This window comes from Tetrao urogallus, assembly GCF_951394365.1.
Source record: "Tetrao urogallus genome assembly, chromosome: 18".
In the NCBI taxonomy this organism is placed as follows: Eukaryota; Metazoa; Chordata; class Aves; order Galliformes; family Phasianidae; genus Tetrao; species Tetrao urogallus.
The window spans coordinates 6,628,548-6,698,980 of NC_136831.1; the positions used below are offsets into that span (position 1 = coordinate 6,628,548).

The 70,433-nt window shown below is 51.7% G+C and overlaps 1 protein-coding gene across 1 annotated transcript; it reads left to right on the forward strand.

Moving 5' to 3' along the window:
- Positions 1-6,567: 6,567 nt before the first annotated feature.
- On the forward strand, positions 6,568-46,641 carry MGAT5B (alpha-1,6-mannosylglycoprotein 6-beta-N-acetylglucosaminyltransferase B; the record flags this gene model as incomplete). Its single annotated transcript, XM_079544500.1, has 17 exons — positions 6,568-6,635; positions 10,282-10,394; positions 20,038-20,182; positions 28,222-28,334; positions 28,420-28,493; positions 29,287-29,454; positions 29,915-30,079; positions 30,572-30,741; positions 37,362-37,493; positions 38,084-38,217; positions 38,350-38,480; positions 39,588-39,743; positions 40,152-40,298; positions 41,371-41,487; positions 45,011-45,085; positions 45,250-45,524; positions 46,443-46,641. The coding sequence occupies 17 exons, from the start codon at positions 6,568-6,570 to the stop codon at positions 46,639-46,641; spliced, it is 2,382 nt and encodes a 793-aa protein (XP_079400626.1).
- Positions 46,642-70,433: the final 23,792 nt, after the last annotated feature.

A 70,433-nucleotide genomic window follows, 5' to 3' on the forward strand; every position in this document is an offset into this window, starting at 1 on the left:
CAAGCTCCCAGCGCTATTAGCACCTCTAATTAGAGCTGCTTATTGATGTACTGCTGTTTGCCTAAGCGTGGCTGATGAAGGCAAAAAAGCCCAGAGCTGAAGTGAATCTGGGGATTGCTAAGAGAGGGGATTGGTGGCACCAATTTCTAAAACAGGATTGGGGGTCACCTGTCTTCCTTCTACAACACCTGGGAGCCTGATTGGAGTCCTGATAGTCCTGCAGAAACTGAGACCTGAGCATGCTGGTTCTCCCAGGGCTTCTCTGCAGTGCCCAGTATGGGACCAGGGGCATTTTCCCCAGGCCAGTTGCTCATTTTTTGGGCATCTCTGGGAATATTCATTGGATTGTCCTCTCTGATCCAGCGCAGCAGTGGGGTGTCTGGGAAGAAGTCCTGATGCCATACTTCTTCCTCCAGGTGCCACCAACAGTTGGTGTTGTGTAGGTCCCTGCATATTTGTGTCCAGAGAGTGCTGATGGGTTGATGGTTGGATTAGATGACCTTGAGGTCTTTTCTGCCCATTAATGATTCTGTGTACCTCTGTTCAGGAGCAGGAGTTGAGCACTGAGTTGTGGGCATGGGGCTGATCCTATGGTGTCACTCGTGGGTTATGACCTTGGGGTGCCATTACCTCTGCAAAGCCACCAGAGCAGTGCTGACAGTTCCTTGGTGTGCTGAAGGGTAGGGATGGATGTTGTGCCATGAGGATGCGTGCTGCATCCCACTGACACGTAGGGATGTCCCTCCTGATTTCTCCTTACTTTGGCTCTTAAGGCTTTCCCCAGCCCATGCATGGTGATGGCAGCCGTGGCAAGATGGCACCGCTGGGCTTGGAGGGAATGGAGACCCCAGAAAGTGCTGTTGAGAGCATGATGGAGCCCCGTGGAGCACAGCATCCCCAGCATTGCCTTCTCTCTGGGACAAGGCAGAGGGTGACGTGCTTCAGGAGAAGCATTCCCTCCCCCTCACCATCAGGTTTTATTAATTCCCCACGCGGTGAAGTCTCTATTAATAATGGTTGCAGGATCTGGCTGGTAAGCTGGGTAATGAGATTCTCTACCTGCTGTTCCTGCGCTGCTGTGATTATGTTCGGAGGGCCAAATTCTATGTGGATTAATTAAAATGAAAACAAAAGTGAAAAAGAGGAGTTTGCCTGAATTATTTACCAGTATCGAGGAGACAAAGCAGTAATTAATTGCAAGAGTCTCGTTGCAGGTGTTGGGGCCGAATCGAGGGCTGGCTGCTGCTCCTGTTGGGTGTTCATCAATCCTCGTGGATGCTGCGGGAGCTGCTGCCTCAGCTCCTTCCTGCCCAGCCTTCAGGAGCCCCCCCTTGGCTTCAAAGGGATTGGGACTGCTTTTCACTGGGACACTGCGTGGCCTGTAGGCTCTGTGACGCCATACCTGCTGACCCCAGTGCTGACATCTGCAGCAGCTCAGTGCCATCAGCTTGTCTGTAGGAAATGAGCAACGGAAAGAAAGCAAAATGAAAGGAAATGGTCCAAAAAATTCCACTTAATCATATACACTGTGATCAATATTGATTTATCTCCATATTAATGTCCTGCCGAAGAGAAAGAAGCAGAGCTGCCCGTTGGAGTTAATCTTTAAAGCCCATAAAGATTTAGGGCAGCATAATCGCTCCCAGATTTGATACTTTATGGCCGTTCACGCTTCCCGTTTTTAACCCTACATCCTGTGCAACAGGAGGAGGACTCAACATGAGGAGCAAAGCAGCACAAAGCCCTTCTGCATGGCATGGCCAAGCACAGAGAGCAGAGCAACGGGGCAGATCGTTGTGAGCTTTGGTGGTCAGCAGCAAGGCAAAGCTGCTTGGAGCTCCCAGTTTCACGTTGTCTGGTGCATTTCTTTCTCTGAGTTTTCTATTCATCTGAATTGTATTTTATTTTTTTCCCATGGGTCTCTGCTAATAGGAATTGCTTTGTTGTTAAACTCAATTTCACTCTTGACTGGATTGAAATATGCTTATTTCCCTTCTAAAGTCATCATCATAAAAATCTAGAATGATCTCCGCTCATTTTATGTGAGAAGGGAACATTCTTCTTCATGCAGGTTTTGGTGTCTGAGGGTTTATATGTTTGTTTTCATCACTGTGTGATGCCAGCCCATAACTTGGGGTTCCTCACTGCTGCTTCATGATCCAGACTGGTCAGCGGATGATTTGCTGGGTGATTCTGGATGCCCTTTGGTGGGGATGGAGCTCCCCATTGCTCTGAATGGCCATTTCTCTGCACAGCCCCTGGGGTGCAGGAGGGCTCAGGGTTGTGGGGGTTTGCGGGGGGAAATGCAGCAGGAGTGCAGGGTGTGCTGCAGTGAGGGCATTCAGCGGCCCCAGCACGAATTGGGCTCTTCTGCCTCTTGCTTCTAAAATTGGAGAGCAGAGAGCCCTGCTTGGAGCCTGGTCCTGCTGGGGCTTCATTAGGAGAGAGAAATCAGGGTGTGGGATGGTTTGTGAGATGGGGAATGGAGATATGTGGCTCTGACTTATGGGCTAAGCCTCGACCAAGCTCACCCAAAGGAGGATGCCTTCATCCCCTGGGGATGGGGCTCAGCGTCTTCCCCCCCTTCATGCACCTCTTGCTGGAGTCTGCCCAGAGCTACCATTGCTGTGAGGTGTCCCTGCTGGCTGTCTCAGGGGGGAACGTGGCTCCAGCAGTGCTCTGCAGAGATGTGGGAGCACATTGAAGCTCCACTGCACACCTCCCTCTCTAATTTGTAATTGCTGCTTTTGTTTCCTCTGGGCATCTTCCTTTGCAGCAGAGCAGTCAGGAAGTGGCTGCTGGTGGGGACCTTCCTTTCACCTTTTGTTTTTATTTTTTCCCTTGGTTAAGCCAAAGTCAGCGCTGTTCGTCAGTAACACCATAAGAAAAATACACTAATTCCCTTCTCCAAGAGGAATAAGAGAAATTCAGCTTCTCTTCCGCTCTCAAAGCACATAATCCTGTGGGGATCCAAGGAGCGATCCTCTGCTCTGTTTTCCTGAGCTCTGAGTGCATTAGCAGCTAATGGAAAGGAAGGACTGTGCTGATGGGCTGGCAAGGGTGGGAGCATTCCAAATTCCCAATGCGGAGCTGTGCTGAGGTTACCTCGAGCTGATGGGAGCTGTGGGATGCTGTGCTTTGTGCTGACCAGGCTGTGTGTCCCCACTTGGGTGCTGGGTTCTGTTGGCAGAATCCCTCCCTGACTCTCGTTCTCTCAGCGGCTTTGGGACCTGGGTGCGCAGTGGGGCCTCAGGCTTCCCAGGAGCTGTGTTTTCCCCATCCTCAGCCTTCCCGCAGGACAGAGGCACAGTGCAGTAATTGAGGCTGAGCCAGAGAGGGAGTGGAGTTGTTAGAGACCAATGAGGAGGGCCCTTATCCCCAGCCACAGCTTGAGGGGGATGGAGGAGTTACAGTTGTAAGTGATCTTATCAGCCAGAGCGTTTGGGCACTGCAGCTCCTGCAATCAAATTATATTCCCTATCTCAAGGGCAAAATTGTGCATGGGGAGAACTTGAGACAAGTGGCTTGTCACCATGTATTACTGCTTGGTGGCTCGCTGTGATCCTCTTCCAATGCAATCATTCTTTTTTCACGAAGACCCAGTGGCCTGGCGAGAAGAAATGTGGGCAGGGGCCGAGCCCTGGGGCTTGGTGGTACTGAATCATAGAATCATGGAATGGTTGGAGCTGGAAGGGACCCTAAAGGCCATGTGGTGCCACCCCTGCCCTGAGCAGGGACACCCACAGCTCCATCAGTGCTCACAGCCCATCCCCTGCCCTTGGCTGTCTGCAGGGATGGGGCACCACCGCCTCTCTGGGCAACCTATTGGAGAGTGCAGGGCTGGAGCAGAAAGTCCATGGCTGCTGAATTGGTCCTCTCTTTTCCCTGCTGCTGCCCAATCCATATGATTCAAAATAATAACAAACATACACGTGTATGTGTACATAGAACTTCAGCATATTGATTTTTGGGGGCCATTGTTTCTCAGCTTCCATAGATGATTCACTGCATTATTACCCTTCCCGGGTTTTAGATTTATCACTCCAAGCAGACAGCGGGCTGTAGTTAATTAAGCTTTTGTTTCAGGCAGCAGCAGGGGGAAGGGACAGGCTGCTGCTGTGCTGCTCCTCAGGGATGAGGGTGCCACATTCCCACCGTGGGGACACATCCTGCACCAGCAGGGGTGGCTCTGGCTGGGCTGTGGCACATCCAAAGGGCTCTTGGAGGAGCGCGGTTTGTTCGTCTGAAGCCACACAGGTTTTCAGCTGCAAGATTTGCATGCTCCCTTGAGCTGAATGGGCTTTGTGTTCCCTGGACACTGTTGTCAATGCAGTTTCCCCCTTGCGCCCTGCTGCGCTGTGTGTGGGCAATGCCTTTCCTCCTGCCTGAGCGGTTCTCCAGGCCTTGCTCAGCGCCCTGCAGGGTGAGGCACGTCTGCACAAGCAGAGCAGCAGGCTCTGTGCCCTCCCACTGCACCTGCAGGTCGGGGTTCCCTGCTAATCACTGCACCGATGGGGTTTTGCACGTTGTTAATGGGGTTGATACAACATCACCAACACCTCCGTGCTCCCGCGCAGGGTAATGGGCAGCTGCCACTTCATGTGCTGGCTGGAGCCAGAATAAAAGCTTGGTACTCAGGGATTGCAGGACCAGACTCCTGCATTTCATTCTGCTTCACCTGCAGTCCCCTGCTCTGCACCTTTGGGGTGGGATGCTGCTTTCCTCGCAGCCACTCCTGGCACACAGGAGGCACTGATTTGGCTGCTCCACTGACTGCTTCATGTTGTGCTTTTATGGGCATTAGGAAGGTTTCCAGTGCCGACATGCTGAGCTGGGCTCTGAGCTGAGGGCCCTGCTGGAGCAGCACTCTCGTGCTGATTGGGAATAATGTGGATTTGCCAAGTGTTTTCACAGCTCGGATTAGAAGCAAAAGCCTCCTGCTGGAGGATGGTGGGGGTGGAAAAGGAGATGGGGCAGCAGGACCCCCTGGTGTCCTTATTGCTCCACTCCTTCCCTCCTTTCCCTAAGGCCAGGTTAGGAAAACCAGATGCTTCGTCAGTTTAAGAGAAAACAAGGTGCACCCAACTCAATTACAAATATTTGTGCACCCAACCAGAGCTGCAGTATCTGTTCCCATGGGATGCCCACGGGAATGGCTTTGGGGTGTCGTTGTTTGGGTGTTGCAGAGCTGCCCAGGGCTGACTTTCCCTTGGCAGAGCTGTCTGCTGCCCCGATCCTCTCCTTCTGCAAATATGCATCACATCCCTCTGCCCACCTGCCTCAGCCCAGCATCACCCTGCTCAGCACAAGTGTGGCTCTTTCCCCATCCACAAAAAAAGCGTGGATGAGCACAAAAAATCCTTTTGTATTTACAACACTCTGCCAAGCAAGCTTGGGTGGCTGTTGCTTTGGGTTTTTTTCTCTCTCTCTCCTCACTTCTCCTCAGCAGAAAAGTGCTGTTTCATGGAGAATTTCCAGCTGTCTTCTGTCTGTGAGCTCTCTGTGCCTGGTGCTGTTGCAGCATTCGCTACCTGGAGCACTGCTGGCTTAAATCAGCCCCGATGTGGGTCATCAGGTAGGATGAAATCGTCACCCCTGATGCAGGAATCAGTGCCCTGGGTCCGTGCTGCTGGGTGCTGGAGAGGGGCACCCACAGGCTCCGTGTGCATCCCTTAATCCCCAAGTGCTTTTTGTGCTTGTCACCTTTGTCCCCTCCCCGCTGCATGAGCTGGGAGGACCTTTGCTGAACTCAGCAGTCGTTTCTCCCACCTCAGCTCCCACGGCCTTTCTTTGTCTGTGCAGGAAGCTGCCCTGCCTCGGCCCGGGGCTGCACGGGGAGGCTGGGAGCTGCATTGTGGGATATCACTGTGAGCCCCCAGGATGAAAACATCTCGATGGGGCAGCACAGCCCCAGGATGATGCTATCAGAGCACGACCGCAGGCAGCCCTCTTCCTCAGGAATGGGGCTCACCTGGCTCCTTGTAACCCCGAAATCAGCCAGCACCCAGCTCCACCCTGGCTGCGGGGTGATGCTGCTGCCTGCACCGCTGTGCTCCCCAACCCTGGGGCTGCTGTCTGGCACCTGGAGGGACGCGGATCCTTCCACAAGGAAGCATCCGCACTCCACGACCACCCCGCCCACCGCCTGCCACAAACCACAGTGCCACCTAAATTCGGGCTGAGACGTTGAAGAACAAATAATGTATAAATAAATACATAAATAAATATCCTTCCCCCTCCCTTTTCCCCCGAAACCCATCCGAGCAGCCGCTAGATGGCACGCCGTGCCCGCGCACCTTGCGCGGCTCTGGGCGGAGCGGCACCGGGGCGGAGCGCGGAGCTGCCCGCGGGGCTGCGCGGAACGGAGCGGCCCCGGGATGGGCAGCGGGTAGGGCGGGAGCCTGGGGGGGAGGGGGTGGGTGGGGGGACGGTGGTGGCGGATGCTCCGCGCCCCGCACCGCGCCATGCGGCCCCGCTGAGCCCCGCTCGCTGCCGCGGCGCCGGGTGGGGGGGGGTGGGGGGTTGCGGGGGCCGCCCCCATCCCCGCTGGCCCCGCAACTTTGAACGATGATCACAGTCAACGCGGATGGCAAGATAATGGTCAGGAGATGTCTCGTCACCTTGAGACCCTTTAGGTAAAGTTGGGGTTTTATTCTCTTCTTTGTTTCTTCCACACCTTGCTTATCCTTCCGGGATAGAAAGCGGGTTTTTGTTTGTTTGTTTTTGTTTTTTTTTTATTTATTTATTTTTAATTAATTATTATTATTTTGATTCTTATTTTTATTTTGTCTTGCATACGGGTTGGCTCCAGATGGAGATATCGGGAGCCCAAACAAGTTTGCCGGCAGGTCAGCGCTGGCTGCCCGTCACGGCGGTACCTTCCAGAGGTTCCTTACAGGGCTGCGTGCGGCTCTGCTCACCTTCCTCACCGATGTCGATACTCGCGAGGGAGTCGCTTCCTCCGGATTAAATCCACGGGTGTCGCTGGGGATGTGGAATCCCACACCTGAGCCGGAGGCAGCGCTGGGGCTGCAAGCCATGCCAGCACGGCTCGGTTCTCTTACTGCTTTTATTTTAGATTTATTATATTATTATTATTTTACATTTGATGCCTCCGTGCCTTGGCTCTCCCCCTCCACCCTTTGCTCTCCATCTCTATCGCACCGGAGATGCGCTTTGTTGCTCCTAGACCTGAGCCGCATGGGAGGCACCGGTAATTGCTCGGGCTTTTTCTAAGGGAAAAGGATCGAAAAGACCGTGGGAGGGGAAGCTGTGTGTGGTGGGGGGGAGGGGGATAGAGGGAGGGGAGGGGTGCACAGTGTGCTGCAGGGCGAGCCCGGGATCGTCAGAGCCATCTGACCGCTGCCTTTTTTGTTCGGCCCCCGCAGCAGGTTGTGGGGACGGGGCTGCGTTTGTGCCGTTTGCTTGCGCTCGTGTTTGGAGATGTATGGCTCTGCACAGCCTGCCCAGAGCCCTTCTCGGAGCCGGATCCCGCGGCAGCACCCTGGGGAGCCGTTGGGACACGGCCAAGGTCGTGGCTGCGGGTTGAGGGGGGTCCCCGTAGCTCTGAGCTCAGGGTCAGAGCGGGGAAAGGGGCAGAGCTTCGGGGCTGTGAGCGTGCAACCATAAGAGGTGGGAAGGACGCGTACAGCCCTTTAGCAGCGGCTGTATTCATTCCCAGGTGAGTTTGAAGTCCCCAGGTGGAAGGGATCGGCTGAGCATCCCTGCCCCCCATACCCAGCGCTGCGGACATGGCTCCTGGGGCAGGAACCCTGGTGTGCAGAGCACAGCACCTGCACGGTCCCATCTGTGTGCCCTGGGCTGTTTTGTGCTCTCCAACCAGTGCAGCCCAGTAAGATGTGCTGCCATGGCAGTAGCTGGGACAGGTCCTGTAATTCAGCTGCTTGTTTCTGGCTGCTCAGCAGAGATCCATAGTGAGATCCCTGCTCGGTTTGGGCTCCTGGCAGTGGTGCCATCAGCAAACAGCGAGCAGGAAACCTGACCCTTTGCACCAAAACATGTTAATCACACTCCAGACATGCTTAGCAAAGCGATGCAAAAAGCCCCGAGCTGTGAAAGTGCCTGCAGCAAGTGGAAAAGGGGAGAGAACAAGCGAGGCTGTGAACAGGCTGTGGGGCTGCATAGGGATGGCTCTCACTTTGGTCTTGGAAGCACCAGCTGCTTGCTTTGGGACAGTGCTGGATTTGGGCATGGATTTCACATAGGTTTGAGAGGGGTGGGAGTGCAGAGGGACCTGGCAGTAGAACCCACACATTTGAGCACCGTGGTGATGAACTGGAGGTGATGTTGGTGGCAGGCAAAGGCGGGATGGATGCTATTTGGCCATTGGAGCACTGTGACATTCAGCAAATGAGACCTAATTTGGGGAAGTCCCAGCCTACCCGATGGCAATGTGGGAGATCTGAGCCCCTGTTGTACCTCCTTCATGGCATTCATTTCTGGACAAAGGAATTTCTACCTGCTAAGGTAGAAGAGCTGAGCTGCGTCCGCTTATGTCCTAGGATCATTAATTCAGTTAGGATCTGATCCTTCTTCTTGCATCTTTCCTACTCTCTCTCTGTAACCCAATCAAAATCAAGCAGATTTTGTCTCCTAACGAGACACCAGAGCATGGATCTCCCAGCCTTTCCCTTCCTCTCTTCCCACAGTTTAACCACCACTCCTTGCCAGGTTATAATCATGAAAATTAAAATGCACAAACGAGGTCTTGGGTAATGATGAAGATAGTGTCAACAGGGTGAGAATGGAGAGTGGGATCAGCTGGGAGGATTTAAGCAGCCACCTCCTGGATGATGAACGCTTCAATGAGTGCCCTGGGAAGGGGCAGTGGGTGGGCTGTGCCCAGGGAGGACCCTCCTCACTCATGGCTGGGCTTTGCTCTCCTCCATTGGCTCTTGCAAGACCCAATGGGGCTGGGTGTTGGACAAGATAACGGGGACGGGGACTGGGATGTGCTCAGGGTCCCTGCCTGGGCTGAGCCAGAAGCTCCCTGGAAACCCATCTGCAAGGTCTGATTGAGAGGGATTGAGGTCCATGGTGATCCCCACGAGTTCACCAGCATCTGCCATGGATGGGCCATTGGGATGCAGGTCTGGATGAGCCAAGCGCTTGGTTAAACTGCTTCCCATTCCCTGAGGGAAGCTCATTTAGAAACAAGAAGTTCCTGGAGCATTTACATGGGGATTTTAGGTAGTTCTACCTCTCTTGCAGGGATCAGCTCTCCCTGCAGGTCTCCAAAGGGGACTGGGAGCACTGCTGGGGGCATTCAACATCAGAGGCTGCATTACCACGGCCTCTGCTCCCCATGGCCATGGAGCAGGGACCAGCAATGCCACATGCTGCATGGGGCAGCAGCTGCTCTGCCAGGGCCAGCAGGTGAATGCTGTAAAGCAGGGAGCTATGTTACCTCCAAAGACAGATGTGGTGCTGGATGGCAGTGCTGGGTTTTGTGCCACTCCTTCACACTGCAGATGATGTTGTTACCTTGAAACAGGAGATGCTGGATCCTGTTCTTGGTGGGCTGTTTCCCTTTGGGCCAGAGGTAGCGAGAGGCAGAAGTGCCAGTGAGCACCTGGATGGGGCCATCAGCTCCCCATGGCCATGAGATGTGGTTGGTTGAAGGCAAACCCCTTCAACAAAAGCTAATTTTATCCCTTCGAGAGGAGGCTGTGCTGCTGCCATGTCTGTTCAGAGGGCTCTCTGATGGGCAGGATTTTCCACAGTCCTTCAGGGAGAAGCCTGCCATAGTATGGGACCACCTGGCCTGGGCTCTGGGTTCTCCTTGCTGGCCCTGACTGCAGCATTTGTTCTCCTTGAGCCAAGCTTCTCCTTGTCCAAAGGGACGAGTTCATGCACGTCCCCAAAGCCGGGCACAATGGAAATATCAGCAGCCTGGTTATGGGGTGAACAAAAAGATGTTGCTTTCTTTTTTATCATTATTGTTGGCTTTATTTTATCTTTTTTTAGCTCCTGTGGGAGAAAGGGGAGGTACAAGGTCTCTCTTTTCCCTGGGCTCTCTGAGAAGGAAAATGAGTATTGTTTGCTGAGTGTTTCCTGCAGCCTGCTCTGGCTGAGCTTTCCCACCCAGCCCCTGCAAGCAGGTCACAGCGACTTCAGAAGGTGTTTTGGGGTGAAACACGCCGTTTTGCTGCCAGGGATTGGGCAGGAGCATCTCGGGGCTCCTCCTGCTCAATAAGGCCGCGGTTGGGGGCAAGAAGCCGTTCCGCACCCCTCCTTACGGCTTTGCTTTCTTCCCCTCAGGATATTTGTGCTGGGCATTGGATTTTTCACTCTGTGCTTCTTAATGACGTCTCTGGGAGGGCAGTTCTCAGCCAAGCGCCTGGGGGATTCGCCCTTCACCATCCGAACTGAAGGTAAGCGCCTCTCCATGGCCTTGCAGCCCAGCCGTGGTCCAGCCAAGCTGGGGATGCAGAATGTCCCACCCCAGGGGATACACTGCTGCACAGCTGAGCACGGACAGACCGTGCTGTCAGCAGGAGTCAAGGTTTCCAGAAACCTGCCCAAGTCCCTGGGTCCACCCCAAAGGACTCTATGAAGTTGGGGTAAAATGACAGCAAAAGGCCAATGTCCCCTTTCTGGATGCCTGGTGGGACAATTTTTCCCATCCTTATTCTAGTCACCTATTTAACCCAAATCTGAGTCTATTGCCTCCTGCCCTTGGTGTCTTTGCATTCACCAGCACAGTCCTGGGGCTGGATCTCATTTGTTTTCCTAATTTCTTGAGTCCCTATGGTTTGTAGTACTGGCTAAGGCAGGTACTGCTGTGTTAGTAAGCTCAGAAACTCAGATTTTTTAGTCCATTGGGTGGATTTTCATAATGACTTATTGCTTCCAGATGAATTGCTGCAGATTTGGCTGCTGCTGTATCTCTTGTTTGGGAAAATTTGATCTGCTTGTTGTCTTAACACCTGGGACAGGAGGGCTCACCCTATGTGGGGAGCGAGAAACCCCAAAAGGAAAGCAGGACCCAGACCTCAGGGTGTGTACAGGGCTGACTTTGGGTGGAGCTGTGTGATGTCCCAGCCAGGGACATCATCACCTGAGAGGTGGTGGCTCCTGGGAATGGGGATGAAAACAGATCACCCATCTCCAGAAATTGGGAGGGATGGTTCACGTTGGCCAGCCTCACCAATGCCACTGGGGAAAATGGGGATTGAAGCCCGGCGAGGTGGAAAAGCTCCATGTAAAGCACACGCTGGTGCCTGGGTTGGAATTCTAGCTGTGCTCTGCTTAGGGCAGACCTCGATTCCCCCCAGGTCCCATGGAGGAACACTGAGCTGTGCCAGGGGAGCACTGAGCACCTGTAAGATGGGGAGAGGGGAACACGGATGGGTTCGCTGCTTCTTAGCGCTGGGATATCTCAGTAGATCGATTTGAATAACAAACGGGCATTTAATTAACACGTGTTATGGATCCCAAGGAAACCCAAGAAATATCACTGGTTGTTATCGTTGCTGTTAAGTGCATGGTGCTGGTCTGAAGACAAGCTCAAAGGAGCAGGTTAATTTGGCCGGGCTGATTAGCTGCTAATGTCAGTAATTGTGGGAAGAGGGCCAGCTGTTATGTGGAGCTGGATGGGCTCAGGACTGCTGGGTGCAGAGGCATGGTTGGGTGTGTGCTCAGATGTGCGTGTTGTGGGACAGGCTCTGAGCGTGCGAGGTCCTCTGTGTGCTGTCTGAGCAAGGGGCTCGTTGATGCATCGGGTTTAATGGCTCCCTTTGAGCATCGTTCATTATTAACTAATTAATTTTTCAGTGCAAGCTGGCAGCATCCTTTCCCATCTGCTCTGGGTGTGAGCTGCCTCGCTAATGCAGCAGGTGCAGCTTGGGGCCAGCAGGGCTCTGCTCGTGGGATTCTCCCTGCAGGCCTCCTTGCCTTGGAGCTCTGCTGTCCTCACGTCCGTGCATCCCACCAGGTGCACGTGGGGCTGCCAGCACCTCCAGGTAATTCACATGGGAGAACTGTGGATAAGAGGTGACCATTCATTGTAGTGCTGGTTTCAAAGCTACACTGGGGCTATTCTTGCTTTTCCTGACCCTCGGGTGCTGCAATCCCAACTCTGCTCTTGGCCTGATGTGCATTTTTCCAAACTGTGCTCTGAGGAGAGCTTATGGAAATGCCACAGCCTTGCCCAGAGCTTTTTCAGCATCTGAGCAGCGCGGGCAGCCAATCAAAACCAAAATGAAGATGGATGGAAGGCAGGAGCATGAAAAGGAGAAATGGATAATGTCACAGCCTGGAAGTTAATCCCGTTTTTAATTTTATTTTTATATGTGAATCTCCTCCTAGGAGACTCTCTCCAGCCCAATCTCTGTGTGTGCCAGAAATTGTTGCTCAGATGGGTTCTCTGCTCAGTGATTTGATGCAGCGGATGCTTTGCGTCCTAAAGATAAATAAAAACCTCGAGGAATGCATGGTATTTTATCCTAATCCTGCTGCCAAATAAACACAGACAGAGGTTCCTTTGTTTTGATATGGTCACCGGGAGAATTTGTTCCACAAGCAAGGATCTGGATTGGCAAAAGGCATCTCCTGTGTGGGAGATGCGCTGGGAGCAGACTTACACTTGAGAGGTTCAGCTGTCTGTGCCCTCACCGCACCTCCTCTCTTGCATTTAAAACATTTTTATTCCTCCCAAACATGATTTGTTTTAGTGCTGGGTAGGGCTGGTTTGGGGCAGGGCAATGACCTTGGAAAAGCTCTGAGATCTTTAATGGGGAGCAGGAAACAAAGAGCATCCCTGTGAGGATGCTGCCCCATGCCGGGTTGGAGAAAGATGTTTGGGGGTCTGGTCTTGGGGCTGCAGGGTAGGGACACAGATGGGATGCTGAGCAGCCCATGGGCAGGGTCAGTGGGGTTGTGATGCACACAGGTGCATGGCAGTGCTACCGTCCTGGGCTGCCAGATGGCTCTGGTTTGTTGCATTGGGGTAAAGGGCTCAGGAGAAGTCCTGCAGCCAACACAAATTGTGCTGGAAGTGGCACTGACTATCACCTGGCAGAAATCCTGCCCTGCTCTCCCCAGAGCAATTCTTGCTGTGTTGTGCTGTGCCTTTCTGATTCCTGGAGTCTCACCTGCTTAAAGCAATTTCTTCCATCGATGAGCACAGGAGTGGAGAAAGGGATTGTCTGGGGCTGCAAAGCACTGCTGAGTCCTTCGCTGTTTGTGATTTCTCTCTCCTGGGAGGAGGGATTCTCATGGAGGGGGCGGAGGAGGGAGAGCTGAGCTGCAAAAGGTAATGCTGAAGGTTGTTCAGGGTTTTGTAGGGCATCTTTGCTGTTCCAGAGTCACAGCACCATGAAACGCCGGGATCTCATGTTAGTTCAGTGCCTTCAATGGCTCCCTGAGGAGCAGAGCAAAGAGGCCAAACAGAAATGTGAGAGCTGACATGATCCCCTCAGAGGGGCCCTTTGCTCTCGCTCCCGTTTCTGCTGGCCTTCCGTCTGCTGTGGTTCATCCCAGCTGGGTTTGTGTGGCCAGATAGCATCATTTGTTCTCATGGCAGATGCAGAAAGGTCAAGCTCAGCATCTAATGATCAGAGAGAGCTGGAGTACCTGCGCCGTGCTGCCCTGCAGTTGGCTGTGCTCACACGGAGGAGGAGGAAGAGGAGGAGGAGGGGAAGGTCTGTGTGTGGCCCTGACCCTCTGCACATGGTTAAGGTGGGGGAGGACAGCCAGGAGGAGACAGCTTGGCTCTGCTGAGAGGTAGAAAAACACAGATGTGCCTGTCTTGGCATCCTGCAGTCTGTTGTGTTATACCTCTGTCTTAGGAAGGGTAACTTCTGCTTTCACCCTTTCAGGCAGAAATGCAGTTCATTTGGCAGGAGATTGGCTTGGCATCAGCAAAATACCCTGAAGTGGCCTTTGCCAGACCATTGTATGCAACCTGTTCAGGTCTCTGGCTGGGGAGCGCCCTGGGAGTAAGTGCCTGGGCTGCTCCTCTGGGGATGTGACACATGGCTGTGTGGTTCAGGGCGCTCATGGCTCCCTTTGCCCTCAAGAAGCCATGTAAGTTATGCATCTGTCTCATTGCCTTAATGCATGCTGAAGACAGCAGGAGAACCAGTTGCAAAGCCTCGTGTAACCCCATAGCAATGACAGGGCACACCGCAGAGCGCGGGACGGAGCTGGGCAGGTTCAGCTGTGCAAAGCTGGCTGTAATTACCGCCAGCTCCATTCCGAGCGAGCCGCGATTCTCTGCAGGGCTGCTTCTGTTGTGTTGGATGTTGTTGATGCTGTTTGCTGAGCAGTGCCGTGGCTGTAAGCACCTTGTCAGGATGCGCTGCTGGAGCGCCGGCGTCTTGCCCAGGCAGCACCGGGTGACGGGGACAACACCGCTGTCACAGCACCGTGACCTGCATTCAGATGTTCCTTATGCAGAGCTCCCTCGAAAGGCAGCAGGAGACTTTCCCATCTGACATCCCGCAGAGCAGCGTGGCTGTGGCTGCCCAGCTCCCCATGGTGGGTGCTGTTGGCAGCAAGGCTGCTCTGTGGCATGTGTCCCCAGTGGGTCCTGCGTGTCCCTTCAGCTTAGCTTTTCTGCCTGGGCTTTGTGTCCCCCCAGCCCCGCTCCCTGCTGCTCCCAACAGATGCTCAGATGCTCTGGGGGCTCTTTAAAGCAGCTGCACGAGGCAGCAGGAATCACTTACGCTGCTCTTGCTGCTGAGTATGGGGAGGCTTCATTAGTTATTGGTTAAAGTGGTGCTGGCGGGTGTGGGTGCTGCTGGCTGTGCTGCTGCAAGCACCAGGAGAAGTGGTATTGGGTTAAAAGCATGTCCTCTGCATGCAGTGTCCCCATGGGCATTGCCCTGTGGCAGCAAAGGGGCTCGGTGCTGTTCTCCCATGCCCAAAACCCACTGGGTGCTTTGGCCTTGGAGCAGTCCCCATCCATTCCACGAATGCATGCACTGCGCAGGTCCCCACGTTGCTGCAAAGGGATTTTAAAGTGGAGCTGTAAAACTTTACAGCTCTGACTAAATTGCTCTTCCAAGCAGAGAAATTTGTGCCGTGGAAATAGGGAAATGAGGACATCCAGCTGCTTGGGATGGGGTGGGAACAATGGTTTGAGTGGAGCACTGCAGCCCCTCCTGCCCCATCCCAGCAGTGTCAGGGTGCAGCGTCCTGCTGGCCCCCAGCACTCCGTTATCTCCATCAGCAGTGGCTCCCAGGGAATGATTAAATCAATTAATTGATTTTCCAACGCTTGCAAGAAACTCAAACGGCATTTCCATCAAACTCTGATGAGCAAACAGCCCTCCATGGCCTGGAGGAATGTTAATGGCTCTCTGGGCTTTTATTACCCCTTTCACACTTAAATCAAAATTCGTCCTGCACCTGGGAGCAGTGGGTACTTGAGGAAATAAAGCACAGTGGGAAGCAGAGCAGCCTCTGAAAGTGATTTTTCCCCACTGGGGTCCCAGCTGCAAAGCCAGGGTCCAGCTTTGCTCTCCACATCCTCATTTTCCCTGTGGTGTGTTACATGGGGCAGCACTTCTGGACTGTCCCTGTTGCCCCCAGGTCTCTGTCCCTTTTGATGTGTGTGTGGGGAAAAGGTAATAAAAGTGGGGGGTGTTGGGGCAGCTCTGAGCTCTCTTGCAGCAATGTCTCCTGTCTATGAATGTTTGTGCTGCTCAGCTTCCTGTCTTTTCTTATTTGTACTGAAATATGGAGCATAGAGGTGCACGTAGCACTGAGCTGCAGCAATACATTTCTGTGCAGAGGTGTTGGGGGACAGAGGTGAGCAGGTGGCAGTGCCCAGCCCTGCCAGAGTGTGGCACCCCCAGTGCCGTGCAGTTAGTGCTGATTGCACCACAGCAGGCAAAGGGATGGATCAATCCAAGGGGGTAAATTGTGTGCTGCCCAGCTAATATCATCTCCTTCATCAGCCCTCCCCTGCTGACTTAAGACTGCTTAATTCGCTGATTATGGGGCAGCCAGTTCCCTGCTGACTGTTGGCAGGAGCAAGACTGCTGAACTCTCTGTCGTTGGCATGAATGCTGTTGTGTGGCTCCTTGTGATTTTCACAGTGGCTGAAGTGGTCTGTGTTTTCCTCTGCATAGTTTAGATGATGTCAGTGGGTTTTCAGATGGCAGCGATTGCTTGGTGTGCCCATGCTGGTGACTCAAGGGCTCTGGCCAGAGTGGGTGATGAAGGGATCACAGTATGGTTGGGTTGAAAGCGTCCTTATATCCCATCCAGTTCAGACCCCTGCTGTGGGCAGGGCCACCTCCCATAGACCAGGCTGTCAAAAGTGCATCCAACCTGGCCTCAAGCACCTGCAGGGATGGGGCACCAACAGCATCTCTGGGCAGCAGCGCCAGCGCCTCGCTGTGATACCTGCCTCATGTGTAATCTGAATCTCCCCACCTTTAGTTTAAAGCTATTACCCCTTTCCTATTTCTACATTCTCTGATAAAGAGTCTCTTTCTCTAAACAGTAGACTGGATGATCTTTAAGTCCTTTTCACAGAATCACAGAATCACAGAATTGTAGGGGTTGGAAGGGACCTCCAGAGATCATCGAGTCCAACCCCCTGCCAAAGCAGGTTCCCTACAGCAGGTCACACAGGTCGGCATCCAGGCAGGTCTTCAACATCTCCAGAGGAGACTCCACCACCTCCCTGGGCAGCGTGTTCCAGTGCTCCGTCACCTCACTGTACAGAAGTTCCTTCGCACATTTGTGCAGAACTTCCTATGCTGCAGTTTCCAGCCGTTTCCCCTTGTCCTGTCTCCATTCACCACTGAAAAGAGTCTGTCCTCGCCATTCTGCCCCCCACACCTTAGATACTTATAGACCTGGCTCAGGTCCCCTCTCAGTCTTCTTTCCTCAAGGCTGAACAGACCCAGTTCACTCAGCCTTTCTTCATAGCAGAGATGCTTCAGGCCCTTCACCATCTTTGAGGCCCTCCGCAGGACAAGCCTAAGCCTTTCTATGACACTGTCCCTTCCTAGGGCTGCAGACCAGGGGTGGCTCAGGTCTGCCCTGGGGCTCAACTGGTGCCAACTAGCGCAGCATTTCCGTGCTGTGGCTGCGATGGATTACGTTCCAGGGCTAGCAAGAGCCCTCGGCAAGTTGCTTTGCTCTTTTAATCCGCTTGAACCAAAATCAATAGTGCGGGTTAATAGAGGCGTGCGGCGGGTTCGTGCTTTCAGATCAGCACCACGGCCAGCGCCCGCCCCGCGCATCTCCGTCCCTGCGGCCCCGGGGCGGCGCGAAGCTGAAGGCTGGGCGCTGCTGAGCAGCCGGGAGCAGCTGCTCCTCCCTTGCAATCCACCTTGTCCTTTCGAGGAGTTTAAGTAGCCTCCGGTTGTCCTTAGGAGGAGGAAAACAAAGCTGAGCAAATGATGCTTTAGATTGAAATTAATTCAGCTGGTATTTTCAGTGGATGTAAGTAATACCTCAGCATCGCTGAGCAAATTCCCTGCTTGTAGCGGAGCGTTCAGCTGTAGTGCGACAGCCAGGCAGGGATGTGACTTATGTCTGAGAAGGAGGGAAAAAAAATCCACAACTGATCAGCCATGTTACAAACAGCGAGGATATATTGTCAAATTGCGTTCTCAACGCCAGGGGATGCCTTCAGAGCAGGGAGGTGGGCTCAGATGTGCCTCAGTTTCCTCAGCACGGCTGGGAGGACCCACCCACACCTCGACACGTTGGCAGTTCCATCAGTTTTGCAGAGAAACACTTTTTTTTCTTCCATCCACATCCCGACACGTCGGCTGCTGACTGTTCCACCGCTTCTGCAGAGAAACTCTTTCTTCTTCCAATAGCCATCGCCCTGAGGGGATGCTTTCTTTTCCTCCCCTGATTTCATCCAATTACTTAGCTGTATGCTCTTCTGAGGCACCATAAATAATTCTCCTCCCTTCGCTGTGTTTACCAGCACGTCTCACGAAATCCAGTAAGATATGATTGATTGCAATCATTATTTCATAGTGCCGCTATGAAAACCTCTGTCAGGTTTGGTGATTGCCTTTAAAGAGTGCCTGCCGCTCAGAGAGCTGTCAGGAGCTGTCAGACTTTAGCAAACTCCAATTAATCCATTGAGCAGTTTTCCTTGTGTTTTCTTTCCCATCAGAGCTGATTATCAGGGGTAATTAGAATATTTCTCCTTTTGTATTTTGCTTTTGTTTTGCTGAGAAAAGTCGCTTGCCAGGCTTGTTTTGCAGGGGTTTGTGCTGCTGAGAGGGGTTTTGGGTTCTCCTGCCTCCTGCCATACTCTTCATCATGGCTTCAAGGCTGCAGATCCTCTTCTGGGGCTGCCTGGCTCCCCCCAGACACAGCGCTCCGCCACAGGTTAACGAATCCATCCCAGCTCCTGCATGTTTAAAAGAGTCGCTTCAGCACTTTTCCTCCTTTCTTTTGGGTTTTAATGAGGCACGCTTTCCAAGAGATGTAATAATCATTGCCAAAAGTGTCAGATTGTTCTTGTTATCCTCCTTAAGCTCCTGGAACAACAACAACAAAAAGGCCAACAGCAGAAAAAGAGAGGGGTTGGTGGGGAAGAGCTTCAGCTTCATCCCCGGGAGCCAGGGGAGGGCATGGGTGGGGGGAACACGTGCTGGGACTGCTGCTTTTGGGCAGGGGGTGTGCTGCCCACAGGGAGAACTCCACTCCCCAGCAGCAGCTTTGGGATGCCAGGGAAGGAGAGTTGGGATGTGGAAGAGGGAGCGCTGGGATGCAGAGGAAGGATGTGGGAATTCTCCTTGGGGAGCCCCTGGGGATGAGAGTGCCCCTCAGGAAGGGCTTTTCCAGGTTCTGTGCTTTAATAAGGGGCAGAGCTGCCTCCGTGCCAGGGCTGTATGAGCAGCCGTTTGAATTTCAAACGAGGAGCACCACTAAACAAGCATCCTTAATTAAACGGATGCAGTCTGGCTGCAAACTGGGGCAGCAGCCCGGCTCGGTGGCTGTAAATCATCTTCACTCCCTTTCCAGGCTCTGTCCTCGCTCCTTCCCAGCAGCACAGCATGGCTGTGGGCTCCCGATGCATTTTCTGGCTTAAGCCCCTCTTCCAGCTGTTATGTTTGTGTTGGCTCTGTGTTTGGGCTGTGTTTGGAGATGCACTTGGCCAGTGCAAATTGAACTCCAGCATCTGAGTTTCCACCTCTGTCCCCCACAAAATCTTTAAATTGCACCTTTGTTAGCAATTCTGCTTCTTAATGGGAAAAGCTGGGGCTCATGTCCTGCCCAGAGGGCTGCACCCTAGCTTGGGCACCGGGATAGACAAACAGGGCTCCTGTGTCCCCCAGTCTGGCCAGTACCTCAGGCATCCAAAGATTCAAGCAGGAGTCCCTGACTTCTTGCCACGAATACAGCTTGTGCTGCCCCAGAGGTGCCCCATTCCCAATGCCATGGGGTGCCCATGTGTCCCCGTGCTGCCTGCTCGTCCCCTGCTGCTTTGTAACTGCAATGTGTACTGCCCTTCGCAGGGCTTATCTGAGTGGAATGGCAGAGATAAGCAAAATGAGAAAAGTTTGGGGGATTATGTGCTGATTAAGTTATTACTAACATGAAATGAATGGTGCTGAGATGAAACAGGAGCTTTATTTTCCGTTGCTTGGCTCTGAGCTGACTGGCATTACGCTGAAGATCAAACCAGGAGCCTGCCTGCTGCAGGTATGGGGCTCAGGAAACAGCTGCAGGCACGACAGCAACCTGAGCTGTGCCAGCAGGGTGTGAAATGGGGCTGGGACCCAGGGCTGCCCAGCTGGGAGCTGGCTGAGCTGCGATGCACAAACAGGGATCTGTTGCCTGAGCCAAACTCAGGTGCAGCAGGGCTCTGTCTGAGCTGCACCTGACAGCAGGTATGGGGCTGCAAAGCTGTAGGGGGACAGCAGGGCAGCGTGTGCTCCCTGAAGCACTGTGCCCAGGGCTGGGGAGTGCAGTGAGGGTAGCTTTGGGGCTGAGCTTTGCAGAGACTCTGCTTCAGCACCCAGCTCAGTCCCCTTGGCAGCGCCTGGCTGTGACTGTGTCCCTTTTGCTCTCTGTGCCCCACAGTGATGGGCGCCCTGGAGTCCCGAGGGGTGCTACGGCGGATGAGCGACATGCTGGAGCTGCTGATGAAGAGGATGGACATCCTGGCCAGGCTGGAGAACGGCACTGATTTCCACAAAGGGAACGAGGCACTCTTCCCTCTGGACAGGTCAGTTGGAGGCACCGATGCCCCCACGCGCCGCTGCTGTCCCCAAAATCATGAGCTTGGGGGCTTCGTAGGGCGGTTGCCATGCCCAGCACCTTGGAGTGGGGCTGGAAAATCCCAACCTTGCTGGCCCTCATCTTCTACCTGGTGCTGTTGATGGTCCAAGCTGCTGCATGGACCATTGGTACCATACAGTCATTTTCCTGCGCTGTCATCCAGCCCATTGAATTTGCGTCCTGCGTCTGCAGATGAAGGCATTGTGGTGGGGCTGATGGTCCCAGCTCTGATGGAGTTGTGGGTGACCCATTGGGTGTGCAAAGGTCTCCACTGCCTTGTCACCACTGAGGGTTTCTGCGCTTCCCCGTCCCCACGATCACTTCCATTCCTCTCCCCACTGCTTTTCTTATGAGCCTCTTCTGCGCCTATAATAGAAAATACAGTAAGAGAGCCTGTAATTAAAGGCTGTGCTGCGCTGAACTGAGTGCACACACGAATTAAAGCTGTGCAGGAAGCCTGGGAGTGCATGGCTTTGCCTTTTAAGTAATGTAATTTTAACCACTGAAAAATATAATTTGCCTCTGTAATGGCAGGTGCTGGGGATTTTATTGTTGCGAGGCTGCGTGTTGGCCATGTGCACCAGCAGTAATCCTGGAGAGGAAGGGATGGGGCTGCTAGACTGGAAGGCACTTGCTCTCATTTGGTGATGTTTTGTGTGAATTTCTCATTAAATGAACCATTAATTCCAGGTTGTAATAATTTCTGTACATCAGAGATGAACTTAAAGGCATTTATATGAGCTGGCAGCAGTCGCTGCTCACATTGGGTGGCAGCAGCCCCAAGGAATTGCTCATCCCAAGGGGGGTCTTGGGCTTCTCGAAGGGAATCGTGGCCCTTGGTGCCACATGGTGGCCTGTCTGTGCTGAGGGTGTCTGATCCTGCTGAGCCTGAGAGGGATTGTAGAGCATGGAGTGCGTGGAGGCATCCTCTGTATTTTGTAGCTGTGCTGAGATGGCATTGGGCGGCTGAAATTACAGATCCCTTAATTTTCAGGAGCAGAGTATTCCTTGTCAGGATCAACTTCTTCCAGCTCATCACCTTTTCCTCCTTAAACATTTCCCCTCTGAGAGCATCCCAAACGACAAAAGCAGTGAGATGAACCCGAGCAAACGAGCGAGGCTGTGTGCATGCTACAAACACCGCTTGGAAGCAGTCCCATGCTCCAAGCCCCATGAGCATCTCCATCGAGCTGAGCTGCTGCATGGACCATTGGTACCATACAGTCATTTTCCTGCACTGTCATCCAGCCCGTGTTATGGCTGAATTTGCGTCCTGCGTCTGCAGATGAAGGCATTGTGGTGGGGCTGATGGTCCCAGCAGCATTTACAAACACCCTCCTTTGATCTCCAGTGACCGACTTGAAGCTGTCAGCGAATGATAATACAATTAAAGGGTGGTAATTTCAAAGGGATTTAATTCTTTAAAGCCCCTCTGGTTAGCACGGCTGCCACAATTGTGTCCTCCTCTGCTCAGCAGAGGCACCCGCGACTCCCCCTGAGCAGCAGTGGGATCTGCCCTGCTTCTACCAGGGGCTCTCCTGCTGTGTTGGATCTCCACAAAAACCGTGGAGGTGGGGGCACCTGCTGGGTAGGAATGAGCCAGAGCTCCTCTGCGCTTTATGGAGTCGTAGAATCACTGATGTTGGAAAAGACCCTCAAGTCTATAGAATCATAGGGTCACTAAGGTTGGAGAAGATCCTCAAGGTCGTCCAAGGGATCATAGAACCATTGGAGTTGGAAAAGACCTCAAGATCATCAACCGGCAGCACAGCCCCCAGCATGTCCCTTGCTCCCAGTGCCCCCATGTCAGACCTGCAGGGATGGCTTTCTACTCAGAAAGTGCATAGAGGAATTCAAATAAGCGAGATATAATTAATTAGCAGCCTTGGAAATCTGCTCAGCTGTCAGGAGCAACGCAGCTGGAAGTGACTGCGGGGGTTTTCATGGCTAAAGTCACCTGAAGCTTTGCTTGTTGCCCCATAGGTGCTGTCTATAGGCACTCACATGTGTCAAATCCATCTGCTGCAATGCTTCAGGGACAGCTTTGGATAGACACAGGTGTCCAACATCCTCTTTAGATAAGGTGACCAGGATTTTTTTGTGAAGGCCCCTAGTTTGTCAATCTGGGATGGAAGGCATGAGCTGAGAATCTACTGGATTTTGCTGAATTCTGCTGGATTTTGCTGAATGCCTTTTCCAGCCTTTCCTGCTTCCTGCCCATGCAGAAAGGTAAGCGATGAATTTCCCAACAAGCACGAGCAGGCTGCCAGTCAGCTGCGGGAAAATCAATACCACTGTTAATTGAATGCAACCCTCATAAATCATCAGAGGGCAGGAAATGAGAAGTACTTATGGAAGCCTCCTGGAGAGCTGTTTGCTGGACAGGGGAAGTATTAGCACACGGTGAGAGCAGTGGTGCCTGGCTGGAAAGAACCTAGGGAGGGATGGAGGGGCTGTGCAGGTGCTGATCTCAGCTGGACTCGGGAGCTGGGGGCTCACAGGAGCCCAGGTCTGGGTGCTGGGGCTGTCCTCAGGTGGCAGGTGACAGCAGGGTCCCAGGTGGGGGTCTGCTCTGCTGTCCTTCTCATCCACTGGCCCTGTGTGGTGGGTAACGTGTAGGCTGTTGTTTACTAATGGCTGATTAATCTTCAGGCTTAATTACTGCCGAGGCTCAGTTAATTTCCACGCACTTCAAGTATTTGTTCTTATAATTGTTACACAACTCCATATTCCCCTGGGAATTAGAAGTCTCACAGTATGACTCCAAGTGGGTGATGCTCCTGCATCCTGCCAACCTGGCTTCCCAAATTGCTGCCATTAAAGACCTGCCTTCAGTGACACTTCTGCTGAAGGTGGGCACCCCCAGCAGCACCCAGGTCCTCTCTCTTATCAATTCTGTGCTTGCATCTATCCAGCACCTCCAGGTTTGCTGCAACCACTTCCCCAGCAGCCTTTGCTTTCTGCTGTTTTTGGGCCTTTGCACCCCGAAGCAGCGATGCTCTTGGGGCTGCCTTATTTCTTTGCAGAAGGGGTGGTTTGATGCCTCGACACACAAAGGGCAAGTGGCTTTGAGCTGTGCTTGGGTGGCTGGCTAGTCCTCAGCACCATGGAATTTGAGTGCATCCTCCATTGGTGCCCACAACACAGATCTTGGAGAATGGTGTGTGGGCACAACTGGGTGTTTTGGGGCTGACTTGAAGGCAGCTTCCGTGGAGGAATGGTGAAGCCTCCTGGGCTCATCAAAGGCTCTTCCCAGCAGCCTGCAGGCATCAGACTGTCCGGGCATGGAGGCACATGTAGCTGATTTATGCCCCTATCAAGTAAAGATGAACGGACATTGAAGTGACTGAGCCATAACCCTTCATGTTCCCAGGAACATAAGTTGCTGCTGCCTGTGCTTAGGGCTCTGTTCTGCTCACAGTACCCCATCCCTGGAGGTGCCCAAGGCCAGGTTGGATGGGGCTCTGGGAAACCTGATGTGGTACCTGATGTAGAGGTTGGCAGCCCTGCCTGCAGCAGGAGGGTTGGGACTGGATGGTCACTGAGGTCTCTTCCGACCCAAACCATTCTGGGATTCTATGATTCTAAGAAAACAAGGCTTGGGCTTGTGACTGCAGCCCCATAATCTGCTTGGAAGGATCTCTCAGCATCTTACAGCATTCTTAGAACATTTTAATCAACAATTTTGACTGCTGGCAAGTTCTGCTTGTGTTGCAGCAGTGCAAGTTGCAGGTCTGTGATACTGGAACTGGTCAATGTGTTGGTGTGAGCTGCTCCTGGCAGGTCTGTGATTCTGGCTGCGACTTGTTCTCTTGCCAAGAGATCTTATTTTCATGCAATTCATTGCTGAAACGGCGGAGGTTTCTCGAGGGCTGCAGCTCACTCGGGGTCTGGCCCTTTAAATGCATTTTTTGTGAGCAACATCAACTGCTGTAAACGGAAAATAAAATAAATTGAAATACTTCAGCGTGTAAAATGCCCCGGTATTTATGACTTGATCTGTCATTTGGACAGCTGGGGCTGGCCACGCGCGTGGTTTCCTTTCTGCAGTTTGCTTGGATGTAGCTCAGCTCTGCTCCTGCAACATCCAGTATTTGGTTCAAATAAGATCCCATGGAGCTCTCCTGTCCCAAAAAGCATTTGCCAGGTTGTTTGCCCCGTATGAATTCACAGAGAGCAAAGGATTGCTGTTCTGCTTCGTGTCTTTGGGTAACAAAATCTTTCAATATTCTCTGTAAAATCATGATGCAGCAGCACAGCTGCTCAGGGGGGTGGTGGAGTCACCCACCATCCCTGGAGGCACTCAGGAGCCATGGAGATGTGGCACTGAGGGGTGTGGGCAGTGGGCAGTATTGGCCACAGGTCGGTGATTGGACTGGATGGCCTTAGGCCGTGCCAACCTTAATGATCCTATGATTGTAAAGCAGCAAATGGCAGCACAAATATCATCATGAGCAAGCACAGCCCTTTGGTGAAGGGCTCTGCATGAGTGCTGGGATGTGGATGTGTTACCTTCCAAACATCTGCTCTTCTCCGTGCGCGTCGCCCTCTCCAACAGCGATCGGAAGAAATGTCAGAAGAGCAAACAAACATGCTCAGGGTTTGTATTACGGAGACGACACGCAAACGGGAGGAGATCTGTCTTTTCCTAATGCTGCTTTTTATAAAAGGCAATAAAAGCGTGGTGCTCTGTGAAGAGATAACCAGGCTGAGGCTGAATTAGTGCGGCAGGGTTGGGGGCAAAAGGCAAAGCGAAGGGGAGCAAATTAATGTATGAAAAAGGAAAGGAAAACTCAACCTCTGGCTGCGTTATGTGGCAAATGATCCGCCTGTGGGGAAAGATACGTCTTAATAGCAGTTTTTGGAATGAGATGAATACTGTATACAGTGCATTGTAAGCCACAGCGTGATCTGAATCGTAATCAACGCGGGGAAGTATAAATCTGAAAATAATAAAGATGAAATCAATATTGATGGTTAGGAGTAAAAGTATTTGCTGCAGTAAATGGTTTTAAGTTCCCAGGGAAAAATTTGTTCCAGAAAACTTATAGCAATTTACTATAGTTTCAATGCTGGCATAGTCCCCATGTATTTTGGTGGCATTTATATTGTCGCTATAGGAACAGTCAAAAAGCAGCAAGGAGAAAGGGCTCTGTGCAAGGGGATGGCTGGGGGCAAGCTCTGGGTTTCACCATGCTGGTGCTTTGCTGTGGTGTTTTCGGATGACAAACAATCTCTCCATCCTGCTTAGCTGTCATTTAGCACATGGGCCCCTCACCTTGTCCTTCTCCAGTTACTAGGAGTAAGGCATCAGATTCTGATGAGCTCCAGGAAAACCTTCTTGCGTTTAAGCTTCTGCTTTTAACTGTCTTATTTCCTTGTCCTCTGCTCAGGAGACAAATCACTTTAATGATAATTGATATAACTTCTACTTAACCTCCTTGTCGTCTCATTAATGCATTCAATGAAATGTCCTGCTCGAGCTGCAGCCCTGTAGCACTGGTGCAGCTTTCAATGCAGCTTTCACCCCAAGCATGAAAGTCCTTGCTGGAGAAAGCTGCTTTGGGTATTGAAAGTGGTAAGCATGTGATGGGTGGGAGATGGAGTGTAACTCCCTGTTTTGGGTGTTTTCTATGATTATTTCTTCCTTTTAACATATGAAAGATGCCAAGAACTGTGCTGGACATTTCAACTCCAAAATAGCTGAAGGGAAGGAAATATTCCCTTTCTTGATCCAGGTTGTTTCAATTCCTATTAGGTAAGGCTTCTGTGCTTTGAACGTTCTGCACATGAATGCAACGTGGATGTCTTGTTCAAGAGAACTAGAAGTGCTGCTTGCACACCGTGATCAAACACCCTTTTAATATCAAAGGGCTCTGCCTTGAAGCCTTTGTGTTCAGGGAACAGCTGTATCATACAGGAGCCAGGCAGGCTGACATAAATGCCAGGATAAGTCTTGGGAGCCAGCAGGATGCAGGCTGTTTGTGAGGATGAGCCCAGAGAAAGCCTTGGGTTTGGACAGTCCTGATCTCACATGAATGCATTTACCAGTTCTCAGCCTTGGAGAATCTCACATTTGGGGATGGGATGGAGACATTCAACCTTTCATGGAATTATTTGTGTTGGAAGGGACTTTTAGAGCTCATCTAGTCCAACTCTCCTGCAATGACATGGGCCTTTGGGATTCACCAAATTCTTGGCTGTTTGCAAGCTGGTTTAGAGCCTATCAGGGGTTGGGATGGCTTCTAGGTGGAGGTAGAAGTTGTATCTGTTCCCATCCTCTTGCACTCCTGTGAGTGCTGGGGAAACATGGGGAGCAGCTACATCACCCAACGTCCCTGTCCTGTTTGAGCAGAAGGTTGGGCTTGTTGACTCTAAATTCACTAATTCTTGAGTTTGCTCCTATCCTGCCCATCCCAACCTTTTTTTTTTTGTCCCTACAGACATGTACAGTGGTCTGACTGCTGCTTCCTGGTGGATAAAGACCTGCAGAAAAGAGGGATTTAGGAGCTTTCAGGGCTCCCTCAGACTGAAGCTGTGCTCACAAGCTAAGCTTGTCACAGGTCATTTCTGTGCCTGTGTTTTACCAGGGCCTCACAAGGATTCTCCCTGTTACAGCAGCTGGCAGGAGACCTGGGCTTTCTTCTCTGCAAAAGGTTGAAAGTTACTTAGGGGCAATGGCGTCCTCTGCATTTATTATTTCTTAAAAGCCTAAGATATGTGGTTCCCCGTGGAGGTATGCAGGTTGAGTATCGATGGTTGTAAACCATGCCAGGAGGAAAAATGTGGGCTGCTTGCTGCTGGAGAGTAGACCTTAAATCAACAGCCGGAGCAGTATCGGTTCATAAACCCAGGATTTTTTTAGCCTTGAGGACAGAGGTACTTTAAATCGCAGCCTTCAGCTTCAGTGATCTGCTGGAGAACAAACATAAAACTTCAGAGGGAAGGGCCTGATATCAGCACATATTTTTGTGCCAGCGGTATTCAAGGTAGCCCTTTTGGTCCTGCTCACTGCTTATGACATCTCCTTGTATTATAATGATCTCAGCAGCAGCAAGAAAAATCCATGACCCAGCCGCTGCAGAAGGGGAAATTATTTGCTGTGATAACGGCGCTCATCAAGGCGTCGTTTGCAGTGGAAATGGCAACTGGAGCATTGGAGGTGGAAATCTGTCGAGTGCGGCACCGCTGCTCACGGATTGAATTCTCTGCCCTTTTTATACCTGACATCAGGTTTTAATTGACACCAGGCATCTCTGCCGTGCTCTGTCACTCGTGCTGCTCTGTCTGTGCCAGGAGATGTGTGGAGGGTAATGGTGCTGTTTACATAGCTGGGATTGATTGCGAGCGGTGGTTCAATAGCTGTCATGTGCAGCCATTCGAGCCAGTGGGGTTGGGTCTTTGACCACATTGGGATGGTGCCCAGGAGCTCTATGGGGCCACGACATGGAGCTCAGTGCCAGCTTGGGCTCTGCTGCCGGTCTCCCTGTCTCTGTCACCTCCCCTTGCCCCATAGTCCTCACCGTTGGGTCTGGAGGTCTGCTCGTTGTCGGTGGGATTGGACTTCAGGCCATCCGTGCATCGTTGTTCGTGATTCTCAGGGCTTTCTTTGCCTGTTGCTATTTGTGTCATCCTTTTGCTCAATTTTTGGTTCTTTCTCCTTTTTTAACTCCCCGTGCCTTCCTGCGTGCGCTGCAAGGCCAATAATCACAGCGGAGGATTTTCAAGCATAGCACGTCTGAAATAACGCAAACAGATTTCGCCAGCATATTTAGCAGTTCCCGATGTAAAATGCAGAGATGTATTGCTGTTTATGAGCGTGCTGCAAAAAATAGCAGAAAAACTGTTTTATGCTGTTTTAAAGTCAGAACTCTTCAAAGCTCTCTGCTGAACGAGGCACTGCCGTGTTGCAGCCTACAAGCCTGCAGCCTACAATCCAGCCTGGATTTTCAGGATGTTTGTAGGGTCTCTCTTCTTTCTTCCCAGGTTGCAGCCAGCGGCCGGTTTGATGGAGAGGATCCAAGCTATAGCTCAAAACGTCTCAGACATTGCAATAAAAGTAGACCAGATTCTCCGGAATAGCCTCATGAATGCAAAAAGTGAGTGTTGTCCTCAGGTGTCCAGCACTTCCAGCCCCATCCGTTTCTTGTGTTGGCATCTGCTACCTTCCTTGTCTCTCTGCAGTGGGGGATGGCAGGAGGGACCAGTGCGAGGTGCCCAGGGACCCCAAGTACCCCGACTGCGCTGGGAAGGTGGAGGTGAGTTGAAGCTCCCCACATGCCCAATTGCCATGAGGCCACGGGGAGGTGTGAGGCTGTACCCGCAGCTTTGCAGGCAGCAGCAGAACCATCTCTGTGAGGCTGCCTCTCCCTGCCCGTACTTTCTGTGTTTAATGTCAGAAGCACGGTGAGGAGAAAGCGCTGTCATATCTTCTTTAAATATCTGGGGCACGGCTGGTGCCTGGGGAATAATCTCAGCATGGCACAGGAGCACATCTCGTTATGGTGGCAAGGACCTCCATTCTGAAGCAATGTCCTGGCTGACACTGCATGCTCCCCACACCTGCACACAGCCTGCCGTTTGGCCTTCAGTGTGATCTCTTTGTCAGAGAGCACGTTTACGTGGGCTAATTAAAAACATTTCCCCTCTCCCCTCCTTCCCAGCCTCCTGCTTCTGGCTCTGGGCTGATTCTACCTGAAAGGATGCTGAAGGGTATATTGAAGCAACACTGGACTGGGGCACGAGATCTTCCTCGTTCCCCTAGTGCTGGGCATGCTTTCTATCCACAATTGGAGTTAATTTGGAATGTAATTTAATTGTCGAAGGCTATAATTCGATCTCCTGTCTGGGTGATTGGTGCATTTTACATAGCGGGCACAGCGAGCTGTCTCTGAGTAGATTTGTTGAATTAACTACAGGCTGGTCGGGGGGTGATGAATGGGGGCTGCAATCAGCGGCTGTTCTGCACCCGGAACCACCTCAGGGACAGCTGTGGGTGCGTGAGCTGGGAGTGTGGATGAGCCCCCTTTGTGTTCCTTTGTCCCTTTGCAGTGGATGAGGGCCAGGTGGACTTCTGACCCCTGCTATGCATTTTTTGGCGTGGATGGCACCGAGTGCTCCTTCCTCATCTACCTCAGTGAAGTTGAGTGGTTCTGCCCTCCCCTACCCTGGAGGAACCAGACGGCCGCACCGTCCCCTCCACCGCTGCCCCTCACCCAGGTAGGGTCCATGGGATAACAATGGGGTCAGGGCTGTGACAGTGGTGCCCCCAAGGCAGTGGTGCCAGCAGACCCCCAGCACCCATCTTGATGCCACATGCAGGTCCTCTCCCACCTGGGATGCCACAAAGAGGCACCAGTTTGGAAAACATCCAAGTGAAACCACCCCTCTCTAATGGACCCTAATTGCAATTTTATTACAAGTGCTCAGATTGGATGTTAAGAGAAGTTTCTGCACTAGAGGCTGGTGGGCATGGAGCAGCTCCTCAGGGCAGCAGGCATTTCCCTGAGCCGCTGGGACTTTGGAAGCATTGGACACCGCTATCAGAGTTAGGATTGAGTTTTGGGTGGTCATTTTGTTGGACTCAGTGCTCCTCATGGATGCCTTCCAATGTGGGATATCTCATGGTTATGTGATTCTGTGATGCCTGATAGCAATCAGCAGTGCTCCATTCCTGCAGGCAGCTTTCCGCAGCGACCTGGCCCCATTGCTGGAGCTGGTGGGCACGGGCAAGGAGTCCCTCAGCTTCATGAAGAAGAGGATCCGGCACCTGGCCCAGCAGTGGCTGCGGGCAGCCCGACGCCTCGAGCAGAAGCTGAAGGGACGGCAGGGGGACCAAAAACATGTAGGAGCCAATTGCGTGGCGGGGTTGATGTGGGGATGAGGACATGGGGAAGTGAGAGCAGCAGATCTGTGGGGTTCGAGCTGCGTTATCAGTGGGGTGGTCATGGCCATGGCTGAAGAGCTGGGCAGGACTTTGGAGCTGGGTCCTGGTCAGCAGGAGGTGTCCATCCCTGGGTTGGTACTGGCACTGAGTGGGGCATGGGGTGGCACGTCTCCTCCTTTCAGATGCTGGAGGCATCTTCCTGCTGCCCTCTAGGCCCCTTTCTACAGGGAGATGTGCTCTGCATCCATGGACAAATCCCAGTGTGCATGGGGAAAACGGACCATATCCGAAGATAGAGCTAGACACTGAATATTGGATCTCTGCTAATTGGACATAGGCCGCTTGTCCTTACACCTGAGTGGTTTCCCTGAGTAATTTCAGCCTGCAGAAGTGGAAAGGGACCAGCAGTCGTTTTTGGCTGTCAGCAGCTTGTTGTCCCTCTCTCTACAGATCCTGATTCACATCGGCTTCCTGACCGAGGAGTCAGGGGACGTCTTCAGTCCACGGGTGCTGAAAGGGGGGCCCCTGGGCGAGATGGTGCAGTGGGCCGACATCCTGGCTGCCCTTTTCCTGCTGGGACACAGCCTGAAGGTGACAGTCTCACTGAAGGAGCTGCAGAGGTTGGTGCCGTGGGTCCCTTCCAACTCTGGGATTCTATGAAACCAAGGCATGGTGCAGGTTGTTAGGGCAAGGCTTTGCCCTGTAGTCATGGTGCTAGATCTGAGCATTACTGATGCATCGCTTGCAGCACACAGCATCCCCTGTGTCCCCTGCTCCCCTGTGATGCTCTCTGCAGGTACACGTGGCCCCATGACACAGCTGTCCTATGCTTCAGTGCCATAGGGGGTGCTCAGCCCCCAACTCTCCCCCGGTGTTGTGTGAGCAGTGGCTGTGCTCTTTCCTTCCTTCCTCCCCTCCCACCCTTCCTGCTGAGTGGCTGAGTAAGGCTGCCAGAAATAACCCCCATCCCTTGCAGGGTGGTGGCTGCAGAGTGACCTGGGTGGGAATTGGCCACTGCTGGGACACTTCTGCAGTGTGGCATATGGAAATGCAGAGCAAGTGCAAGCAGATGGCTGCACCCAGCCACTCAAAGCACTTGTGTGGGCTCCAAGAGAGACGAATATTCAGCAGAAAAGGTAAAAAGGAGATGCTAACTGTGTATGAGACACCTGGGCTCTGCTGCATGCTGAGTTATGACCGGGCTGGTGGTGCCAATGGTATCACAAAGCTCTCCTCAGCTGCTGCCGGGGATGTGAGCTGCAGGGCAAGTGCCAGTGAAAATGCTGGAGGGGGCGGGTTGTGAATGGAGAACAGCCCTGTGTTGTCCTGTGGGCCGCCAAGATTTTGGGTGATGCTTAAGCCAGCTCTGCTGCATAATGAGCCGTGCTGGAAAGGGAGTGAGAAAAATAAACAGCGATCTTGGAGAGAAAGAAAAAAAAACAAAATGAAAAAATCCAACCCAGCCCTTGCAGCATTCAGAATTAATGAACAGAACTAGCTCCTGACTAATTAACTAAAAAAAATTATAATCCTGGTCCTCGTGCAGCTTCTCAGAAAGGCGCAGGAATGCATTGCAGCCATCTCCATGCTGTGCCCCGTGCTGGGTTGGACTGACACACTGAATAATGTCCCTGTGCCCGAGGATGGGTGAAGTTAATGGCTGGCAGGGTGTCCTTGTTGTTGTGTGGTTCTCGTTTGTGTTTTTTGATGGAGAGCCTCATGGTGGTGGTTTAATGAGGGGAAGGAGCCCCTGCATTGCCCTAGGATGGGGCTCCTGGTCTCGTCTGGGTCTGGAGGAAGTCCTGTCCCTCTGTTGGATGCAGGGGTCCCTTTGTGGGGTGCTGAGCAGAGTTGGTGCATCTGTCTCTTTATTGCTGACCTTTCAGAAACATCCCTGCTGTGGGGCAGTGTGGCTCAGAGCAGAGCAGAGATAAGCCCTTACACCACAGGAGCAAGCAGGAGACTTAGCTGAACAAGCGTGGTTAATAACGAGCTGTGCTACCATTAATCTCGTATGCTTAGCCAAAGCCCAACGGGGGCTTTGCTGCTGCGGGTGTGCAGAGAGCCTGGGATGCAACCAGCAGCTCAACTTGCAGCCAGCAGTCTGGTTTGGAGATGCTCTGCTCCATAAATGTGAAGTGTTGACTCTGCATTTTATGCATTTCTCTTTGGTAACCCCTGCTCTCTTTGCAGCTCGGAGCTGTAAATGCTCCTGCCCAGCACAGCCTTGCATGGGTACCCGTGAATTATTCAGCATGAAATAACCTCTCTCCTGGTTTGTCTCTTTGCATTTCTGAGCTGATTTTTATACACGTATTGATCATTGGCAAGGGATTGCTAAAAGGTTTGCGTGCGCGTGCTTCAGCCAATAGTTACCTACGAGCAGCTGTTCATTACTAGTGTGTGTATTGATTGCAATGCAGCAGTGCTTGGAGGCAGTGGTCAGGATTGGGCCTGTAGTGCTGAGGATCAGGCAGGCAGGAGGAAGTTCCTGTGCAGGAAGGCAGCAGTTGGAGGGCTGTTTCTGAAGGTGAATGCACTGTCCCAAACCAGTTTGCATTGCTCCCCTCCCCGATGGGCAGTGTGCTGCATGTCCCCATCACATCCTTTAACCCCTTTGTTCCTGTTGCACTCTCTGTCTGTCTGTCCTGGTTGGGCAGATCCTGTAGCTCAGCACTTCCCAAAGAGCTCAATTACGGACACACAACATCTCCTGCTTCAGCTTTTAGCCACTCACTCGAGACCTGTGAATGACACTGCTGTGACCTACCAGAGCTGCTGAACAACGTGCAGGTGTTTGTCCTCTTCTGTGAATTTCTTAGCTGATTTGTTACCTCCTGATGTGAGGCAAGAGGCAACACATGAGATTACCCAGTAATGGGCATGAGAAATTGCTGGGCACTCGTTAGCTGTGCTGGAACACGGCTGTGCCCTGGCTCCCAATGAGCCAGCACCAGGCTGCACCGCTGTGCTGTGAGCCTATGGGTGCAGAGAGCTGTGCCTCTTCCTCCCCAGCCCCCCTGCAGACATGGCACGGTGGGCTCCTGCCCCATTCTAAATGCAGCTGGTGATGGGATGTGATGTGATGATGGGCACCGGTGGCTGTCATCATGTCAGCATCACCAGCTGCATGTAGGGATTGCTGGGGAGGAGAATGGGAGTGATGGGGAGCATCGATCTCAGAGGCGCTGAAAGGTGCTTTTGAAATTGCCCCCTTGAAATTAACTGCTCATAAGGCAGGACAGAAAGTCGAAGAAAACGGGATTTGATGCCTCGTGGGGTCAGTGCTTTACGAAGTGCTCTCGGAGCTTAATTGCTCTGGTGTCAAGTCCTGGGCTCATAATACGGGCCTTGGCAAGGCACTTAATTCTAGGCATGTGCTCGTTCCGTGCTGCCGGCCCTGGGGTGGAGGCAAGGGGCATCCCATGTGGGGCACAGCATGGCACGAGGCTTTGCACAGCCCCAGAACCACATCCCACAGCCGAAGCTGCAGCTCCCACCTCACTGCCTGCCATACACATAATTAGAGCTGCTATTTTCCTGCGCTTTCCACCGCCGCTGAGGTGTACTCAGGCTGCAAAAAGGGCCATTCGAATGGAAAGGCGGTGTCCAGCTGAAGGCATTTCTAATTATGTTCTGGCAGATAAAAGCCATCTTTCTGTCTTGCATCTGTTCGTGTGAAAGCCCAGGCTGCAGGCATCACCATCCCTCTGCAGTTGGCAGACGCAGTGCTGGCATCACACAGACGGCCAGCAGTGGCCCTGACTGTGGGTACCGTGGTTGAGCTGAGGTAGCAAGAGGCAGTAGGCTCTGCCCAGGCTCTGCCAGCACCAGAGCTCCTGCTGCTCCCCATCCCAGGCAGTTCTTCATCTTTTCTAGGAAGGTTCTTTGTTCATTGCTGTATTTCCAACTAGAAAGAGCCATTCTCAGTGGCAGCGTGTTTCCAAATGCAGGTTCATTTAGCTTGTCATTGCATCCTCAGTGTATCTTTGGGGCTCAGCTCTGCTCAGATCCCTTCCTGGCTCCCTCCAGTCTCTCCCATCCAGGAAGTCAAGTCCAGTCAATTCCAGTTAACTTCAATCGACTCCAGTTAACCCCCTTTAATTCCAGCAGCAACAAGGGGTGGCTTGGAGATGTGCCAGGCAAGGAGTGGGGATGAGGGTGAGAGCGATGGGGAGGGATTTCCACCACCTCTGAGGTCTTCATCCTGTAGGAGAGGAGGGTGCATAAATTAGCACGAATTACTGAGCTGTTAAATTGCACTCCTTCGTGAAATATGTTTATTTTGTAGCCAAATGAGGACTCGCTGGCTGGCTTTGGTGCCACTGCAGAAAGTTCTGCTTTCATCATGGAGAGGTTATGATAACCTTATTAACCACTGTGGGATTCAGCTGGGTATTGTTGAATTTTGAGTCATAGAGTCATTAAGGTTGGAAAGACCAAGAATATCATCCAATCCAACTACCAATCCAACCCCACTGCGCCCACTGACCACATCCCCCAGTGCCACATCTCCGTGGTTCTTGAACACATCCAGGGATGATGATTCCCCCACCGCCATGGGCAGCCAATGCATCACCACTTTTTCAGAGAAGTTTTTCCTAACCTGAACCTCCCCAGGCACAAGATAAGGCGATTCCCTCCCATCCTGGAAGAAAAGTTTGGGTTAATTTGAAAATAGGTCAATGGGATGTAAAGATAAGCCTGCAATCATCTGAATTCAGAGAGCCTGCCCCACACTCAGGAAGGGAATGCATCCCCTTGGTTGATTCAAGTATTTACAAGGGGAAAATAGCAGGACAAGAAGCTGCTCTAGATTTATTCTGGAGTGGGCACAGCTGGTGGAAGCAGCTGACAGAGAGGAGCTGGGCTCGCATCTGCCAGCACCGGGGGGAGCTGAGTGGGGGGAGCTGGGCTGCAGGAAAGAGATGTGGGCAGCACTGCAGGCAGGTCCCACTGGGGGGGCTGCCTCCAGGTGTAGTGCTGGGGTCGAGCATTTCTCAGAAATGCTCACTGAGAAAGGAGCATTTGTGCTCATCAGTTCTATTTGCGTAATTTCAAACGTCGTTAATAGGACACGGTGTGGGGAAAATCATGGAAATCTCACTCCAACCATGAGTGAAATTGGGCTTAGGAGAAAATTAGTTGGCTTAACTGGCAAATGATGAAAGCTTGAATAAAGGATGTTTAAATAAGGAGGAAAGGGGAAAAAATCCCACTGCCCAGGAGCTGCAAACCGGATTTGCATGATTAGAATATTAAAATCAGCGGTTAAAAAGTGTTTAGGAAGGATAAGTAAACAGGACAGAGAGAAGCTTTGCTGGAAAAACACTGACTCGATGCTGGGAGCACGAGGGATGCTGCAAGCTGGGGAGAGCTGGCAGGTGGTGGGACTGAGCACATTGCTGGTGCCTGAGGGAAAAAACGGAGTGTATGTGAGCAAATGTGGAGTTTGTTATTGTATCTCTGTAACATCCTGGGCATCTTCAGTGGCTTAAAAATTCCTCTTCTCCTACTTGCTACCATTGGGCTGGGTCCCCCAGAGGGCTGGGTCTCCTCGCTGCCCTGTTTATCTCATTGAGGTAGTTCTCGGAGGTGAGAGCCTTTCTATTCCTGCCATCTCCTCAATCTGCTGTGTCATGTAAAATTGCCCATAAAAGTGATAAAATTGCAGCTTGTTTCCCCTGCGGCTGACCCGGCCGCTCTGCCCAGAGCTGGTGCTGATATTCCTTGTGACAGGAGCACTGAACCGGCTGCAGACACAGCTCTTTGCCTTAAATTGAAAATCTGTGCTCACCCTGGCTTTGGTTCCATGGTGTCGTTCCATGATGGCTTGTTCTGGAGTCAGGGTCACTCCTGGGGGCTTGAGGACACCCTTGGTCTGCTGGTCCCAGGCTGGGATGGGGCTGGAGGATGGATTTCCCATTGCACCAACCCATCTTTTATTCCTAAGAAATGAGGAAATACCTACAAGGATGAATGGGTAGAGCCTACCCACACCAAATGGGGCCAGCTTCCTGGGGCCAACACAGAATGGCCTGGGTTGAAAAGGACCACAGTTATCATCTAGTTCCAACCCCCTGCTATGTGCAGGGTTGCCAACCACCAGACCAGGCTGCCCAGAGCCACATCCAGCCTGGCCTTGAATGCCTCCAGGGATGGGGCATCCACAGCCTCCTTGGGCAACCTGTTCCAGTAACAGGTTCCCCAACATCTTGGGGCCAACAACTTCGGTTCTCTATGCTGCTCTTGTGAAATAATTGAGGAGTTCACATCTAGAAGGGAAACTGAAATCTAGCAGGAATATTGAAACTGAGGGATGGACCATTTGTATTTCTGAGCAAACTGCTGCGCTGAAATCACAAGTACATGTAGCAAGGATCTTTGAGAAACCTGCTGGAGTTGGAAGGTGTCACATTTTTTCTTTTCTGAGAAGGAAATGTGGTCCAGACAAGCAGATGGGCTGTCGGGCTGACATCAGTAGTACACTTAATGGAACAGCTTTGGGGAGAGCGATCCATCAGTTCACAGAGGTAATTGAAAAGGGAAGGAGGCATGCTGCTGGTTTACCAGCCGTGCATCATGCCAGATTAATCACACTGCGTGTTGGGGCAAGGTAACTGATGATCTTGATAAAGAGATTGTGGTCAATCCGGTTTATCTGGATTTTCATAATGCATTTTATCCGCTGCAGAAGAGAAAAGGGGCTGAGAAAGGTTATTTGAAGGGGCTGACTGAGAATCCTAGGCAAAGGCCCGAAGTCTGACTGTCCTGGCTTTATTATGTTATGTCATTAATGGGGCAAAATCACAGAATCATCATAGAAACACAAAATGGCTTGAGTTGGAAGGGACCTCAAAGATCATCCAGCCCTTGTGCCATGGACATGGCTGCCAACCACTCAATCAGGCACCGGGTCAGGCTGCCCATGGCCCATCCAACCTGGGGTGCCCAGTTTCTCTGGGACAAAGTCAGAAATATGAGTAAATATGCTCAACTTCCGTGGGCAGATGGAACGGAGAGCTGTTCTCCGTGCCCCCCAAGCACCAGAAGAGGAACCCCAGCCCATGTGGGAGCTCTGCCTGTGGGCAGATATTTGGGGCGAGGCTGTCCCTGTGTCTCCCAAGGAACAAAGACAACACGGATGCCATGGGGCTGCCAGATGACCCCTCCCAGGCACCCATCAGGGATGTGAGCACGTGTTCTTCAGAGCTGATCGGTGCCTCCTGCTTCCCTCCAGCAACTTAGGGGTGCCTCCAGGACGGGGAAACTGCCCCTTGACGAACCCTTTGCCTTTTGACCTGATCTACACTGACTACCACGGCCTCCAGCAGATGAAGCAGCACATGGGGCTCTCCTTTAAGAAATACAGGTGAGAACACCACTTCTTTCTCATGCTCTACTTTTCCTTAATTAGCAAGCAAAGGCAGATCTCAATGACCTCAAAGGACAACAGGTGAGCAGAGGTTGCCACCCTACTGTGGCAGTGGGAGCCTTTGATGCCTGCAAGAGGCAGAGCCCCGGCGCCGGCTCCTTCAGCACCGTGACAAATGTCAGCATCCCCTGCTATATCAGCAGCCAGGAGAATATGCAATTTAATTTAGTGCTGATAGTCCTGCTATTTATTATGTTTTCTCCCATCTCCTCCACTATCCTGCACAATTTTATTAGAGAGAAAAATGACAGGCGATGTTATTGCTTTTATTATAAATGCATTTGCTCTCGCATTCAGCTTGTTGTTTTGTTGTTTTTTTTTTTCCCTCTCTGGTTTGATGTTCCCCTTTTCTCCTTGCTCTCGTGCTGGTAATGCCTGCCTCAGCAGTCCTGGGATATTGGGAAAAGCATTAGCAAGTCTTCAGGAGATGCGTTGTTGTGGAAACCACCAGGGGGACAAAAGCCCAGCAATGGGAAACCGCTCATTTAGGGCACGGGGAGGTGATGGGGTTCTGTCTCCTGTCCCAGGTGCCGTGTTCGTGTCATCGATACCTTTGGGACGGAGCCAGCCTACAACCATGAGGAATACGCCACGCTGCGCGGCTTCCGCACCAACTGGGGCTACTGGAACCTGCACCCCTCCCAGTTCATGACCATGTTCCGTAAGCACTGCCATAGGGACGCAGCGGGGCCGTCACGGGGGCTCAGGCACTTTGCCGGTGTTTCACATCGCTTCTCCTCCAAGCTCTGGAGCCGCGGTCCCAGCTGTGTCCATCTGTTCTTGGTGTCCGCAGCGCACACCCCGGACAATTCCTTCATGGGCTTCGTGTCGGAGGAGCTCAACCAGACCGAGCGGCAGCGCATCAAATCCAGCAAAGTGAGCAGCATGGCAGTGGTGTACGGGAAGGAGGCCAGCATCTGGAAGGTGCGCGACTGCGGGCGCCGGAGCTCCCAGCGTGTCCTGGTCCCATTCTCATCCATACGTTGCCATTCCAGGGCATAAAAGGAAACAGCTAACTCTTTCTTCTCTCTTTTTTCCCCTTGGTGCTCCATGGTGATACTCCAGCTGCAGGTATGGTGCTGCACCCTTTGCATTAAAACCTCGCGTTTGCCTCTTGGGGCCTCAGCACCCCCAGGGAACAGGGTCTGCCCTCCCTGCCTGTGCTCTGCTTGCCAGATGTGCAGGCCAGGTTGCACTCCATCTAGGTTAGCTCGATATGGGGAGGTACTCAGGAGACTTAAAAGGAACATTTGCCTGCCTTAGCATTGCAAACGTTTGCCTCTTTTAGCCAGAAGTCATGAATTACACCTGTTTCCCCACACTGTGCATTGGGGTTTCACTTAAGATTGGTTCTCCCCACCAGCAGTGTTTTATTGTCATCTCCCCAAGTCCTTTGCATTAGGGAATCACCACCAGAACAGTGCCCAGTTGGGTGCTACCATACAGTGGCACCCTGCAGCTTACTTGACCAGAGAGAGCTGGTTGACTTCTTTGCTCTGTATGCAGATCTGGCTGATAGCCATAGAGAAGTCTGGGATGTGTGGCTGAGTGCAGAAATGCAGTGCTCAGAGAGGCATTAAGGCAGCGTGCACAGCTCTCCCAGGTTCCTCATTTTTACCTCCCCCTTCCCTCCCAGTCTGGTCTTTTGGGGCAGGAATAAACTGAAAATACAGCATCCAAAGCACTGCCCCTTTGTGTTCTTCCAAGCAAAATAATAAAAAAAGAAAAGAGCAATAGAGAAATTGTTAAAACGGAAGGCTGCTTTGGAGAGCAAAAGCCTCCAAAGAAGAAAAATGATAACCCCCTTGATTTTCCAGGTAATAAAACAGGCGTGAGGATTAAACCCAAGTAAGAGCATCTTAGGGACTTGTTAGGTGGGATGTGAGGCTGTTACATCCTCACATCCCTTCACACACCCATCCACATCCCAGCTCGATAGCCCTGGTTTTGCAAACCCCCTGCACTCAGTGTGCTGCAATCCAGCAGTCTGTATCCTTAATACTGGCATTGGGGTGCTGTTTCCTTCTGCAGGGCAAGGAGAAATTCCTGACCATCCTCAACAAGTACATGGAGATCCATGGCACTGTGTACTACGAGACGCAGCGGCCGCCGGAGGTGCCAGCCTTCGTCAAGAACCATGGGCTGCTGCCACAACATGAGTTCCAGCAGCTGCTGAGGAAGGCGAAGGTGGGCTGCTCCCCTCCTTGTGGGGGCATGGGAGCTTCTCTGTGCAGGGTGGGTGTGATGCTGGTAGCTATGGGTGAGCATTGCAGCTTCCACAGCTATGAGCACCCCACTGGGCCGTGAGTTGTAAAGCTTCCCTCTGATGTGGAGTAGCTTCTGAGCACATTTAAGTTATGGGATGCTGAGCTGCATAGAGCTGCTTGCACAGAGTGGCTTGCTGCACAGAGCAGCACAGGGGATGCTGTTGGTCAGTGGGAACATTTCCTGTAGTGCTGGGGGATAATGATGGGTGATTTGGGTCACTGGGAGCCTTTCCTATAGGGCTGGTGGGTGATTTGGAGCCTCTCCTATGGGGCTGGGGACTGATGGGTCTGCAGCTCCACATCACCAACCTGGGTTTACTCCCCACAGCTCTTCATCGGCTTTGGGTTCCCCTACGAGGGTCCAGCCCCACTGGAGGCCATCGCCAATGGCTGTGTGTTCCTGCAGGCGCGCTTCAACCCCCCCCACAGCTCCCTCAACCACGAGTTCTTCCGTGGGAAGCCCACCTCCAGAGAGGCAAGTGCTCGGTGGGGGGGGAAAAGCACCCAAGTGAGACCTCTGGAGAGATTTTCTCCAAATCCCAACATGTGAATGTATCATCTCAACGTGCATCTGTTGGATGAAAGGGGCTCTGCTGGGGGTTGCAGAGGGGGAGAGTGGTGCAGGGATGCTCACAGACCCCCCTCCAAAATCCAGTGCTCATTCCCTTCCGACTGTGCTGATCCATGCACATCCCTGAAATAGGGATGTGGAATAGGGGCTGCTGTTCTGCTGGTGCCTGAACCCCCTCAGCCCATTGCATTTTTGTAAAATGAGGAGGATATGGGGACCTCAGCAGTGCTGCAGGAGTATGACACCCCTCCCAGTCTTGCCCATTGCTGGGAATTCAATCTAAGCGAAGCTGGAACTCTTTAAAAGTTAAAGGGTTGAGAAAATTGCTTCTTTTATTATTAATGAAGTGGATAAAGCGGCACAGTTCTCACTCCCTGAGCTCGGCTGGGCTGTGCCACACTGTCCCCAATGGCTCCCAGGGTTCTGAAGTGCCCTGGGGTGTTCATGTGGAGGATGGGAGGAGGTGCTCACTGCTGGCTACAAATGGGAAGGGAGCTCAAGCGGGACAAAAAGAAAAGCATGCATGGCTCTGCTCCTAGCGGGTTCTCCTGCTTTGCAGTGCCTTCCAAGACAGCTCAGCATCCTCTCTCCTCCTGCCCCCAGGGCTCTAGGTGCCTTTTAGCAGTGTGAGGCTGGAAAAGCAGCATTTGGTTTACCAAAAAGGAGTGATTTCCCCCCAAACTGCTCAGTGAGAGGTGGGTGGTGGAGCATTGACATAGCACTGGTGATGCAGTGATGCAGCTTCCAGCACTGCCTTTTCTGGCGACCAACCTTTCTGTGCCTTCAGCAGCGATGGATTTGCTGTCGTTTCTGGAGCTGTGATGTCGTACTTCCACAGAGCTTTGCCATTTTGGGTGGTTTGCCTGGTTCAGGTTATGGTTACCTGAATTAGGGGGCTGGGGGGTGGAGCTGGGAGCAGAGCATCCCAACCTGCAGCAGTTTCACAGCCGGAGGCTGCAGCTGTGCTGTGTTATAGGTGTCCTCCCAGCACCCCTACGCTGAGGACTTCATTGGGAAGCCACACGTGTGGACTGTTGACTACAATAACTCCGAGGAGTTTGAAGCTGCTATCAAAACAATCCTGAGGACCCAGGTGAGAAGGGCTCCCCAAAATGTGAGCCTCTGTGCCGTGCCAAGGTGAGAACAGCTCTCATCTCCGCTTTGCTGCTCTTGGGATGAGCCGTGCCCTCACCGTGACGGCCGTGCGCAGGTTTTGGGGTGATGATGCTGGTGGGGTGAGCACACCAAACCGAGCAGCTGTGCGGTGAGGAAATGTGGAGTCAGTGTGGATGAGGTCACGTAGGTGCTTAGCCGTGATCTCCGCTGTTAAAAAAGGAAAGGTAACAAAAATAAAGAAGGGTTGTGAGGAAGCTGTGCTGCAGGCTCATCGGCTCCATCTCCGGATTTCTCCCCGTTCCCACGTCAGCTGCTCATACAAATGCAGTTGTGGTGCAGACACAACACATCCTTCCTCCTTTCCTTAATTAACATCTCCTACGTCGCTGAGAGGAAGGGGGAGAGCAGGGATGAGGCAGCAGCACAGAGAATGTGGCACCAGCCTGGGGTTGCACGGCTGTGGGGTTTTCTGGGCATTTTGCTTTGCAGTGTAGCACCTACATTGGAAATATGGCTTCATGGTCTATCGAATGATGTCTCCACGGAGCAGGGAAGCCTCCCAGGACCCTTGTTTTGGAGGATCCCCATTGCTTTGCTGCTGCTGGCCATGCCCCTGTAGGGGCTGCCAGGACGTCCAAGCCTTAATTCACCCCAAATGAATACAACCCAGAGCAGCGTGCTGTAACAGCTCTGCAGGGAGATGTTCCCATGCACCAAGAGGTGCAGTGGGGTCAGCCCACCACTCCCCTCTGCCCTTTGCTTTTTTAAAGGCCATCTATATATCCTCTGCAAGCAGAGCAGGGAGCGAGCGGAGCAAGTGTCAGCATCTGCCTGTTTGTTTGTTTTTAACATAGATATCTGTATAGAGATGCTGTCAAAGCAATTAAGACTAAAAGTTCACCCACCTTACAGCTTTAAAAGCCTCATTATTGGCTTTGGCTTTGGGAATCCCTCGGTATCTTGTTTTTAAAATACTGTTGGTTGCAGCAGGAAATGAGAACAGCTGATGGGTGTTGGGAACGGGCAGCTCAGTGCTCAGCCAGGTGGGAGGAACTGTTTTCTGCCTCCTTTTTTCCGGTAGCAAAGCAGGGCGTTGTGTTTTCAGACTGTTTGGCAAATCTCTCCTTCAGAATAATCACCAGCCATTTATTTCTTTTGCTCCGAACATTGCATTGCACCATTACTGAAATGAAATAATGTGTTTTTGTTTCCCATCTGCGTGTCTTTGCTTGGAAATGCCCTGCTAGGGAAACTTCTATCTGAAATGATGCATTTCCCTTTGCCTCACCAAACCAAACAGATTGCCTGACCTGAAACAAAGCATTTTTCTCCATTGGGAATTAAAAACTGACCTGAAACTGGTTTTACTCTTTTTCCTTTTCCTTTCTTTCCTTCCTTTTCAGTTTCCCTTTTCCATTTTCTCTTTTCCCATTTTCCTCTCCTCTCCCCTTTTCCCCTTTTCCTTTTTTCCCTATTCCCCTTTACTCCTTTTCCCTTTTTCCCCTTGTCCCCTTTTCCTTTCCTCCCTCCTTTTTCTTTTTTTTTTTTTCCTTTTTCTTTTTTCCTCTCCCATTTTTCCTTTTTCCCTTTTCCTCATGCCACTAAAAACCACCAACCACGCACCTTTGGCTTTGCACCTTCAAGGCAAATCTCAGCTGAGCACTTTCAGGAGGCTGGATTGCCACCCCCTGCTGTTGTGCCAGTGAGGAATTGCAGTTCTTTGCCAGAGGTTGGGGTGAGAAGGGCAGAGAGGTTTTCAGGCACAGCCATTTCTCAGCCTTCAGCTCTTTCCATTTGTCCCAGCACAAGCCATTTAACAGACCCAATATTCTGGTGTAGCGAAGGGAGAAGGCATCATTATATTAAAGTCAAATATACAGGAATATAATGGAAAATTATACATTTCAGCCTATGCTTGAAAGAGTGGCATATTAAACATCACAGCGAAAATAGCTGGTTCAAGTGCTTCCAGCCCGCTGCCAGAGGGCAGCTGACAATTGCATTATTTTTCTGCTCCTTACTTAGGGATTTTTTTTCTTCCTTTTCCTTTGGAAAGAGGGAGGCAGTTCTGCGATACCCAATGGGGTCTGGAAAAAAAAACCCAAAGCACCTGTGCGTTTTGCATTGCATTCCTCACTGATGCATGCAGGAGAGGGGTGCAAAATCCCTTTGCAAGAAAATGGCAGAGCATCACCCTGTGCAAAGCTCCTCAGCACTGCTGTCGTGAGTGCAGGGGTGAAAGGCTGAGCACTGCAGCCCCAAAGCTGCAAGACCTGGCCCTGGTTAACTGAGCAGCATCAGTGCCTGTCACTGTGTCAGCACCAATTACACTGCACACCTGTAATGAGACAGAGCAGCTGCGATTTCCAGCCTTGCTGAGATCTCAGGTGGGATATTTATGGTGGAGAGATGCTTAGAGGGATCTTGTTGGCAGGCTGAGCCTTTTGGAGCTTGGCTCTGACAGGTGCTTCAAAGGAGACAGCTATTTTGGAGGTGCAGAAAATAGAAGCAGCAGTGTTTTCCGGATGAATTATCTGGGGTATTTTTTACTTACCATCCATCTTTTTCATAAAGCTCTGCAGAGATGCAGAGGGGAAGGCGGCCTCCAGAACCTGCCCAGCCCATCCCACAGGGGATAGAAAATGAGGGGAGATGTGGGGATGGCGATGCTGCAGGGTTTGGTGATGCTGTGGAGTTGGGGATGCTGCGGGGTTTGGGAACGCTTTGGAGGAGTTGATTTCGACACCGGGACACAAGGGCAGCTCTCAGGAGGGAGGTGTGATGTGGAAGAGCGGGTGAGGACCAGCAGTGTTTCATAACCCATGCTATAAATACACTGGTTGTTGAAGTGCTGCTGGCTCTGCATAAATAGCAGGTAGGAACGTGGGGCTGCGGGGGACATATTTGCTCCACAGTCCCCACAGCCCTGTGTTGGCCACCAGCACCTGCAGGGGGATGGGAAATGCTGCCAGAAATGGCTTGCTTGGGAAACTGGGGTGTGGAGCAAGGTGACTGCATTTGAACCTATTGAGGTGAGTTGAACCCCATTTAATCCTTCACCCTCTTTCTCTTAAAACTGTTCTTGCTTGCAGAGCTCTTGCAGTCCTCATTTTCTTCCAAAGAGGAATGAGGGATACCACGCTGAGTTCCCAGCCCCACAGGGGGTCCGATCCCTGCAGTGCCCTCACATGGTTCTTGCTATTTTTAGGGGAGGGAGATGAACTCATTCAGGAGCAGAACGACTTCGCTCCACGTCTCTCTGCCTGATGGTGGATGAAGGGCAGGAGCATCACCCACTTGGCCAGTGATAGGAAACGCAGTGATAATGGGAAATGCATCCCATCCCTGGCTTTGTGCTTTGGGTGCTGAGGAGCATGCAGTGGTGATGTGATGGGAAACATGCCATGGGCTTCGGTGCCTCAAGGTGCTGCTGTCAGAGCTGGAGCAGGGCAGGGCTTTGCCTGCTTCTTGCTTCAGTGCTGTGCTCTTCCCCTGCACAGGTGGACCCTTACCTGCCTTACGAGTACACCTGCGAGGGGATGCTGGAGCGGATCCATGCCTACATTCAGCACCAGGTTGGGCACCATCCCTGCTATGCTGGGGGAGGAATGGGCGAAATGCTGGGGAGGAACCGCTGGGCCTGTGAGGTGTCCCCGCCAGGGATGCTGAGTCCTGCCGAGCCCCACACCTGCACATCGCCCTTCCCCTGCCAGCACTGACCTATTCCCTTCCCTTCCAGGATTTCTGCACCATGCCATCCCCTCCACCTCCTGCCAAGGCCCAGAGCCCCGCTATGCAAAGCCCTCCGAGCCCTCTGGCCCTGTCTCCCAACGCCACCCACCTGGTGTGGTCCCCGAGCGCCCGCCGGGACCCCCACGCCTGGCCGCCAGCAGACTCCCTGCAGGTGTGGCTGTCAGAGGGGCAGCATGCCTGCACCGAGACGTGCCGCCGCCGTGGGCTGGTGTGTGAGCCCACCTTCTTCAGGTTCCTCAACAAGAAGGAGGTGTTTCTGCAGTGAGTGTCCTCAGCGGGGCGGTGACACCTGGGGGGGCTGCTGGAGGGGGCCCCCAATCTCCAGTTCTGTATCCCCAGCTCCCCTTGTCCTCGTGTCCTTTGTCCCCAAAAGCCCCTTGCACCCACGGCAGCCCCATGCTTGCTCCAGCAGCTCTGTGCTTCCACAAGCAGTGATGGCATTGGCATTTTGCTGCTGTCCCGCTTCCACCCCGCTTCTCTCCACCTCCCGCCTGCTCTCTCCCTTTCTGTCCTTTTTACATCTTTCTCTCTGAAAACTGCATTTTGAACACACAGCGGTGAAGTTTTAATAGAGTATAAATCTGCCACCAGGCTCCTGGCAGTTCTGTGAACAATTAAGATGCCAACATTACCATTTTCGTCACGCCGGCCAGGCAGGCGATTGGAGCCCTGGTGACAGCTTTATAGGATGAATTAGGGCCAGGGCTTGTGTTCCCTTTGTGCCCCCCATCCCTGGAGCCGAGGTAGCCATGGATGGGCTGAGGGAGCCGTGGAGGCATAGAGCAGGGGCAGCTTTTGCTTCCCCTGGGGTTTTTGTGGGTGTGTGTGTCCATTTTGCTGATCCAGGGGACATCTGAACATTCACTGAGGTTGGGTGCACTTCCAGGGGATGGCATCTGCTTGTGGAAGCATGTGCAGAGCAGGCAGACCTCTCTGGGCAGGGTATAACATTCTTAGTGGGGATGTCCGTGGTCCACTCGAGGCTTGGGTTGATTGCATGGGGCTTGGGGTTTGATGTGGAGTCAAAGGGTGCCAAGCACTCACGGATCCTGTATCCAGCAAAGGTCCAACCCAAGGCTTATCACATGGAAAAGCAGGTTGAGCATCACCTTTAGTGAAGTACCTGGCAGCCTCCCCGCCCTGGAACAGCAGCCTCCCCACCTTTCTTTTCCTTCCCAGGCTCAGCATCACCTGCGACAGCACCGAGTACGAGATGAACCATCTCTACCCGGCAGTGGCAGAGAACGTTCACGAGTGCTACCTCCAGAAGGAGCCGCTGCTCTTCAGCTGCGCGGGGCACAACACCAAGTACCGGCGCCTCTGCCCCTGCCGCGACTACCGCGAGGGCCAGGTGGCTCTGTGCAGGGACTGCTTGTGACTCGGCCCCGTGGCGGTGACGCACCGTGTGCCGCCGGTGGCTTTATCTCAAAGCTCGTGCAATAGCTGGGGAGGCAGGACGGGATGCGTGCCGAGCCGGGGGAGCTGGGCTGCAAAAAGCCACGTCCCGATGGTCGGTTCCATTTTCCTCTTGAGGCGCATCGTCCGTCCGCATCCGAACCCACCTGGACCGTGTTGGTGCTGGGATGGGGGTGGCGGGGAGAGGAGCTGGAGGGGATCACCCTTCCCTTCTTCCATCCACGGGATGAGCCACCAGCAGACTGCAGTTTCAGGGTTTTCATTCTCTTGAAGCATCCGAGGTTGTTTTATTTATTTATTTTCTACCCCCCTCCTTCTCTCCTTCCCTCCCCCCCTTCCCAGAATGAGTGGTGAATTAAAAGGGAACAAAAAACACCCAGCCCTTCTTGTGAGGAGTTATTGGGCTGTGCTGGGGGGCCCTTCCTTGGCCGGGGAGGGCAAAACCTGAGGGCAGAGGCTGCAATGGGTGCAAGCAGCAGGGGCTCGGTCTGCAGCACAAGGCTGGAGCTGAGCAGTTCTGCGTGGGGCTGCAGAGGGATGCTGGGCTCAGGGCTGTGCACCATTGTGTAGGTGGTGGCACGGTGCTCCTCCTTGCTTGAGGCAGGAGGAGGTGCTGCAGCAGCTGGTATGTTACTGGCATGGAGCGAAGGTGGGGGCAGATGTAAGGCAGAGCAACTGCAGCAGCAACGTTGGGCCTGCATCCCCCCAGTGCTGCAGCCCCTGCCTTCCCAACCAGCTGTGAGAAAAGGTGAGCTCCAGGCCAAGAGCTCCAGGCAGCAGCTTCACTTCTTTAGCTTCTCTTTAAGCTCATAATCTTTTAGAGAATTGTTTGGTGCTTCTTGTGATTCCTTTCCTGGCTTAGTGGGACCTGTGGTGAGCAGGCTGGTTGGGTTTGGGAGGTTCTCATGGAGCGGTGCTGCAGGATCAGTGCTCAGCCCTCCTGCTGCTCAGGAGTGGGCTGCACAGCTGCGAGCTGCAGACTGGGCACTTGTACCACGCATGGAATAACCCCTCATCCCAGCCTGACGGTGTCATCTGGGAGCACTGTCCCCACCTGGCTCCGGGTGACAGAGCAGGGGTTCAGCAGAATGAATGGAGCCCCATTTTGGCACCAGGCTGCTCTTGCTGTCCCCCAGCCCAGAGCCAGTGCTGTTATCCAGGAGCCATTTGTCACCTTCAGTGCAACGCCGTGCAGGCAGCTTCCAAACAGCCGGTGACGCCGACAAGGGAAAGGATTGATTAAGTAATTTGTGCGTCTTGCAGCAGGCGTGTGTGTAAATAAAAGCTGTGGAAGCCTCTCTTTGCAGAGATGAACACCAATCCTTTGTGCCTTTCCCTGGCACTTTTCATCTGGTAGTGCATTGGCATCAGGGAGGTCACCATCCCTGGAGGTGTTCCAGCACCGTGGAGATGTGGCACTGAAGGATGTGGCCAGTGGGCATGGTGGGGAGGGTTTGGGGTTGGACTGGAGGATGTTATCGGTCTTTCCAACCTCAAAGATTTAATTCTTTGATTCTATCTTGGTGTTAAAGCAACTGCTTGCCCACACTACTGCAGGGCTGGGGCAGCACAGGCCAAGCACTGGGGGCATGGCAAGAAGCACACTCCCAGTCATTTAGCCCCCAGTGCCACAAGGACCAAACAAAACCTGCTTTATCCCAAGAGCAGGATCCCATAGCTGGCTCCGGACAGCTCTCAAGGCAGCAACTACAGTCCAGCAGCCAGGTGCCATCAGCCCCTGTTACCACTGTCAGGGCTGTTCTCTACAAGCTAAAATAGGAGCTAGCTCACTCACTCTGGTTGCTGTCACCGTGAATAGCGACGTGATGGGGAGCTGGTGTGATCCAGGGGTCCACATTCAGATGATGGTTGCAGCAGTGCTCTGGGTTATCCAGCATCCTGGGCAGCACTTCTGTCCATCAGGATGGGAGACCTGAGCACGACGCAGGCATTAATTTCATGTTTTATCACATAGGAACATGGAAGAGATGCAGAGGGAAGCTGAAGCGCTGCCGTGTGAAAGAGATTCTAATTACCACGGCTAATTATCAAGAATAAATTCCCAGCAGGGAGGTGCAGGTGGGGGGAAAAGAAAAACTGTCAGGAGAGAGAATAAAATCAAACAATTGGAAATGCCATGGGGAGATGTCAGTGCGGGCCTGGTGCCTGGGGATGGGTCTGCTCACCCTAAATGTGGCATGGAGGCAGCAGGGTGGCTTTGGGGTGCTGTGATTTACCTGAAGAGGAACTGCAGGCACCTCTTCCCATACAGTGGGCTACTGGGCTTCGTGAGGAGCTTTGGGTTTTGCCCAAATTGCCCAGGTTTTTGCCAAAATGGGTGCCAGGGACAATTTTTGGGATGAGGTGTCCCCAAGCAGTGTACCGCTGTTGGCTCAGCAGCACGTCCTACCAATGCCCAGCTGCATGGAGCAGCCGTCTGGGCTGTCAGTCACCCCAGGATGGAGGGAATAGGGCTGCTCCATTTATCAGGGGCTTTATTAGGAAATCGTTAAGCAGCTTTTCCCTCCCAATCCCCCGCTTATCAGCAGCCAGGTGAAACGGCAAATTGCATCCCGATGTGGACAGTCCGGGGAAGAGAAGCCCATTTATTTCCCCTTATGGGTTTATCGCTAGATCAAGGGGCTGCTGAAGATGTAAGCAGCGTTGTTTATTTCCCCAGGTGATGGATTCAGCTGCCACGCAGCTCCGTTAAGCACGGCACGCCGCCTGACAGTGATGCCTAATGGACCCGCGCTCTGCGCTGCTGGCTCGTGTCTTTCAAGGTCTTGCTTTAATTGAGTCCTGTCTCCCCCGTGTCGAGCCTTTTTTTTCTTTTTGGGAGGCCTTTCTTATGATGTTTTCCCCCCCCTTTTAGAAAGACTTCCCAAAATACACCAATGCATTGGATCTCCTCTCTCCTTGCCTCACCCTTCGGCAAAGCAGAGCCCTGGGGGAAGTTAACAAATTGAACATCTGTCCTCAGAGCAACTGACTGAAAAGAGCAATGCAATCTATGGCTTTTTTTTCCCTTTCTTTCTTTTTCTTTTTCTTTTTCATTTTCTTTTTCTTTTTTTTTTTTTTTTTTGGCAGAATTTGTGGAGGGAGCGAAAACCCCTTTTTAAAGCTGAGTGTTCCCTTTCTTATCAGGTGGAGCCATCCTTCCCAATGACACCCATTGTGGCTCGTTAATGGAAAGCCATTAAAACTCTGGATCAATATTTTCTCAGGAGAGATAGGGCCCTATTCAATGCCATTTCCCAGGAAAGCAAAGAAATACCAATGATCCACGGGCAAAAAGGAGCAGAACCGCTGAGGATGCAGCTGTGCCCCAGCACTATGTGGGGGATGGAGTGTCCCCAGCCGTGGGACCAAACTGTTTGGAAAGGGGGAAAAATTGAAGGGAGGTCCTTATTTTCAGCTCCTATTTGGAAAGAGAGCGACCAGATCTCTCAGAATTTCTGTAAATACAAGCCAGAAAGCAGGAAACTGCAATCTGCCCTAATTTATTTCCTTTCATCTGAGGATTCAAGGCATCCAACAGCATCTCTAAGAAACAAGTAGGGGCTTTGCAGCTTGCATGGAAGTGCAGTCAGTTGGGGTTTTGCTTTGCTGAGTGTTGCATTGCAGCTCTCCCCCATCTGATCTGCTCCTGACTTCCCACCCCATGTCCTTGTTTCCTCCTGAAGGTGATGTCCATGCTCTTTGCCACAGTGCATCTGGCTCAGCCTCACCGAGCATGGGGGGTTGTTGATTTAATCCATTAATTGCAGGAATTAATTTTCATGAGATGTTGAGGAAAGTAATAGGAAGAGCTGCAGGCTTCTTGCTGGGCGCGGGGTGGAGGGAGAGGTGCCTGACTGCCACTGGGGCATCGTTTCTATATTCACAGCCACCAAAAGCAGTGCTAATGGACAAGCCCAGCAGTGATGTCCTCACCCAAAGTGCCCCATGCCCTCCTGGTGGTGTGAGGGCTGAGGAGCAACAGGTTGGTAAGAGAAATCTGGGAGGCAAGAGATTTCCACGCTTAATTAACTTATCAAATTAATCCTAATTAGAAACTCTTAATTGGGATGATGGCTGTTAATCATCTTTTCACCCCAAGCAACAGCCTCACTATCTTAACTTCATCATGAAATCCGAGGGCACGGAGCTGTGCAGCCTGAGCACAAGCAAAGCCCCATAGGATTTTGAGTCCCATTGCAGGGTCTGATCCCATCCATGGTGGGGGACGGGTGGGGAGCACAGCCCCCATGGCCCAATATCACCACTGCTTTGGCTGTAGCAGCCCAGAAGAGAAAGGTGCTGCCCTGGGTGAGCACACACTGCACTCCAGCATCTCCTCCCAGGGCTGGCACCAAGGGAGGTCTGGTATAAGTGCTGCTAAATGGGAGAATAAGGCCCAGTGATGCTGGCATTTCCCTGTTGGTGATTGGCTCAGAATCCTCAGCAGGACAGTAGAATAAAATTCATCTGCATCTGCCATGCATCATTTTTACAAATCTCTTCTCCTTCTCCGAGCAGAGGGATGCTGTGCAACATGGCGTGGAGAGAGAGCTGAGTATCCACACACCTGTCAGCAGCAGGAAGGCGCTGGGAGGAGTGTGAGGGGGTGGCAGCAGGAGGGAAGATTGGTGCTGTGTCCTGATGGGTTAGGAGAGCATCCAGCCCCTGTGTGGGCAGCAGGATCATGTCCACGTCCAACCGCTCGGCCAAATGCAGGAGTTGCACTGTTTGCTGCTGGGGAAGTTGGGGGGATGCTCTCCATCAGGGGGAGCTGCTATGGGAACCCCTGTGAACCCCCCAGCGCTGTAGATGGGGAGGGGGAAGCCTTGTTGCCATGGTAATTGGTGAGCCAGTATAGAGCCTGCTGCCATGGGAACCGGTGGGGGACTGCATGGGACCATCCCATGGGGCTGTCCCTATGATGGGGACGGTGTGCGGGTCCCTGCAGCTTGGGACTGGTGAGATGCAGGGCTGCTGAGCCCTGCTGCGTCCTTCAAACAGGCTCTGTGGGGGGGGGGAGGCTTTGTGGGGGGCACAAACCCCAAAGTGGGGAACTGAGCATCCCAACCTGTAAGAGCATGCGCTGGTGGGGAGTAGAGCCAAGGGATGTCTCTGGTGCTCAGCAATGCAAATTGTGCAGAACGATGAACTGAGGGCAGAAATGTGGCACGAACTGCTGCCGAAGGGACACCCAGCAGCGCTGGGGAGGCAGTGGGGCTGAGCTGCAAATAGCACTGAGTGGCTCTTCCTCCCCACCCAGGGCCATAGCACACCTCCTGTTTGGGCTTTGTGGCTGTTTGCCTTCCCAGAATATCTCTAAGGGCTGCTGGAAGCCATCGTCTCCATCAGGATGTCCTCATGCTGACACGTCCCCATTTCTGCAGAGCTGGGGATGCTCGCAAATCCTGAGCCTCAGCATCTCTGCTTGTGATGGGATAAAGCAGGAGGGAAGGGAGGGCTGGGAGCACGCAGGACATCATGGGGAGAGGAGGAAGATCCTGTGCCATGCCAACAACCTTGAGATGCCCTTTAATTTTTAATGTTCCAATAAAACAGTAATTACAAACACTGCAATTTGAGTTTTCGAGTAGAAAGTATTAACATCCCAGGGTTTAATTATTCAAGAGAAATTAATGAAAGGAGGGCTGGATGCTGCTAACTGTCTCAGCTGCTCCTTGTGGGACTGGCATTGATCCCTTTGCAGGGAGCAGAGCTGGGGATGATGGAGCTCAACCCCTGCCAAGGGCTGCAGGCTGGGGACAGTGATGTGTTGCTGTCCTTTAGGGTATATGTGGGGAAACTGAGGCATGGTGAGGCTGCAGAATGTTTTATGGGGCTACAGGGGAAGCTGAATTGGGGCTTTCTCTCAGTGCACATAGGTCTGTTAGACCTGCAGCCTTAGCTGTGTTCTGAATTCCCTGGGAAGATTTCAGTCTCACTTTTAATTACTCTGACGCAGTGCAGCATGGTCCAGAAGTACCTTTACAGAGGAATGGGGCTATTGAGGTTGAAAGTGCTTTCAGAGCTGTTTAAATATAGCAAAAAAAAGTTGGCATCTTGGCAAAGCACATGGATCAGGGCTGTCATCTCCTCCCTGGTGTCACCTCATGGCCATGGGACCCAATGGGACAGCAACAGGAGGGCTAACTCATGTCCCACGCTATAGGGGGCATTGCTGGGGGCAAGGCAGGCTTTCACCAACTGGCATCCCATAAGGGCTCCGGGAAAAGCAAGTTTGGTTGGGAAAGCAAGTTGCTGCTGCTACTCAGAGCTGATTTGGACAATTTCATCAAGAAGGAAACCTGCCTGCAGCAAGACAGTGAGGAAATAGCAGCGGGCAGGGCTCCTTATGAAGTGGGAAAGGGAACTGTCAGTGCGGTGGGGCTGTGTGGCAGTGGGATGCTGCTGGGCCTGGTGGGGATGAGTGCAGACATTTCTCCTTCCCGTATCTTAGGCAGAGCATCAGCAGTTCCCTGGATGGGACCGGCTCTCCTCTGAGTTCTGTCAGCTGACCAGGAAATACCTCCCATGTGGCTTACGTGTGGAGCATGGATGAGACAAGGCATCCCATTTAAAGGACTTGATTCATTTGTTCTGACACTGCTGGCCCAGGTGAGATCTTGATGGCTGTGCAGGGAGACCGCGTGGATCTCCGCTGCGAATCATTCGGGGCATTTTATTTAGGGCTTATCTTTGATTTCACTTCGGTAGATTATAGAGACAAAAAGCCATCCCACGGCTCCTTATTCCAGAAACCTGCCCAAGTGAGGTAGTTGGAAGCTGTCAAGATGATTTTCCACTTTTGCAAAATAATCCCTCAGAAGTGACCTAGATTTTGTGAGGCTTGCCGAGAGCAGGGTGTCAGAGCAGGAGATGGGGCTGGGAAACCTGGTTTTTCTTTTAGATTTACACCTGCACCTTGCCCTGCTCCTGTGGGATCCATTGGAGCGCCGTGGATGTTTTAGTGGGAGGTGGAGGCATGTCCCCATGTGGGGGGAAATGGGAACAGCGCAACAGGACTCTCCCCATAGCCCCTGGGATGAAGGATTTTCCCTTTGAGTGGAACTGGGTGATGCTGGTGCCTACGACAGCACAGGGACTTCAGCTGTGAGCTCACCCATTGCAGAAACACGTGCTTTGCTTGATCCTCTGTGCGTAACGGCACAGCTTGACCCAGGAGCGTGGGTCCTGTGGGTGCATGGAAGAAAAAAGCACAGCCATAAGGATTTGTTCAGTGAGTGTCAGGAAGATGTTGCAGGGTGCAGTGAAGCCATGCAGTGTGCCATGCTGCTGCCCACCTGAGCATGGCCAGGTCGCACTCCCCAGGCAGGAGATGGAGCTCTGCCTCCAACCAAACAACACCCAGCGTGCAGCCAGGGTTTCGCTCCATGCTGCTGCAATGCAAGCAGTCAACTTGCAAAGACAGGGGTGGGAAGAGAGAAAGCAGCTGGGTGAAAGCACGGCCTTTGCCAGCACTGCTTCTATTTATGTTTCCACTGGGTCAACAATAATCCCACCACAGCTACAAGCACATAAAAATTGATTCTTTTGTGAAGAGGTTGATGGATTCGTTGGTCAGGGCACTCGCTCTGATCCCGCTGCCCTCTGGACAGTGCTGAAATTTATGAAGATGCTGTGCATTCCTTTGCAGAGGGCTGAATAGCTTCTGGAAAAGAGAGCAAATGCTTTTAGCTCAGGTCCTGGGCTCAGGCCAGACCTGAGGTGCTCATAATGGAAATGCTGTCACAGCTTGATGCACTGACTGAGCACCTGGTGGAAAGACAGGGACAACCCAGGGGAGCTCAGGTGCACACAATGCCAGGATCCACCCCTTCCCAGCCTTCATTTAAGGATTGGCAGTGGAGGTGAGGGTATCTTGCTGAAGATCTCTGCATACTTGAGGTCTTCTGAAGGTAAGCAGCTTTTTTTTCCTTTATTTCCATAACTACAGCTGTTGCATTTGAGCAAATCCTCACTTGCTGCAGCCTAGGCCCTTGCTGCTCTGCTGTCATTGCTGTGCTTTCCATTATGTTACAGTGCTGCTATAAATAAGGGCAGAGCTCCATCCCATGCAGTCGTTAGCCTCCCCTTGCCAGGGGGAAGTGGGTTTTGCTTTGCTGTGTGGCTCATTGTCCTGTGAGTGTCCTTACACTGCTTGGAACGGCTTTGTCTTCAACAAGTGGTAGGAAGCTGCCCACCAAGGCCCACATATTTTTTTCAGCTTTATCCTCAGTGCTATTAAACCCTCAGTGCTATGGGATTGGAGACGTTTGCAGGGCAGCAGCAGTGCAGATGGGGGTTGTGTACAAGCCATCATATCCCAGTGAGTAGTTTGTGCCCTTTTCATCTCCCTTCTGGCTAAGGAAGCAGCCTAGGTGTGCTCCAAAGCCATTTCTTTGAGTCCAGCCGTGTATCTCCATCACACTGAGTGCATTGCACAAAGTGCTGCCCTACAAAGGGATGCAGGTTGGAGAGGGATGGGCTGTGGAGATATGCCAGCAGAACCAACCTGGGGCTTTCTAACAATTGTGTTTGCATTGAACAAAGGCTTTTAAAAGCCTTTCAGAAAGCAGCAGGCTCCTTCTGTGTAATGCAGTGGGTTTTATCACAAAACAGGGATGTGCAGAATTGCTGGCTGCAGTGCTCAGGAAGCACTCAAGACTCACCCTCTCTGAATTTCTCTGAATTCTCTCAGTGTTTCTCTAAATTGCAGAGTGAAATGGGAAACCAGCGAGCTTGGGCATAGGTAGCATTGTTTGGAAGTGTGGCTGGGAAATATCAGTGCTGTTATGGTGGAGGTGCTGCTGCCTGGCACGGGCACAGCCCCATGATATCTCTGGCATGGGAGGGGGTCCTTCCCAATCCACCTGGACCCCATGTGAATGAAAGCAGTTTTCTCCATCCCTTCCTTGACCCAAACCGGAAGGCCTTTGGACGGGCCCCTTCCCACAGCCCTGCACTGCTGAGCAGAAATCCCACACAAGTCCCGAGGAATAAAGCCACATCCCAGTTGGGTTTGGTCGATGTCAGACCCAAACTGGTGGTGCCCTCTCTGGTTCTCAGTGCACCCCATCACCAAAAGCCCAATGTGTTCATTTGCCATTGGGATGCAGCTCTGTGCTCCCTGCCAGATGGCTCTTGATGGCACTTTAACCTCCTCCTCCTTCCTCCAAGCGGGCACACAGATGGGCTGTGCTCTCCTTCACCTCCTGCCCCAGCTCCCCATGCTATAGCTGCCAGATGGCAGTGAGCAGAGGCTGCTGTGCCCAGTGCTGCTGCCAGCATGTTATGACCACTCAGCCACACATGGAGGGAATGCTATTTCCCATCCATCTCGAGTGCTTGGTGTCATCTGGCATGGCAGCCCACAGAGCCGGGCAAGTTGCTTGAGATGCTGCCTGGATCAGCTCTGCCCTTTGTCATCAGAAAATCATAATGAAAAGTTCCAAATCGAAAGCAATGGGGTTGTGTGAGTGCACAGCAGGGTGCTCGTGTGCAAGGTGGATTCTTTTATTCCCCACCTTCTGCTCTTTTGTATCTTTGGATGGGTTTTGAAAGCAAGCTGGTAGATTCAGGCACTGGGTTTCCCATTGGGAAATGTTAATTGCGAGTGGTGGTGCCAAACTTACTCCTGCTGCCTGGGACAAGCCACAGGACACATGTGGCAGGACACTGAAATCCATGTCCTAGGGTTCTGCTTTTTAGAATTGTAGAACACCTTGTGTTGGAAGGACCCACAAGGAGCATCAGGTCCAGCCCCTGGCCCCACACAGCAGCACCCAAACCCCATGGTTGGGAGCAGGGTCCCAGCACTCCCTCAGCTCCAGCAACTCAGAGCTGTGCCCGCTGCCCTGGGGAGCTGCTCTGTGCCCGCTGCCCTTAGGGCAGAGCCCTTCCCAGATGCAGCTTCATGCATTCCCTCGTTGCTAACTTTGTACATCCAGGACATGCAGCACAGAACAATGATGGGATGGCAGAGCTTACTGCTTCCTTGCAGCTCAGTTCTCACCTCTCACTGCAGAGGTCTGGGGGGAGGCCCACGGTGGGTGGGAAAACAAAATAGTGGTGATGTCAAAAGCAAAAGTTGAGTCTGCTGTGCTGATTTCCCAGGTGAGATCTCTGCCAACATTTAGGAAGGATAAATGGGGTGAATGCAGTAATTAGAGGCATGCCAGCTCCAGCTGGATCCTGCATGGAATGATGGAGGGGCTGAGGTGGGAATTGAGTAATGAAGGATTAAAAAGGAATCAGATCAGTAAATAAAAGCAAAGGCGTGAATCTCTGCCAACAGGTCTAAAGACAGCAGATCTCACAAAAGGAGTTATTTGCTGGCTGCTTTGGAGAGAAGAGATGTCCAGGTACCCGTAGCTCCAACACATCCCATTACCCATGGGGATGCTGTTGGCTCAATTCAAGCCCATCTGCAAGGAAAAGCCAGGAAACCCAGTTATAAGGTGGCAGGAGAAAAGCAGACCCCACATATGTGTGGCTCTGCCCTATTCATCACATTGTCACCTGTCCCCTGGCTTCTCCCGGACTCCAGCAGCCGGGCAGAGGTGTAATGTCCGTGCAGGATCCGGCCCTGAGCTGGCTGCCGTGCTGCCTCTCTTTCCAGTTGCCATAGGAACAGACAAAGGCCTCCAAAGCATCACGGTGGGGTGCACGTCTAGGTCATGCTGTGGAGCAGGCAACCATTTTATAGTGATAATAAATTCAGGGAATTGGGAATTTGGCCGAAGTAGCGCGTGAGAAAAGGACTTGAAAAGGCAGAATGGAGATAAATGAACGAAAATAATTTTATGACAAATGACCATAGTATGTGCCAGACCTAGACGAAATCCCTCTCTGGAGTTCAGTCAAGAGGGTGTGGGAACACAGATTGTAAGGAATGATTTGTCCTCAAAGCATGAAGATAGAAAGGCAAAGGCAGTGCCTTAAAGTGTTTAGGGACTATTGGATTTCAAAACCCTCATTACCTTCAGTCCCTGTGACACCTGGATGAGAATTGTTGCTAGCCAAAAATTTACTGTCCTGCTATTTGCATGCTGGAGTTGGCCAAGAGAGGCAGCCTGCTGAAGGTCTGGGTGCTCTCCATGAGTTCTGGGCATATTTTGGGTGGGCTGGTGCTGGGCAGGGCTGGCAGAAGGCTGCTTTCAGGAGCACTCATCCATGTGTTCGTGTTCTCCTGCAGCGTGGTATGGAGATGTTCCTCATCAGCACAGGTGGTCTTCATTCATTGCCAAACCTATGCAGCAACTTCCCTGCTTGGTTTCCTACATCAGGTGAAGCAAAAGCAAACTCTTTGCTGAAATGTTCTTCACCACCAGCTCAGAGCATCACCCTTCTGGACACCCTCTGCTCCAACAGTAGCTTCCATGCATTGGGTTTCTTTAGTAAGAGTTTGCAAGCAGGAGAACACGCTGGCAGCAGTGTGGGAGCTGATGGCAGTGGTTCTCCAGCGCTGGCATCCCTTTGCTGCAGTGTCCTTGCATGCCCTAATGTCTTTTTAGGGCATGAAAAATGGGTGAAACCACGCACATTAGGTAATCTTTGTGTTTTCCCAACCCTGGGAGTGCTAATGAGGGTGGCTGGGCTGTGGATCCATTCAGATTCACTGCTGGCATGGCACAGCACGATTAACAAAGCCTGCCTGTCTCCCTCCCGAAACCCCCGTTCTGTCCTTCCTCTAATTGCAGCGGGGGTTTGCAGCGTGCTTTAAATCGCCATGTCCTGTTGGCTCCGAGAAGCAGAATTTCTCATGCTGATTTAATCACCTCATTATGTCAAACAAGTTAGAGTTATTTTGAGGCTGGCTAATAGGTGCCAATTTATACCCCTTGGCAGCGTGGGGCTGCACTTAGCCTTAGCACTTGTTTATTGACGAGACAAAGGAAGCCTGGAGCTGGCTGCTTTCTGGTGTAGACAAAGCTCACCCGGGACCCAGGACATCTGTTGCTGGTGCTTTGCAAACACGCTTCTGCTACGGCTTTCTTTCTGATCGTTCCCTATTTGGTTTAACAAGGAGATGGTGGAAATAGCTGAGCGCTGAGTGTGGGCATCACAGGCTGCTGGGACGTGAGGCGATACCTCTGCTGGGAGCAGGAGGATGGTGGTGTCTGAGGTGGAGGATGAAGGGCTGGCTTGCAGGAGGCTGGGATAATCTCCTTGCTGCTAGCTTGTGCAATGCTTTTTAGGTTGAGCCACCTTCCAAGGCTTTGGGCTCATAGGAAAGAAGGATTTTTACCTCAGCATCCTTGGTTTCACCCATTTTCCCACTGAGGCATCACTCTACAGGCTGCTGAGGTTGGTTGAGTTTGATCCCAGTCCTTTTCTTTCCTCCCTTCTTCCTCCCAGCTCAGATTTGGGCATTTTTCTCAAGCAACAAACTGGAAAGGGCAAATGTGGCAAACCCCCAGCAGGGCTGCTTTCCTCCAACTGACTGTGCAGTGGAGAGGTTACAAGCAACTGAGACCCAACAATCACCCTTGAGCTAATCCTATCCTGGGGATTCCCTCTGCATGAGATGCAGATCTCCAGGCATCATCCTGCTCCATCCAAAAGGACAATTGCTGGGGGCAGCTCAAAAGTTGGAGGAAGAGCTTGAGGTGCTGCTGCTCGGGGCTGGGTGGGATGCTGTTGCAGCACTGCCTCCATCATCGCATTGAGGGATGGGGTTTGGAGGGCATGGGGGGTTTGGATGTGATGACATTTGGACCAGACGATCTTAGAGGTCTCTTCCTACATTAATGATTCTGTGATTCTGCAGTTCTATGACCCTGAGCTGATGCTTTGTTTTTCTGCCATGGTCTGAATGGAAAGGAATGCTGACCACCATAGGGTTTGTGGGAATGCAATGCTGGGGAATCCGATGATGGGGCACCAAGGCAGGGCTGTGGCAGAAGCAGAGATGCGCCCTCCCCTCGGCTGCCAAACAGAGCCAGCAGCAGCCGGACCTGTCAGCCACCAGCAGCAGATGTTCTCCTCCCACAGCCAGGCTAATGATTGGCAGATGTTGCTCCCAGAGGAAACGAGGATATTTTCAGCATCTCTCTCTAACAAGGGCTCAGACGGAGCCCCTGGGCAGCAGAGACTGCCTCTTGCTCAGACCCAGCACTCTGCAAATTCCCTTTTCCATCTCGCTCCATCAGCTCTTGGAGGGTTCAAAGCCACCGGGGCTGGGAACTTTGTGCAATGCCTTGCAGCACTTCCTTTCCACGGGATGGGGAAGGGACGAGTCTGCTCTGCTCCAGGTTTTGCTTTGTTCTTGACAGCATCTCCAGCTGCACATGAAGTCCGCTGCTATTTCGAGGTCCCTCTCCTTCCCCTCCATCCCCAGGGGCTTCTAGCTGAGCAGCAGAATAGAAAATGACAGATTATTGCTGCATCTCGCTGAGCCTCTCTCTCGCACGTAAAAGATGGTCCGTTTTGCTCACAAGCATTTTGAAAGGGAGTCAGCACAGGAAGGAACTGCACTTTTTCCAACCCTTTGTGCTTTTTGCTGCCCTGGTATCTCCCCAGGATGCCGCCTTGGCTGCGGTGCCCCAGGTCCCACTCAAGTCCCACACATCCCCCTGGACATTTCCTATCTATTCCCCAGAGCCTGAGAGCAGCACAAAGAGCTGTGAGCCCTGGTAGCATCCTGCTTGATCTGCTTACCAGCTCTAATCTTGCTTCTCATTCATACGTCTTATTTATTCCTCTTGGGTGACAACCATTAATCTGCAGCTGTACTTCTTTTACCCTACACTTGGCAACCTTTTTTTGGCTGAACGGGTGCAAGTTTACTTAGGCAGTTATGCTGCTGGATGTGTATTTACAGGGATTCTTCATTTCTACATTTGATTATGTTGTGTTATAGGGAACGATGCATTTCTTTTTTGTGAGAGTCTTATTAATTTTAGACTCGCTACTTGCGTCGTGGTCCATTTGGACTGAAATTGGTTTTCAATTTAAAACAGCTAAAAACCAGCATCAAAGATGGCTTTTATTAGTTAAATAAAACCATTTAAAACGCGCTAACTACGGAGGAAAATAGAATCTTATCTGAGCAAGCATTTAGAACTGATTTCCTAAACAAGATAAGTGCTCTCTGCAATGAGGGAGCTGAGTTCCTTGTACCAAACTTTCATATCCTGTATGTTTTAAAATGAATGTATTACAGTGGTTTTGTTCGCGGGTAGGGAAAGGAGAATGAGGCGTTCCAGTTTGGCCGGTGGGGCTGAGGTGGTGGGGAATGCCAGTGCAGGTTTTGCACCCAAACATCCCTTTTGCAGGGAGGATCCTGGCAGGAGAGCTGCACACGTAGCACAGGTGCTCTTTGCTTTGTGCAGTGGATTTTCCTTTCCAACCACACCAGCAGAAACCCAACATTACGGTGCAATAGCCACAGCTGGCAGGCAGGCAGCCCATCATCTCTCTCAACGTAGAAATTGTTATTATTTGTCTTGCCACAGCACCGAATCCAGTCCATAACTTGTCTCTCTCCCTCCTAGCAAGGGTAATTTTTTCCTATTTGCAGGTCCTATCTGACAGTAATTGGCCACCGCTGCCTGGCTGCTGTTTTCACTTTAACAATACGGCACCAAATAAATGGCCCCGTGTTGCTATCAGTGGTTTTCTGCACGCTGAGTCCGGTGTGGGTCACGTTATCTCGTGAAAATGAATTCTGCAGGCTGCACATAAAGAGGGACAGTGCTACCCTAATAAAAAATGGGAATCATTAGCACCACACTAATGAAAGCGTCCTGCCGGTCGGGAAGCTCTCAGCCTTTTTGGAGAGCCTGGGCACGTCGAGCTGCGTTCCTAAAAGGCAGCAATGCTGGAGCAGAGTGGGGGAATTATGTGGGCTTTCTAGGGGCTGCAGACCCTCCGAGCTTGGGGACGAAAGGCACCAACAACGCATACCTGTGTGCTTTCAATTCTCTGGCAACTGGCAGCAGTTTAATGCGTATACATCACCAGAGCAATTTTATGAGCTCCGGTCCCACTGGCATCACTTTATTTTTTTTTTTTTAAATCCCTTTTCCAGTGTAATTGCTGTTTGTTTTGTCATTTCTCAGTGGACAATTACAGTTCAAAAACAAGAGAGCTTTTGAAGATGGCAAGCGGAGGCTGCGGGCTTCATTAATGTGCCTTTAATACACTATGGAAACACACTTGAACTCACCTGCCCGAGGCCTCAGACGTGGGAATGTGGCTCTGCAAAGCACTGATTATTTGATCTATTTAAAATACTTCCAGTATTAGCCTGGTCTCCTGGATACATTTCAACGTCAGCAGTTGGGGAGGCTGGGATATCTCCTCCAGGCCATTCTGCCATTCTCTAATTTGTAGGAAAGGGAGCCTCAGTGTTGGAAATGCCACTGTTTGAGCCACCTGGCCTCTTTTTGACACCTACTTGTGACCGATTTGGGAATAAAGCAATAGGAAGACTAGAAAGTTGTTTGATTCAAGCTGCTTCCTCAGGCAAGCGGTTGGGACTGCACTACTGAGCCTGCCAGGTGCTTTTTAAATGCTAAATTTGATACCAAAAACAAAAAGCGAGAAAGAGAGAGAGAGGAAAAAGCCAGTTTCCCAGATAGTTTAGTTTCACTGTTTCTACTGTAAGAGAGCATTTGGCCTGATAAATCAAGGGAGTTGTGGTACTCACCACGTGGCCACCCATCCATCCTTGTATTCATCCATCCATCCACCCATTCGTTCATCCATTCATCTGTCTATCAATCCATCCCTGCACTCACCCCTGAGGAGTGGAAACGCCTCCTATCTCACAGCCCCTCTCTTCTATTTGTGTTTGGAGTTTGGGCAGGGGACACCCAGTGGACAGTTGCAGCTGAGCTGCAAGACCACCAGGATGGGCAGTACTGCTTTGTTCCTATCGTTGATTAGGACAAATACGTACATCTGAGGCACGGTTATGTGTTTCATTGCTCATCAAGATGATGTTCCTTAAGCTCATCAGTAGTTAGTATGCACTATCTATTCAGAGCTGGGAAGCACCTGTGGGCAGCTGGCCTCTGCTGCATCGCATCCTGCTGCATCTGATTGCATTGAACCCACCCTGCTCCATCCCATCCCACTGTGCAGGCTGCTGGGGGCCCGGTGTAGAAGCTCTGAGGCTCAGAGGAAGATGAGATAGCTGGAGCTGAGCGTGCAGCAGCAGCTCCACAGGGCATTGGATTGTCTTGTTTTTCATTCCTTCAGGCTGAAGCCTTTAAAAATGCAGGAGACGCCCCAGGCAAGCTGAACTCTGCATCAACAGTTTTAGCCCTGAATATACCACTTGTTGTTGCTGTTTTCTTTAATAAAGAAGAAATAGACTTTTGGAGAGTAAATCTCCTGCAGTGATTGCACAGGTTTGTGAGCAGAGGAGCTGCAGGTGCTCATTAGCAGGGAGATGCCTCCAGGTCCACCCCAATACTTCCAGGTGTGCAGGCTCCCCTTGGCCTCTCATCGCTGTATTTGGAGATGCTCAGAGTTCCAGATCCCTTTGCAAAATGTGGGTGTTTTTCCTTAGACTTTACAGCAGTAATTTCTCATATCCGCAGTGTTTCCCTTGAACCCTTTCTTATGGATGAGGCTGTTGCTCAGAAGCCCTTGAGCCCTGTGGGGCAGACACTGGCTTTGGGCAATCTGTGCTCAGAGCTTGGGCAGGGTTTAATTGCTCCCAGGTCTCAGAGCAGCTTTCCAGGAAAGGCAGCAGTTTCTGTGTTCGTGTTGAACAAGCACCTTGTGCTTTTGTAATGCTCTTTTTAAAAGAGGGAATTGAGCATAATTCGGGAACCTTTTGTTCAAGCAGCTCTAAATGTGGCCTCCACTATCACCCACCACTCCTCTGAGAACTTGGAAATGTCAGGATGCTCTAAATACACCAGTAATAACTGAAAAAACCTGCTCACGTTGCCACACTGACCTCCAGCCCCAATGGAGTGCTTGGAGGATTAAAATCTGTATTAATGCCGCAAACGTGGCTCTTGACCTCTGTCCCAAGGCAAAGGGCTTTTTCCCAACGAAAAGAACATTTTCTTCCTCCTCTGCAGAAAGGAGCAATGCCCTGGCGCTGCAAGGAACATGCCCAAGTCCTGAGACCAACAGGGACCAGGGGATGATGCACACAGGACAGCCTAGGAGGGAGCTGCTGCAGCCCTAAACCTAAAATCCTTCCTCCAGTCAACCTGGTGAGGCTCGAGAGGCTGTGTCTAACAGGGAGGCAAGCAGCCCTGGAATTACAGCACAGTAATTGCTTGGTACTTAAAGTCCAGGTCTAGAAGATCTCCAAGTAATAACTCATTGGAAAGATATTGAGCTCTCATCACAAAGAGGAAATATGGTCTCTAAACAGGCAGCTAATGGCATGCCATTTATCTGATGGCAAATCAGCCACATTCATTACTCTCTGCAGCGCAGCCAGAAAGAGAAATACAGAATTAGCTGCACTGGAGGGGAGCAGGATGGGGGGAGGACGTGGTTCCTTACAGCACTGCTCCAAGGGCACCTCCTGCAGCCTGTGCCAGGGGCGATGGCAGCTTCCTTCCTGCCTGCAGGCACAGAAACAATCCCCATTATCATTTTCGCACTGATCAGGGCTCTTCCTGAGCAAACCCCTAATGTTATTCAAGGAAAAGCTAAGACCGGTGGAATCTTTATTGTTTTTGCCCACCTCTGCCAGAACAGCAGCTCTGGGAGCCAACAAATGTGCTTTTATTCCTTTCCAACCTCTGTACTGAGGCTTTGAACGCTGAGTGCTTCCTCTGCTTTATACCTTCCTTCCTCCCCACTCCTTTTGCTCTCTTCCAGGTATTTCTGGTTGGGAAATGCCTTCCTGGCTGTATGCAGTGAGCAGCAGTGGGGACCCAGGGATGGGCAGACTGTGGACACGTCCCTGTTACCTCACAGTGATGTTCAGAGCTCAGCGCAGTAGATTTGGAACACCTCCATTCATGTACAGCTGCTGCTGGAGCATCTGAAGGACTGAACCTGTTCCCCCTACCCACGTACCCCCAGCACAGCCTCCCAGAGGCTTCTGAGTATTTTCAGGTTGTGTGCACCCAAAGGAAAAAGCCTTGCTATAATTGTAGACTGCATTTCTGAGTAGTAGAGCGAGTGCTTCCACAGAAAGAGGCTCCTTCATCAATTAATAATCCTTCATCCCGGAGTTTTGGAGAAGGGTTTCCTTTGAGCATTACAGAAAACAATACAGAAACAAAGTGAAATGGTCTTTCCTCTTTGTCATCTACAGATTACATCTGAGTCAGTGCTCAGTTTTGGCCGTGGCTGGAAATATTTCTCACCTTAATGGGATTTGGGATCTGGCTGAGATGCTGAGCTGCCACCAGCAGGGCTGGGGCTGGTCCCCATGGGACATCCCTATGTCTGTGTTTTACTCCAAGCTCAAGGCTCCCCAGGGCAGGTGGGCCATGCTCACCCCAGGAGCAGTCCTTTGCACAGTGTGTACCAAGGCAGGAGCATCACATAAATCACTCATCGCTGGGAAGATGGTAATAACAGGAGCCTCCGGGGAAATCTGCAGTACTGAATAGCGGATTCTCTTTTTTTTCTTCCTTTTCACTTGAAGTCACTTAACGAACCCTCATGCTGAAATCTTCAGAAAGACTCACCTTAGGGGGTATTGGAAAATATTGATAAATACACTTGGCACTTCTGACGCTCTCAGCAAGTGGTACAGATGCTGTTGCAGCAGTCGAACTGGAGGTGTAGGAATAGAGCAGAGGAGTTCAGCATCCCCTATGCATCCTCTGTTCTTGTCTCCTGCCTGTCCCTACAGCCTGACTCCAGGGAAGGCACTGCCATCCCCACAGAACCACGTCTTTAATCCCAAACTTTCCCAAGAAGCAATCTATTAGCCGTAAAGCAGTTTCCTCACTTTATTTGCTGGTAATTTACAGCCCACACTGTGAGACTGTGTAATATTTGCAAGCAATTAAACAGAGGATGACTCAACAACAGCCACCTCGGGTCAGATTTTCAAGTGTTCATCGTTCATAATTAAGACGGAGCTTTCGACAGCAGTGGGGCCTGGGGCTGCTGTGCCACCTTCCCCTGCTCCAGCAGTGGGCTCAGTGTTGGAGGCGAAGGAGATTTGTTGAAGGGAGGGGAAAATCCTCCAGGAGCTGTGCACAGGGCTTGGAGCCGCTGCACAGAGCTGCTCCCGCCCTCCCGCTAGGTATGGGTTTGCTGTCAGCCCTAATTAGCATCTGATCTTCCCAGGAGAGGGAAAGAAGAAATGTTTGACTTAGATTTACACCTCTCTGCAGACAGCCTCGCTGCGCTGTGGATGTCTGACATGGAACTGCCACTGCTGTTGGAAAATTAGGTTAGATACGGCACGTGCGTGGGGAAACTAAGGCACAGCACATCACCAACCAGAGCTCTGTAGCCATTGCAGCATCCCAAACTGGATGTCACCAGAGCTGGGTCCTTCCAAAGCTCCCAGCACAGCAGTTTTCCTACTGATGATAGCTGCTGTATGTAGTGATGAAGAGCTGCCCCATCCCGTGGCACACTGTACCTCCCTCCCCTGCCTGCTGCATCCCCCTGGATCCCTGATCCTTTTGTAAAACAGGGCCAAACAACAGCAATTCCTTTTGCCTTACCACTTACTTGGGAAAGCATTGCCCCTGGTAGCAGACAGAAATGCCCCCAGTAGTGGTAGGAGGGCTGAAAGGGAAAGAAATGGAATAGGACCAACACCTGGGTGACAGCTCTAACACGTGTCCCCTGCATGGGTAGGCAGATATGGACCAGCAGGCAGCAAAGGATTAATGGCCCAGTGCTCAGGTGCTATAAATAGTAAAACACAAGCGGGTTCCCACCTCCTGGGGAAATAGAGTTGGGTGCTTGGGAGCTGTTCCATTCCCAGTGATGCCACCAGAGCTACCGCTGTCCCTGGCACTAAGAGGTACATGATGGCTGCCCATTGCCACCCCTTGAGGAGACACAGTGCTACTCCCACCCCTAACCTTGCTTGATACCTCCCAATGACTGAACTAAGGCATGGGACTGGGCTTGTTGCAAGCTGCTGAATGATCAGTTTTACCATAAACCATTCTTCATTATCTGTGTTTCGCTAGATAGCCCAGACCCTGCTGAAGAAGTACTGTTTCTTCTGCAGTCAGCTGTATTTTAATAAGTTGTGTTATGGGTAAAATATCCCCCAGAGATAATCCCAGCATCATTCCATTTATCAGCCATGTAAAGTTCAGAATAAGAATATTCAAGGTGAGGTAATGTACTGTAACATTGTGCAAGTCAATTTATAAAAGAATTAACTGTGTTTAGTAGGAGTGAGGAAAGAGCCGCCTTCTCCAGCCAGCGCTGGAGCAGTGCTACAACAAAACGTAAGGAGGAAATGATTTTCTGCAAGTACTGAGTTCTGTGCAAGTTGAAGTGCTAAACGTGCAATAAGCAAAACGAGGGATGCAGTGGGACTGAAGCTCCCCAGGTGCAGGAAACTGCTGTGTTTGGCAAATCCCATCAGCTGGAACACAGCTACATTGCCCAAAGTCCTTGTGACCACTGATTAATTGCTGCTAATGAGGGCTCTGGGATGCTAGAAGCTATCGAGCACTTGGTCATGCAATAGCTGTGCTGGTAGCTTTGGACCTGGGTGCATGAAGCATCACTTTTTGTACCCAGTCCTGCACCTGGAGCTTCCCCTGGCGCCACCGGCTATGATGACAAGGGACTCTACAGGTTTCCAAATGAAGGTTTGCAAACAGTTTCTTCCCCTTATCTGGCAACTTTCAAATCTGTTGCGAAAGAAGTGAGGAGTCTATTTAGCAGCTATTTTTTAATATGATGATTTATAATAGACCGAGAAAATTAAACTGCTGGAGCAAGAGCGCAAGTTGGGCGCTCTGATGGCCTAATGGAGTCCCATCAGCGTTTCGTTTGTTGTCAGCTATTAATTCAGTCTCTGATTCAGTCCCCAAATTACTTTGCCTAGAACTGAATCTAAATATGAAAATCAATTAGGAAGGGAACTGGTAGCTCCGTGTAGGAGAGGGGAGAGGAGGGGGATACAATGCCAAACTGAGCCGCTCCCTTTAAGCACGCAAATTAACATTTAGAGTGTGTTGTGAGGAAGGGGAGCTGGGAAGCCCTGCTTCACAGAAACCACCAGATCAATTTTCCAAGCCTGAGTGCTTGAGATTCTTCAAAGTTACCGAAGGCTCTGTCTCAGGATAAAAATATAAAAAAGACAAGAAATCAATGCTGATAATTAATTTAACAGTGTCTATTCGTTCTCTCTTCTTCCAGTCAACGTGAAGAGAAAATCACACAGCAGCTGAATTTTACATTTCCATAGAGGTTGTGCTGGGACAAAATGAATAAGCGGTCATAAATGACTTCAAAAGCTTGTCTGTGTTGTGGGGAGTGGGGTTACTTAATTAATAGGAGGAAGTTGTCATCACTTCCCCCACTGACAAACCATCACATCAACATCTTTGGGCAGCGCAGCCCTTGGGAGGCAACGCAACTGCAGGTCAGGACCTGGGAGTGCTCCACGATGGGCCGCATCGATGGGGAGTTCTTTGGGGGCTGATTTCCCCCTGATTTCCAATGAGGCTCATTTCCAATGGGACTGATTTCTTTTGGGGCTGATTTCTTTTGGGGCTGATTTCCGATGGGGGTGATTTCATATTGGGGTGCTTTCTTTTTTTAGCGCTGTTTTCACCAAGTGCTCATTTTGATGTGCATCTCTTGAGCATTACGCCAAGAGGAGGAGCTGGGTGGGTTTTGCAGCGTTCCCAAAGAGCTCAGGTCCTGTAGGGTCACTGAGCAGCACTGAGCTCGGCCCTCGCTTTGGCCACAGGCAGCGCACAGAGAGGAGCCGCCTTTAATTATTCAGAGCTCATCTTTCCCTCCTGTTAAAAACAAATGGGAAGCGGATGGATTTTAGTAATGAATCCCCAGAAGGGTACTTAGGTTTAGAGCAAAATCTGTCCAGTTAAATGTATCCTGTGGAAACTGATTTGATTGCTCTCATCTTCCAACTTCAATTTGGTGGCAGCGTTAGCATATTGCCAGACATACGGGCTGTGTGGGGAATATGAAAGATAGAAAATAGGAAAGAAAAATGATTTGGGGTGGGAGACTCCCTCCATGCCTGGAGGCTGGGCTGGAAGGGGCGGGGAAGCACTGTGGGGGATGTGTTAATGTGCTTCTAGGAGGGAAATGGGATTCCAATAGATCCTGTGCAGACAGAACTTCTGTTTGTTGCAAGCAGGACGATTTACTTCCCCCAGGGCAAAATCCTAACGCTTCCTGCAGCAGTTTAGGGATGCTGGGTTGTGCCTCCGGATCCTGGCTCATTGGTTAACTTGCTAATATACAGGAATGGATAACATGCAATATCAGCATCCGGAGCCCAGTCTGTAGGATGCAACTTGAAGGCACAAAGAAACTTTTTAAATGCCTCCAAACAGCGCTTGGAGCAGTTCAGCATTTAGCTGAGTGATGAGCAGCAGTCTGCCTGCCCTGTGTGCTCACAAGTTCCCCCCCCCCCCCCCCCCCCCAAAAAGAAAAAAAGAGGAAAAAAAAAAAAAAAAGAAAAAGAAAAAAAAGAAAGAAAAAAAAAGAAAGAAAAAAGAAAAAACCTCCTTTGTAAGGATCCTGACTGCAGAGAGCTGCTGACATCAGAGCCAGATCCTTTGCACTGTGCTGGAAGCAGCAATGTGCTGGGAAGGAGAGAAAACTCACCCAGTGCTCAGGAGTAACAGCAGGCTGCTGGAGCAGGAAGGGCAGCAAGGAAGGGTTGCATTTGTTATCCTTGCTGTGCCTTTCATTAATGAAATTACAGAGTGGGCATTTTTCTCTCCTTCTCACTGTTTCCCTGTGTGAGACCTCACGTTTCTCTTTGCTGTGGGGCTTGGCCAGCCCCAGCGGAGCCCACTCTGTGGTATCAAAGGGGGAAATCGTGTTAATTATCCAAAACTGATGGTTTTGGTGATGCGTGGAGTGATGGGTGCTGCATGGAGAGCTGAAAAGGGACAGTGACCATGTTCAGCCCCTTCTGTCCTAGGGCTGTCCCCTGTGTGTGGTGTGGTCTGGCTGCTCTCCATAGTCTCCCCACTCCCAGCAGAGCTGAGCTGGGCACCGGCTCCTCTTCCCCTGTGAACAAATAAATCTCTTGGCAGATGATGCTTCTGTGATGGATATTGGCCATGATCCGAGTAGGGCAGGCGATCATGTTCAATTATTTCATTAGCAAGCTGTGGCTCATCACCAGGGCTCAGGTCGGTGCTGTCACAGCTCTCGGCCTGTGGATGGGCTTGGGGCTGGGCTGGGTGCCTGCTGCTGGCCCTGGCCACCTGGCAGCTGCTTACAATGAGGCAATTTCTTCTTTTCTTTATGTTAAACACAATGTAAATGCTACAGTCGAAACACATAAATTGAGGGTTATGCATTTGTTGGGAAGTTGCTCTTCCCACATTTGGAGTTTTTGCCAAGTTCCTGCCCTCAGTTTTATTAGCAGCACCCCCTGCACATTTGTCACAGGGAAGGAAAGAGAACACAAGTGACATTTTTAGGCCAGGGCCAAGGATCTCACTTGTCAGGCAGCTCCACTGCTGCCTTCTTGCATTTGCTGCAGAGGAGCTCGGGGGGCAGAGCCTCCTACATGTGCTAAGTGGGGGGAGAACCCCAGAACCATCAGTCACTGCCTTTCTGCCCTGTTTGTCTGATCACCTCTCTCAGAGAGAGAGACAACACAGACAACCTGCAGCAGCC